Raw genomic sequence first — 72,089 nt, 5'->3', positions numbered from 1 at the left:
ATCAGCAACTAATCAAAACCCCTGAGCCTGCCAATTCGTTCAGATTAACCCAGCATCACATATCCCATTGATCGTTGAGCGCTATCACAAAATTAAGTAGCTCCTATAGGTGGCTAGCTTCGGTCGTCGATCAATCGGCCGGCGATCAATGGCAGTGCTCAGGAACGTCATCACCGGCGTTGGCCGGCGTCTGGTGCTCCTCGTCCTGACGCTGTTGGTGTTGGCGGCGGTGGATGAGGCGCCGCCCATGATCATGGCCTCCGCTGCCAGGGTTTTGCGGCAACAATATCCACCGACTTATGGGCCTCCAAGCTGTTCTCCGCCGTACTGTGCACCGCGTCACGCTCGCCGATGATGTAGTTATATCTGTCTTAAAAAATTACTCTTCCGTGAATGAATCTGATAAATATTTGTCCTAAAAATTTTCTCCTAAAAATTACAATTATAGTGTAATTACACTGTAACTTGCATGTAACTACAGTGTAACTTGTATATAACTTTTACGTAATTTTGAATCGTTAGATCTATTACAAGATTTGTTCTAGTGATGAACAAAAATATCACAGCACACATATATGTGAAATGATTTGTTCTCACGACCTCGATTTTACTAAAATAATATGTTACGGAGAGATTTTTGAAAAGTTACATACAAGTTACATTATAGTTACAGTGTAATTACATGCAAGTTATAGTGTAATTACACTGCGATGGTACTGTAATTACATCTGTCAAATTTTTGGGAGAAAATTTGTCGACAAATATATAGCAAAATTGTATCTGGTTTTGCGGTTTGGAGGTGATTTTGTATCTCGATGATAAGTTGAGGGACCTTCGATGTACTTTTTCTGAGAGATTGATTCCTCTACAAAAGTCTATAGAATATCCTTAGAGCTCATCCCCAGCCTCATTCCTCTACCTAAGTCTATATTGTGTCCCTCTACAACCAGAGACCTCTCTGGAAGTCCAAATCACGTCCTTCCCGAGACACCCTCCTCATCGGTTTATAAATTCAAACTTCGGAAATTGATATCTTTCGAACCGTAGCCCCAATTGACTCCATTCAACTTCTAGAATTCCTCTAAAATCGGGATCTATCAAATTACACAATTAGTTCATGATGATTCGTACTTTATTTGGAGGATATTATATGGTTTTCTATTATTGACCGCGATATTCTGGATATTTATCGCATGTGGGTATTCTAATTATTTAACTGATGCGGATTTCTCGAAGACATTATTAGGAACCTATAGCAAGACAAGTCACTACGCTCCCTTCCTTGAACATATCGAGCCTATATTTATAAATGTGTTGTTTGCAAATAAAATTGCATGCTATTTATAAATTGCGTACCTACACTTGAATATTGCCTACCCTTGATATTGTTATCGTTATACACTTTTGTATATCCATTGTTGCTTAAGTCTATCTCTTTATGCGCAGTCAATTATTGACATTGCTTAGCATTGTTATTGTAGACGTTTGTACCTCCATACTTAGATTATATGGTTATGGATGTGAGATCGCTCGATGTGAGTGATTTATGATTTGCGGGTGGCGACATGAGCGCCACCCGCCACACACAAACCTTTTGTGAGAATCAAAACTTAATAAAACAAAACTATTTCGACTGGGGTGGCATAAGTAGAATATAGGTGGTTCTGGGAACGGTTAGTCGCGGACCCTGGTCAGTTAAGGACCGAGTCAGGAAGCTATGTAGGAAACGAACCGAGTACGACCGCATTTCATGAATAGGAAGACCCGATGGACTAGGAAGTTCTTGTGGGGCGGCACCCCAGTCATGGTAGGTTATGTATGAGTATGATGTTGAGGATTTGTGGGGACATCCAATTTAGGATTGGTGCCCCGAAAATCCGCTTGTGATCGTCTAGGATTTCGATCATGCACAAATTGATATATAGAACAGCTTTCGATTAATTATACAAATTTGTTCATACAAGCTAATTATACAACTGTTAAAGGTTGAAAAGATCCAAATTAATATATCCTTATTTGAAATAAAAGAAAATCCAAAGTGCTAAACTACTAAACTCATAAGCTCTTCCACTACTAAAACTATAATTAATAAACTCCAAAGAATTCCACAGGCAAAAGCTCGAGTATAGACTAGCCTAGATAAATCCGTCGTTGCTGTAGACCTCGCTATCTTCTGGTCTTCTTGTTAGTACAATTCTCTATATGTCAAATTATTCAAGGGTGAGTACTTATGTACTCAGCAAGACATATTATAAATAATTAAATGTAAAGGAATATGAATAAATAAAACAATGATAAGGCAATGGAGTAATAAAAACCATAAATCATATTTATCCTCAACATTTTAATTTTAAAACTACTTATACTTCAGGAGTAGGAATCACCCTGATGATATATCTCCTTAACCGGGAGCACGCTGTATTCGACTATGGTACGACTCTGCAGTGTCTGCCCAGCTTTACCCACACGATGAGAACCGTTTGCAAGGTTGAAAACACCATAGCCATTCGAGAGTCCCATTTACTACTAGTTACTACGGTCTTGGCTCATCATAATGGTAGAACTCTTGCCAGGCCTAGGGCAAGGATACTTTATCGTCACACTTTCATGAGACCCACCGTTGTGAAACACTGTCCCTAACTCCTTACGCATGTTCACCCCAAACCTGCTCATAACTAGTGGGACAATGTACTAGGCTAAGTCCAACTTCTTGGTCATGTGGATGGGCACAACTATGTCATTTTCATGGTATAAGGGGATAATTATGATCCAGTTAAACCACCCAAAACTTTCCAAACTCCCCACACCAACTTCATCATTCATCAACATTCATAATCACAACTCAAATGCCCATTTTAATCGGATTTTTCAGTTTGTAAAGATATTTGAATAATAAATCACATAAAATGATGACCAATGCATTTCTTGATAACCTCATGTAACAATGCTCAAAAGCATTAATAATTATCACAATGTTATTCTGAAGTATAACATTTACCTATGAGATGTAAAGAAAAAAGATATTATGCATCAAATTAAATATGAAGATTATTTTAAGTTTTCTATATGATCAAAATTTTAGTTATGTCTTGCCTTGCACCTCGAGATTTCCCGCGGCTTCAGCGTAGCCATCTGGGTCCACGTCAGCTCCTTGGATGTCGATAGAGCTTGCTGTACGGTCTAACGTACGAGTACAAAAAAGATAGCAAATAAAGCCTATAAGCAAATTGCTACAAAGAAACGATAAAAGCAAGGAATAAATAAAATTGGAGCAAGGCAAGGGGAAAAATAATGGTTTAAAATAAATTTTGATTTGGAAAATAAAAGAGGGGTTTTGGTTTCTAAAGGTTGGAATTGAAGGAAAGGATAAAATGAATAGGTGTGGTTGATTTGGTGGATTTGGTTTTCTAGTCGGTGCTAGAGTAAGGCAGCACAACGGCTAGATATTTGGAGTTGGTTAGCTGATGCTAAGGATGGGCAGCAGAGCGGCTAAATATTGGCTTGTCTAGTCGATGCTACAATCAAGCGGCACAATGACTAGAGAGTTGGGAAGGTTTATGCAGGTTTGTGGGGCGGAAAATGTTACCCTACAGCCGTGAGTGGCAGCAAAGCGGCTTGGATCACACAGATCCCGAAAGCTAGTGTGCGGCGTGCTATGGAGGTTGATGGAGTAGTGAGGCTTCGACTACTATACGCGTCCAAGCGTGGGGTGCGAAAAGCAACACTTCGACCTCGGGTTTAGGTTATGCCGGGTTTCACGACCGTTGGTTCGACGTCGAGGTCCTCGGACCATATAAGCGTCCCCATGGAAGGTATGAAATTTCCCATGGCGGCTTTTTGGTGGCTAAAGGATTGTAAAGGAATTTGAATTCAAAAGGGTTTTGAAATAAATCAAAGAAATTTAAATTTAAAGGTATTTAAGATAAATTAAATAAATTTAGAATTTAAAAAGGTATTTGAATAAAATAAAATGGTTTTGAATAAAAAATTGAAATTAGAAAGTAATTAAATAAATGACTAAAAGGGGATTTAAATAAAATTTTAAAAATAGAAAATTTGGTATCAAAAGAGAGTTTGAAATGAGATGAAATTAGATCAAAAGTTTTCTGGAATTGGATCAACGGTTGGAGAGATATCGATGCTCAAAGATTGGAATTGAATAAAAGAAAATGAAATTACTTTAGAAAAGGTGGGGCCCACTGTCAGTGTCTCCCTTTTCGCTTCTTCTTTTCCCTTCTTCTGCTTCCTTCCTTCATGCGCAACACGGAGAGGGAAGGGAGAAAGGGCCGAGCAGAGAGGGAGCACGCGGCTCCGATGAAGGGCGCCCGACGGAGGCGGTAGCCGGAGGTGGCGCCGGGAATGGAAGCAAAGGCGGCGGCCGACGGTGAAGGGGTAAAGGGAATCGGTAGCCGGTGGGAAGGATGTTGGGAAGAGAGATAGAGAGCTTGGAGCTCGGGTTTGGGTGGGGAAAATGGAGGGGCTCGCCGGCCTTATATAGGCGGTGAAGGCGGTGGAGGGAGGAGAACTCGACGATGGCACGGCTCGGCGTCGATTTGGGGGTGGAGAGGTGGCGTCGGGCAGCCTCACCGGGTTGGTTGGACGGCGGCGGATTGGTGGGCGACTGCGGCTAGCGTCACGGCAGCGATGAAGATGGTGGGCGGCAGCGGCAAATGCGGCGGGCGGTGGCGGCATTGCAGCAGGCGGCTGCGGCTTTGCAGCGGCGTCGGCGAATGTGGGGGCGCCACCGGATGGCCCCGGTTTTGCGGCCGTGGCGCGGTGGTACTGTGGCAGTAGGGAGTGCCTGGGGCGGCACAGGTGGTGCAGTAGAGCGGTGGCGCATCGGGAAGGGGCGAGCGGCAGCGGCGTCCACAAGGTGTTCGACGGCGGCAGGCCCACGGAAAGGGAGGAGGCGGCTCAGTCCTGGGCCGGCTGGGCCGTGAGCTAGATGGGCTGAAATAAAGAAGTTTCGGCTTGATTGAATAGGAACTCTTAGGAATTATTGTGTAGAGGGTTTTGAATGGAATTCAAAGGAAATGAAATCTAAAGGATGAATGGATGCGTGTGGACTTTTGAACTTTGGACAATGGGATATAATTTTGAAGGGAAAATAAAATGAAGAGAACTTGTTTGAGGCTTTTTGAACTTGACAAGAATGATATCTAGGAAATAGAAACTAACGAGGGATTTAAATAGATTTTAAAAGGGAATAAAATCTAAAGAGAAATGTTTGAGGGTCTTTTGAATTTTAAAAATAATTTAAAAATAAGGGTTTTTAGGAGTTTTAAATACTTTTAAAATCAAATATATTTATTTTTTAGAATATAAATTTGAAAAGAATGGGAATAAAGATGCTCAGATTTTAAAAGAATTCAATAAGGATAAAAAAATGCTCCAATTTTATAAAATTTAATAAGAACCAAATGTAAGACATTCTCTAATATTTAAAAATTAAAATAGTCAAATGGGAAGAAAAGAAAATACAAATGATTTAGTTCTAACTTTGGATAAATTTTTGGGATGGTGGCTCTATAGATGGAGGCAAATAAATTGGATTTTAGCCCAATATATGTGATATGGATTCTCGGTGAAATATCTGTGAGCTAAAGGAAGTTGGATTTTGTATGGAAGGGATTGAAAATAGGTTTCTTAGCACAAGCGCAATCACTTTACTATTTGTATTAATATTATTCATGTGCCAAGGATGCGATCAAGCCATGGGAATCACATTGGCGGCTCGATCAAACTAGGAATTTGACCCCAGAATATTTTGGATTGATGGAGAGGAAAATAAAGGTTTTTGAGAATAGATTTAGATAGGGGTTGATCCAAAATAAATTCCAACGAAAAGGAAATTATACTGAGTTAGCCTCAAATATAAAAATGGTTAATGGGATATAACAGAGAGTCGGGTCAATCGGGGAAATATTGGTCCAAGCTAAAGTAGTAGACTTTGGAATTTTGAGTGGATAATTTAGATAAACGAGATTTCAGAGGGGAAATATTTGTTGGAGAATAGAACTGGATTCGGAAGTATATGTTGATGGGAATTTCTACAGGAACGGAATTGGTGGTAGATTGATAAACTCTAAAGGATGGGTATGTTGACTCAAAGGGGGGATTGAAAAGGATATTTTATGGATTCTGGGGATATTTAGGTGGGGATCCAAAGGAAAAGTATCAACATTTCATGTACTCCAGAGATATTCGGGTAGAGTTCAAAGGGAGAAAACTCTGAGGAAATTGGAAATTGTCATTTTATGCACTCTAGGGAGGTTAGAGAATGATATTTCATGTATTCTGTAGATAGTTGAGTGGAGATCAAAAGGAAAGTATTGGTTCTGGGGAAAATAAGAATTGGTATTTCATGTGCTCTAGAGATGGTTGAGCGAGAATTGAAAGGGTATTTGTTGGAGATGTTTGGGAATGGATTCAAAGGAAATATAATTTAGAGACAAAGTTAGAGATTAAAAAAAATAAATAGAAGGGTTTTGTAAAATTTGAAATAAACGAAATAGAGAATAAATTATGGATTTTATGAAATTCAGAAGAGAGCATTTAACTTTACAAATAAAATTTAAATCCAAAGTAAAAGAGATTAAGAGAAAGCAAGATTATTCCAATGGAAGAATCAAGAAGAATGCAACTAAAATTTTTCGCAAAAAATTTTCCCGAATTTTTGAGTCCGTTACAGGATTGCAGTGTTGTTGTTGGAAAGCGCGCATAAAGCCTAAAATATATATGTAGTAAATATTTCCTAATCCCGGGAGCGCTAGGACTCCCCTCACTTTCCGGCAGTAGGTAGGTTGGTGTGCCGGTGTGCAATGGGGGCTCATAGTCCTTGGAGCGGGTACTGAAAAGCAAGAACGACTAAAAAGTCGGGCCGTGGCGCATCTCATGTGTTGGGATTGGGCTCATGTGTTGGGCAAGTCACGGAGTACGGGATTAAAAGCGTACATCCACTGCAGTGAGTAAACCAATATATTTGAATAGCCGTGCTCGTGGTTAATGAGCGTCGGGACTTGTACTACTCTTGACTAGACTCAAGATTTTGATGCTGCTTAGTTTAGAGATGAGAAGACATGAGTAACCTTGCCCGATGTGCGGGAAGGTTAGTATGATAGAGTTGGTGTAAAATGGAATGCAAGGGTAAACCGAACCAAACGAGGCTTGGGAAGGTGGATAAACCCTCGATTAATGATAACTTCAACATTAACGTTAAAACTGCTAAGTCATAGGATTGTGAAATGAATTGTGAAAACTAGCTTTATGCAAATAAACCAAGCCATTCTTGAACCCCTGTGAGCACCAGATGCATTTTGTAGTGGTGGCTTGCTGAGTACATATGTACTCACCCTTGCTTAATTTAAATCTTTGAGAAAGGAGTTGGAGTCGATTATATTTATGCAACGCTGCCAAGTGCATGTCGAAGACGATGGATTAGGGACCCTAGGTTCACTAGTCGTTGCCTGTGGAGTTCGATGGACCGCCGCTGCTTCGCTTCCACTACCCTAGCTACTTCTTTTGGTAACTTGTAATGTATATGACCATGGTTGGTCTATTTTGGGACCCGTGTGGGCTATCCTTGTATTATTAATGTAGAAACACCTGTAAACGATGTCAGCTTGTGATATTCAACTGTGCTATGTGTGTACCACCTACTGATCCAGGTAGTGATATTGTAAGACACATGAGGTTTCCAGTGTATTAAACCGAGGGTCCCCACAATACCGGCCACCAAAATGGCGAGCAGATATCGCTCCTTTAGGGTCTTGAGATATGCTACAACGTCCTTGGGCTTATCCGTGAACACCAGCTCTTGCTCCAACTCCTGCTGATCTGCCCACCGACAAGCCCAAGGACCATGAAGCATATCTCAAGGCCCTAAAGGAGCAATATCTTCTCACCCACTTGGTGGCCGGTATGTTCCTTCTTTGATCTACTTCACTTATTTGATGTTCATCCTTGTTGGATCAAAATGTTTGTTTATTTCGTTTCGTTTGATTGATCGATCGTGCGATGCGATGCCATGTCTATCTTATTAGTCCCGCGCTAATTAATTGTTTGTTAATTGATTAATTAATTAGCTAATGAAGTGATGTTACTCAATTTTGTGATTATTGTTTTTGCTTAATGTTGCTGATTGATGCATCCATCATCAATATACTACTAGTGTCATGTTTCTTAGCACTACTGTGGTAATCAGTCTGAAGCTATATGTTTGTACGTTGTTTGATATTCATAATTTATTATTCTCATGTCTTTAAATAACTGTGTTGTACTATATATATAAACTAGTAATTACTATATACTAACTACGAGCAGTTTGTACTCAGTGATGGTAGTAATTTTTGAATAAAATGATGGTAGTAATTCATTGTGCAAGACACTGGTGGATGACAAGTAGAGTTGTGGAGTACGTCGACAATAATCTATACCGACACTAAATAAGCTCAATCACCACCAGAGCACTCACTTATGGGAGTGGGGTTTGCACATGCAGACATAGCCAGAGCCAGAGCTAGACCTGATGTCGATGACCTTATCTTCCGGAAGAAGCACTAAGTCCAACATGAGATTCAACTAGTTGACCGCGTGAAACTGGAGTAGTAAGAGATAATCTAATAGTCAAGTTTGTCTTATTTGTCGTTTGTTACTTAATCCTTAGTTTGTCTTACTTTTACTTGTTGTTATATATTAATATTTATTCACTGAAGTACAGTGGAGTACTATTCGCCTCTGCTTCCTTAATTGCTACTATCCACCACCCAACAGCAGCTATTGGCATTAGCATTATGTGTTTCAACTTAGACATAGGAGTATGTTCGATCCCATTAGAATCTTAATTCCACTATATAGCAAGTAGTATTCATCATGCATCTAACTGAGTGACCGACCATTCTTAGCTATAACATCTAAATTATGCTGACCATTCTTCCTATCTATTCTCCTCTCAATTATAACCAAATTAATCTCAATTATAACCAAATTAAGGAAGAAAATAAATGTAAATTCTCTCCCCCATAGTTATGTTTATTTGACATAACTAGCATTCCCAAGTCTAAACATCAATTATCTTATTAAACATTATCAGAGGGAGCGGGGAAAACCATATATCCCTATACAAAACACACACATCGACTAATGTCACTTCATTTCAATTCTGGTCTGTATGCAAAACATGCCTAACATTACAAAAAATGCTGCCTGAAAACCGGACCTATCAAACTATATATCTCGGTGTAGGACCTATCAAACTATCTATCTCGGTGTCAATGGAAGCATTAATTTCATGGGTTTTTAGCCAAGGAGCACCCACCCTACCTCTCACCGCTAAACGTACAACTTTTCCCTAACTGAAATGTTGCCGGATGACAAAAACATCAACCAAAAGGAAGGATTCACTGACAGTTTATGGAAATATGAAATGGTAGAAATGTATTTGCTTCTCAAAAAATTGGATCCCTAATACATCCCCCATGGGGGCTATTTATTGGCTTACAGTGCTAGGTTCTCAACCCTAGGGTTTTGATACTAGTGAATTTACATAGATACCCTTGTGATAGGGACATTTACAAGGGTAATGGTAATACTTTAACATGACTACGTGGACCATGGGCCCAATATCCCTTCCTTGTGGTGCACTTGGGCCTCTATGGTTGTTCGGCCTAGTGGCCCTTCGACTCTTGTCTTTGGCTTGCTTCGCTAGTCGACGATCCCCTTTCAGCAATCCCCTTCGTTCCTTGGTGCCTTGTTGCCGGACTATTTTCTCAGGGAGTGTTTAGGTAGGCCCAACCGAAGGCCCTCATGGCGTGCCTCCAACATGAAACTATCCTAGTGCACAACCAAAAAAAAGAGTGATGGTGACCCCCAGATTAGGCACAGGTGGCGACCGTCGACCGAGGTAGCAATTGAAGACCTTGGAGGTGGCATTGGATAAATGGATTATTGCCGGCTTCCCGATGTCGATGACTCCTTTATCATCATGCTCAGATCGAAGGGAGTTCATTAGCAAGACGAGCTCAAGGATGATGGCCACAGCCTGCGACGACAACCTCAATATCGTTTAGCCTGCTCCACCTCCAGTAGCAACCGGAGCCATACCTCATCGGGGGCGGCGACGCAATGGCCGACAAGGGCCTCATCCTACTTTTGCACCCCTGTCCCTCACCCTTCTTCATCGACCACATCCGCAAAAAGTTGCCGATGGTGCCAGGAAAAATGAGTCGCCGCCGCTGCTTGGATGGGTTGCCGCTAGTGTGCCGATCTTGATGGTGAGTATTGCACTCTCGAGGAGCAGCTCTGCTGCCTAGTGTTTGCTCAACCTCCTCACCGGAGTGTCATGGATGATAGTGGTGCTAGTGCCGGTGGGCTCTTTGGCATGCCGAAGGGGAGGAGTGGAGAGGGGTGCGGAGGAGCTTGGAGGGGAGGAGGTCCATGACCCGTCCGGTTGTCCCGGTGGCTCGGCGGCAAGAATCACAGCTTCAACGACATCCTCAGTTGGAGACGAGCTCGAACACAAGTAGAGACGAAGGGAAGAAAGAAGAGAGGGGCAATAAGGTCATTTTCACCTCAAGTTGTTGAGTTGGTGATTAAAGTAGTAAAATAGAACAAAACCAGTTGGTTCGAGTGGCAAATAATCAAAGTCCATCAGGAGGATGGTATTTGAGAATATGACATCTGGGAGGATGGCATAAAGTCCAAAACATTGGCGTAAACAATACGATGGAAGAAAATATATTCGATGTTTGGGACAACAATTGGTCATGCTTTTGAAATTTTGAGATTTAGCAATCGATAGTTAAAATTTTGAAATCTGGTTCAAAACATTAAACATACATGACTTATGCTGTCGAAAGACAAACACTTCTGCTGAAGCACATGCTTCACTTGAGGAGTAGAGCGGGAAACAGTAGTTGTATATTGATTTCTCAAAAATCATATCCCTATTATACACCTTTTGGGGTTTATTTATAGGTTTGTAGTCCTGGGTTACAACCCTAGGGTTTGGTCTACGTGGGCAATTACAGTAGTGCCCCCTGATGGGGATGTTTACAAGGGTTTAAGCCTGCGTGGGCAATTTAATTGGTCCCTCTTTGCGGTGAGTCCAGAGAGGATAACAATTGCTGACAACCAAATTTTTCATTGGACCAAATTTTTAGGCTATGTTTGGAGATAGATAAGAGCTTTCACGCAAATGATCTGAGCATAACATCTTGGGCAACTGGATTTGATAATGAACTGCCGTCCGACCACAATTTCTATACTCTCAAACTAGAGAGTGAACTACAACCCAGCCACATGTATGTGAGTGTTCTGATCGGCAGGTTCCCAGTCCAGGTTAATTTGGCTCTTCTTCATGTTTTGTTACTTATGGCTAAGTTCTAATGCTTCCCTAGTTCCAGTTGGATGTAGAAAAGGCTAGAGAACATCCTAGCTAGCCCCATCGAGCCTACCACAAATTGACAAGTGCTTGCCCTCATGGGTTTTATCATCCCCCACCCCACCCTCCCATGCCCACCCAAGTGATTGTTCAGCAACATCTACCATTCTACCCCTTGTATCCGCATGTATCTAGGTCCATTGTGAATTACACACAAGATGCTCGATATGTATTTTTGTGTTAATACACCTTTTGGTAACTCCGTTGGGAAACAGTTTTGGTTGATATAGCCAAAACTCTAGTTCTCTAATATGGGCTCTCTTATCGAGCTTAATCAACACAATATCATGGCAACAGATTAGACGGGTCGGGGGGGGGGGGGTTGTGGAAAGGTGGTCACTAGGTTTTTGAATCTCAAATTGAAGAATGGCGGCAAAAGATGGCTTCATGCTATTAGAAGATGAGGCGAGGCATCATCAAGCAAGAAGAATTTATGTTGCCCAGTGATAATTTACTATATTTGTGTGGATTATACATCTTTTTTCTATAGGGAATGTTCACCTTATTTTGATTTTATATGTGACTATTCATTCAGATTTGATTGACTCTTAATATTAATATTTAAGAAGTTCAACAAGTAATTTGTAAAATTTACAATGGAAGTAGGTAAGGTGACAGATTCACTACACAACTACTATCTCTTTTAAAGGAATATACTCCCTCCATCCTAATTTGATCATCACCTAAGATTTTTGAGGTTTTTCAAAAATGATTATCATCTAACAAAGTGGCTCTTTGTTTATATATGCTAATAGTAAATGTGCATTGTGGAATGCCTTGCATGCATGTATGCAACCAATCAAGTTTAATTTATATTGGTTCAACACATGCAACCTTTAAAATTTTGTTGGACACGAAGCAACGGAGCACCTTGATTGATGAGGATTAATTTCAGAATGATGGATGTTTTGGTGTTCTTGGTCTTGGTGCCCAAAGCTTAGGTTATGATCAAATTGGGATGGATGGAGTAGAATAAGGAAATTCCCTAGAAAAATACACCTGTTGGGGTGGGGGTTCCCAGCCGGCAGTTAGCTGGGTTAGCTAACCCACTGTGCAATATGGGGACGCCTACCTCACATGGACCCTCCTGTCGCCATTGTCCCCAGGACCGGCCCTGGCCCTATGCAGCCGAGGCGACCGCCGGGGGCCCATGATGGTGGGGGGTGGGGGGGGGGGGGGCGGCAACACCTAATACTAGTAGTCTAGTACCTCATCCGATGTTGAGATCAATGATTTTTATTCAAAATTAAAGGTGTTGCAAGTGAGTTTGCTAGATTCTTCGATGTATCGTGCCTGTGATTCTGAAGTTTGTTATGGATGCAGATTGCTATACAAATGTTTCAGTTGCCTATAGAATTCTCTTATCTGTACCTGTGACTGTAACTTCAGCTGAAAGAAGTTTCTCAAAAATTGAAGTTGTTGAAGTATTTGAGATCAACTATGTCGCAAGAAAGGTTAAATGGCTTGGCTATGTGCTCAATTGAGAAGGATATCTTGGACACTATTGATGTTAATACCATTCTTGATGACATCAAGAAATGCCCAAAGAAGTATCTTTTCATGGGAAGCAATGGATATGATGGAGTTCTATTCTTCATTATGTTAATGAATAATGATATTAGTTCCAAGTTGCAAATATATTGTTATTTTGGTCGACTTTATTTCTTGATAATTACCATACATGTTAAATTTAATATATGGATGTATTTGTTTTCGTTTTGCAAGTAAAATTAGCATCTACATATATCATAAAATTTTATATATAGCTTAGAGGGCCCATCGTGATGAGTTCGTCAAGGGCCCTCAAAATCATAGGACCGGCCCTGATTGTCCCCGACCGACACCATTGTGAATCAGTTACCTGCTTGTGGTATCTCTTTTCTGATCTCTCTCCTCCTTGATCACTGAGGTAGATTGTGAATAAAAAACAAAAAGAAGAGGGCTTACCTGGTAGGGTTAGCAACGAGATGGCGGTCATAACATGTCAGCTAGAACACCACCGTCCCTAGTGGGTCACTAAGCCCCGTCCAGGGCTCCATTGGTTAGAGAAGTAGAGACGATGCTTAGAGGGACAATGGCGGAACTACGGCATGACGTTTTGCTCTTCTGGGGGGCAGCAACGCATGCAAGACAGGGGCCTGGCTGGATCATCCACATGCCAACAAGCCAATACAATTGTTGAATGAGCCCTACCGCGTTCAATGGCTGGTACAATGCCGGGCGCTGTCCTGTCTGGAGGTTGAGGAGGAGGTGCGGAAGGAGGTGGAGGGCAGGATGAGGGGCTAGGGATGAATGAGCGGCGCACGCTGGTGGTGAGATGCATGAGTGGTTGGAGCGGCAGGATTGAAAGATGAGATAGAGATTTTGTTCATTTATATATACTCCATGTATACTGGGTCTATCGGGCCAAATTATATGGGCTATATCTACAACATTGCTACTTTACGAGGCCGCATGGTTTTCTCACAGGTGAAAATCCCCGCCCCGGGTCCAATGGACCTACGGGGCAAGAATCTCAGTCGCCCTTGGCCCGTATGGGTAGGGCCTCGCCCCGTTAAGGAAATTTCCACCCCTACTACCCAGTTACTCATAGGCGCAAAAAAGGTATTTGCACATAGGCTAACGGAACGCAATGCATGTAGATTGTGATATCATTTTTTTTAAAAAAATTGGCTTCTACAATCATATTTTCTACGACTGATTGTCAATAGAAAACCATCGAATAACTCGTTTTCACTTGTAAAACATAGATTTTCTCTTATTAGAAATGCAAAGACTTTAAGTCCACGCCTATTCCGTGCCACCTTTTAACAAATGTTTTCACTTTAAAACAGGTAAATATACCTTTATAGTACTCTGGACCACTCTTAACTATTCTTATTCATCTGCATCAATTTGTCATATATATCAAAGTAATAGTGTAAATATAGTTGTGAGGGTTCATTGATTATTCAAAATTGTTCATATATATGCTTAAGAAGAGAGTTGATACTCGGTTCAAAGTGAAAGCGTTGGTTATAGTGTGGTCCAAAGTGAAACATCATTAGTAATAAAAGGTAGACTAAAGTAAAATTTACTAAAATATATACCATTGGTGATATTTTTGTTTGTCTTCGTGATGTTTTTTTCTAACGCTTTTTTAGTTGTCATATTAATATCAAGCTAACCTTTTTAATGAAAATATCGTAAATCAATGATGTTGGTAAATTTTGTTGTGATGATACCATAGTTAATGTTGATCGAGTGGATTAGTGGTGGGCAATATGGATGCTGCTGAAACTTTCAGGTCGACACACATTTCAAAAATATAATATCAGTGGCCGTGCATAAACCTGATACAACTTATATTTTCAAATGGAAGTATAAACATAAACCTAATACAACTTATATATTTTCAAAAAGATATAAATATTATACATCCGTTTGAACATATAAGTTGTATTAGGTTTATACACGGTCTCTAATATTATTTTTTTATCCAAAATATATTATACTTCAACTATTAATTTTTTATAATATGTTAACATTTTTAAATGGAAACAAAGGCTACTTATATTTTTCAATAGATGGAATAATGTATATTGACCGACTTGAAAGTCCTCCCACAGTAAATACGGAAGATGCATGCACGAATATTGATTGTGATCAAATGTAGTCATGTCTCATCTCTGCCGGTTTTCATGTGTGCTCCCCAAGTGGCTCAGCTTGGGCAGAAAATGTCTTATATATATCGGTTTGGGTGGTGTCATGTATTTATTAATTGTTATGTGTTAGTGTAGTTTTCTTCGATAGAAGCTCAAGGAAATTGACTAAATATTTGTTCCTAAGGATGTTTAGCCACATATAGCAATCTTCATTTATTAACTTGAAAAGCAAGACATTGGTTTACTAATATATCTAGAGAAATTTTATCGTACTTGAGAAAGTATCTGAATATACCTAAATTTTATGCTAAAAAAATTTGGCACCTTGAGATATCTAATACCTAAAGATACCAAGTTTTACTATGACAAATATAGTCCTCATATATCTTCTCAAGAATAGCAAAATTACATGAACCTCCTTGATTTTTTTTGGCAAATTAATATTCTATTTTATCAGTCTATATATTTTTTAAGGTTACCATGCACGCTGCCAAAAAAAAAACTCAATATATACGTAATACTATATGGAACTAAATGGAGAAAGCGTAATTCTAAAAAAAAAAAAAACATGGTGGCTCGTCAAAACTAAGTTGATAATGACAAGTCTTCCGACCAGGGACATATGTTCTTTCCAACTACTTAATTTCTTTTCAACTTGTTATTCAATGACATGACAATGACTAAATACCCAAATATTCCTGTAATGCATAGGAAGGCCTAAATACCCAAAAGAAAAACATCTCGTATATGACACCAAACAATTGGGAATATTGCTCTACACAGTTCATTTGCCTAGCCAAAAACAGAAGAGTTGCTCTCGTGGAAATTGATTTTAAACCCAAAATTGTTCGAAAGCAGTAAGCACTGGGACGCTGGGAGGACTGGTACTGACGGTAAACAAGTACGATGATTTTGCCACGGTTTTCGAGATTTGCTATAACAACAAATAATCTGAAACAGGAGCACTCCCCCGCACGCTCTCTCTTTTCCATTTTTTCCGCATTTTTTTTATTTTAGCGCCCCCTCCCTCAGCGCATTTTTCTTTTTTCGCCTTTTTTCCCATTTTTTAATTCTTTAATACATGTGTTTTTAAATTTTTGAGTTGTTTTCAAATCTTGAGTTGAAAGTTTTCGGATCTTGACTTGAAAGTTTTCCAATATGAATGAAAAGTTTCAAATCTGGAGTCGGAAGTTTTCAAATTTCGAGTTAAAAGCTTTTTAATCTAAGTTGAAAGTTTCAAATTTAAGATGAAAAGTTGAAATATTTCAAAATTTGACTTACAAATTTAAATTTCAAGTTGAAAGTTTTCAAAATTTGATTTCAACGTTAAATCTTGAGTCTAAAGTTTTCAAAATTTATGTTGAAAGTTTAAATTTTGAGTTGAATATTTTTAAAATTTAAGTTTAGAGTTTCAAATTTTCGGTATGTCTTTTAATTTTTCAATAGAAAGTTATAATTTTTTTTGAAAGTTTCAATTTCACTTATAGAATTTTTTCAATATGCTAGAGAAAACAAAAAAAATAATATTAACTTAATTATCGTCATTATCTAAAACTAACACGGGTAGTTATGCTACCACGTGGATCTGCCTCTCGAAAACCGCGTGCCACGTGCGCACAATTTCTCTTCCCGGCGCGTAAGCGCGGAAGCGCGGAACAGGATATCTGGCCTCTCTGCTAAAAGAGAGGACTAAAGTTCACTGAGAAGACTTACAAGCCTACGAGTCTACGCCATCAACGACCGTGACCATCTTGTACAATTAAATGTTTTGAAAATGTTATGAGAGCAAATTGTGGGTCAGTTTAATTAATTACATAGCTCAACCAGCATGTACAGTTAGACCTCTTTTGGATTGAAAGAAATTTCAAAGGATTTGTGGAGGATTGAAATCCTTAAGAAAAATTTTCTTATACTAGCCATAGTTTACGAATTATATTTGGGGAGAGATGCATCACATCGGAAGGCTCGAGAGCCATCGCAAGCTGGCTCCAGCCGTGAAACGAGCTGAGCCAGGCCCATGTTTTAGCTCATTTACCTGACCGAGCTGACCTGAGCTAATCCTAATGTTTTGGCCGAAAATTTGACCATCTTAAAAATTTAAATTTTAAAGAGTTAATTAACCGTGTAAATATTTATTGTAAAAATAAGTTATTTGCTTAGTGCAATCGAGATCAGCGCCGAACTAATATCTCAGCACCACAAATGTTGATGTTGAGATATTGTCCGAGGTGACGAAAAATTACTACGTTATCTGAGCTCAGCGCCACTGTCCTTAGTGGTCAGCTCTACGTGTGCAAGCCTATATTAGCAACCAAACCAACATGTTCATGTGTAGTACTTCGTCTTTTTTTTGTTTACTTCTTACCTACTGCTCCCCTAATCTTTTAAAAAGATGGCATGTATTAGTTATATATTTATTTTATTTTGAAATTAAACAAAATATGAAACTCATGTTTTTAATTATTAATTTCTTGCCTATTTACTCTCATAATCTTTTTTGTAAATTTGTTTTATTTTTATATTGAAGAAAATGAAAGGAAAGAAGGTGACGCATCATTTGTGAGGTCCGTATTTCCCACACGACAATGCAATCGTAGCGGAGCTAAGCGAAACTACCTCGATGTAAGATGTTGCACTAGTGGAGAAACCATCTTTCGTCGGTCAGCCGATTTCCACAATAGTCCCGGATGCAATAAAAACCGGGGCTAAAGATGATTTTTAGTCCCGGTTCAAAAGGGTAACGGGCATATTTGATCTTTAATCCCGGTTGGTAACACCAACCGGGACTAAAGATCATCTTTAGGCCCCCTCGGGATCTTTAGTCCCGGTTGGTATTACCAACCGGACTAAAGATCGTAACTTTAGTCCCGGTTGGTAATACCAACCGGGGCTTAAGATCCTGGTGATCTTTAGCCCCGGTTGGTGCTACCAACCGGGACTAAAGTCCCACCCCTATATATATGTCTTCTTCCTCCTCCAGCTGCTCGAGCAAGCTTCAAAATTTCTTTAAAAAAGAGGGGAGGTCATGCCAAAATTTTTATTGAATTTATTTTGGTGATTACATACAAATCGGAGGTGCCTAAAAGGTTTGCAACTTCATCGTCCAATGTTTTTTTTTTGTCATACTACATTTGCACCTATGTTTTGCACACTTTTTTTTCTCCAAAATTTAGTTGTAAGTTGATGAGAGAGAAAATATGTGTGGGGAAGAAAGAATATATAGAAATTTAGTTCATTTGCTAAACAAGGTTTTATAAAATAGTTGAGAAGGAAAACTCTAGTGAAAGTTAATCTTAAATAATAGAAAACAAACTAAAATGAAAATTAAAAGAAGTAAAACACATTAAAATTAGTTTAAAACTTTACAAATAGTTTTTAAGAATTATTTGGTGTAATATTTTATAATTTTTGTATGAATAAAGATATCTTATAATTATTGTATGACTGTCATTATTGTAAGAATAATTATTTGTGTACGGTTTTTTTTGACTCATGTAGATGGATCAGCAATGGATGTACGCTGACCGGCGGTCCAAAGAGTTTATTGACGGCGTGCACTATTTTTTTGAGAGTGGCCGAAGCTAACAGGCAAAGGGGTTTTATTTGTTGTCCATGCAATAAGTGTAAGAATTAGAAGGAGTATTCTGCATCCAGGACTATTCATTTCCACTTGTTTGAGTCGGGGTTCATGCCAAGCTATAATTGTTGGACATCCCACAGAGAGCAAGGTATTGAAATGGAAGAAGATGAAGTAGAAGACGACAATATTCCGGACTTTGCTCAGTATGTTGGATTTGAAGAAAATCAAACGGGCGAGGAGGAAATAGCTGCTGATGGTAACGACGTTGCGGATGATCTTGGTCAGATGTTGCAGGACGCCAGGGAGGACAGCGAAAGTGAAAAGGAGGCCCATAAATTGGACAAGATGTTGGAGGACCACAGAACTTCGTTGTACCCAGGTTGCGAGCAGGGGCACAAAAAGTTGGATACCACTCTGGAGTTCTTGCAATGGAAGGCAAAAAAATGGGGTGAGTGACAAGGTATTTGGCGATTTATTGAAACTCGTCAAGAACATTCTTCCGGGGGGAAACAATTTGCCCGAGACAACGTACGAGGCTAAGAAGATAGTCTGCCCATTAGGACTGGAAGTTCATAAGATTCACGCATGTCCGAACGATTGTATCCTATATCGCGGTGAGGAGTATGAGAACCTAGAAGCATGCCCTGTTTGCAAAGCACTACGATACAAGATTAGACGAGACGATCCAGGAGAAGTTGACGGGCAGCTAACAAAGAAGAGAATTCCTGCTAAGGTGATGTGGTATTTCCCTATAATACCACGGCTAAGGCGTTTGTTCAGGAACAAGGGGAATGCTAGAATGTTGTGATGGCACGCTGAAGAGCGTCAACAGGACGGGATGCTGAGACACCCCGCCGATGGTTTGCAGTGGCGAAACATCGACAGAAAATTTAAAGAATTTGGAAAGGACGCACGAAACATACGGTTTGGTTTGAGTACGGATGGCATGAATCCTTTTGGAGAGATGAGCAGCGGCCATAGCACTTGGCCCGTTACGATGTGTATCTACAACCTCCCCCCCTGGCTATGCATGAAGAGGAAGTACATAATGATGCCGATTATTATTCAAGGCCCCAAGCAACCTGGTAACGACATCGATGTGTATCTAAGACCACTGGTCGAAGATCTTAAACAGTTGTGGAAGAAGGAAGGTGTCCCCGTGTGGGACGAGGACAAACAGGAGGAGTTTAACCTACAAGCGCTTCTGTTCGTAACCATCAACGATTGGCCTGCACTTAGCAACCTATCCGGACAGTCCAACAAGGGGTACAAGGCTTGCACTCACTGTATGGATGAAACAGAAAGTACGTATCTTAAGCACTGTAGGAAGGTTGTATACATGGGTCATCGTCGATTCCTTGCAGCAAACCACCCGGTACGGAAGAAAGGCAAGCACTTCGAACATAAGGCCGACCTCCGTACGAAGCCTAAACATCGCAGCGGGAAAACAGTGTTTGCTATGGTTAAAGATCTTAAAGTAGTGTTCGGAAAGGGGCCTGGAAGCCAGCCTATAAAGAGCGAAGATGGTCACGCGGCGATGTGGAAAAAGAACTCTATATTTTGGGAGTTACCATATTGGGAATTCTTGGACGTACGCCATGCAATCGACGTGATGCACCTCACTAAGAACCTTTGTGTAAACCTTCTTGGCTTCCTATGTGTATACGGAAAGTCGAAAGATACACTGGAAGCACGTAATGATCTGAAGCATATGGAACAACGCGGCGACCTTCACCCGGAACCAAAGGAGAAAGGAAGCCATTACTTGAGTCCAGCCAGCTACACTCTTAGCAAGGCAGAGAAGGAAAGTATGTTTGAATGCTTGGAGAGCATAAAGGTACCGTCTGGATACTCCACGAATATCAAGCGAATAATAAGCACGAAGGAGAAGAAGTTCACAAACCTAAAGTCTCATGACTGTCACGTGTTGATGACACAACTGCTACCAGTTGTAATAAGGGGTATCCTTCCAGACAATGTCCGGGCAACAATAACAAAGCTATGTGCATTCATGAACGTAATTTCGCAGAAGATCATCGATCTGGATAGATTGGAAGCCCTTCAGAATAAAGTGGTGCAATGTCTCGTCAGTTTTGAGTTGATATTTCCACCTTCATTTTTCAATATAATGACGCATCTGCTTTGTCACCTTGTGAAAGAGATCCGTATTCTCGGGCCTGTGTACCTACACAACATGTTTCCTTTCGAGAGGTACATGGGCGTTCTGAAGAAGTATGTTCGTAACCGTGCTCGTCCAGAGGCAAGCATCGCCAAGGGTTATGGAACAGAGGAGGTCATCGAATTTTGCGTAGAATTTATCGAAGACCTTCGCCCAATCGGGATACCTGAATCACGCCATGAAGGGAGACTACGGGGAAAGGGAACTCTCGGAAGGAAAACAATAATGACGATAGACAACAATTTATTCCGTAAAGCCCATTTCACTGTTCTACAACACTCTTCATTGGTAGCTCCTTACATCGAGGAGCACTTGGCTCTAGTTCGCGCCAGGAACATCGGTAAGTCTGATGCATGGATTACACGGCATCACATTGATACTTTCCCCACGTGGCTACGACAACATCTCATGGGTAACGAGTCGATCAACCAACAACTTGCCTTCCTGGCGAGGGGACCGTCTGGGTCGATCGCGACATTCCAGGGATATGAGATCAATGGGTACACATTCTACACGAGAGCCCAAGACATGAAGAGCACGAACCAAAACAGCGATGTTCGTGTCGATGCCATGGGACACGATGGAACAACTGCCACGTATTACGGTGCCATCGAGGATATATGGGAACTTGACTATGGTCCTCTCAAGGTTCCTCTGTTCTGGTGCCAATGGGTTAGGTTGACTGGTGGAGGCGTAATGATTGATGACAGTGGTATGACAACTGTTGACCTTAACAAGGTTGGATACTCGGACGAACCTTTTGTCCTTGCCAATGATGTAACGCAAGTCTTTTTCGTGAAGGACATGTCTAGCAAAGGAAAGAAGGGCAGAGGGCCTGATGAGCCTAAGCGTCAAGTGGTTCTCCCAGGCAAAAGAAAATCGTCGGAGTTGAGGACAAGACTGACGAGGATTACGATCAGTTGGATGGGCAACCCCCTTTCACGATGATGATTGACCCTAGCATCCTCCTATCAAATGAAGACACCCCTTACTCACGCAGCGATCACGAGGAGGGAACAATAGTGAGGAGAAAGTACGTGCGGTTAACCGTCACCGCCGATGTAATGCCGTAATTATTGTGTACATGATGTAAACTATTTTGGATGTATTGATTATCCATATAAATCAATTGATGTATGGCATAATTTACTATCATTCATATGCTACATTTAATTGAATATCATTCATATGCTAATTATAATTGACTAGAGAATTTTTAAAAGTATTAAATCATTCATGTGGCATTTACAGATGTTAATTAGAGTTTTTCACAATTTAATTTACTATCTTTCATATGCTACTTATATATGACTATTCGAATTTTTAAAAGGTTTAAATCATGCATGTGGCATTTACATATGTTAATTAGAGTTTTTAACATTTAATTTAATATAATTCCTACGCTAAGTATGTATGATGATTACAATTTTTATTAATTTTAAATCATGCTATGTACATACAAATCTTAATTAGAGTTTTTACCAATTTAATAATATCATTCATATGCTAAGTATATATGATTATTGGAATTTTTATTAATTTTAAGTCATAGATTTGCTTATTACGATTTATCCACTTAATTTATTACAGACAAAAATAATTTTTCGAAGTAATTGTCATTAATCTTTGTACTTTAAATAATGTTAATGCATTAACTTCTATTTTAGAAACACATATGTAAGCGAAAATAATATGCAGTGCTATAATCTTTAGTCCCGGTTCTTAACCCTAACCGGGTTTAAAAAGAATTTGGAAATAGCGGGAAAATATCTTTAGTCCCGGTTGATAAGAACAACCGGGAGTAAAGATCTTTTCTTTACTCCCGGTTGTTGAGAACAACCGGGACTAAAGAAAAGATCTTTACTCCCGGTTGTTCTCATCAACCGGGACTAAAGATCGAGGGCTATATATATTCCCGATGCGCGCCCTCGTCTTCTCCACCAACACTTAACGTTTTCGGCCGATCGATCTCTCTCGGCCTCTCTCCTTCGCCGTCACTGCCTAGGGCAAATCCCCGCGCCGACGCCGCCGTATCTCGCCGTCGTCTCGAGCTCGTCGTCCTCGCCGCCGCCTCCGCCTCCTCCGCCGCCTCCGCATCTCTGGGGTGAGAGCCGCCGCTGCCTCTCCCTTCATCGCGATCTCCGATCTCGATCTCTCTCTCCGCTCGCGCCGCCCGCCACGAGACGCCGCGCCACAACGACGCCGCGCCACGCAGCCGCCGGCACGCCACGTCGCCGCCTTCGCTGCCGCGCGCACAACGCCGCCGCCGCCACGCCACGCCGCCGCCTTCGCCGCCGCGCAACACCGCCGCCGCATGCAACGCCACGCCACCGCCGCCGCCGCCACGACGCCGCGCCAAGCGCCGGCCCGATGCCGCCACACCGCCGTTAACGAACACGTAAACAAGAACGAACACGTCAACGTACGTTGCCGCGAGAACGTGAACGAAAACGAGAACGATCGAACGAACGAGAGCGAGAACGAGAACGATCGAATGAATTAACGTGAACGAGAACGACAACGAACGTGAACGAGAACGAACGTGAACGAGAACGAGCGAACGAACGTGAACGTGAAATGCAATATATATATATATATATATATATATATATATATATATATATATATGTTACTTCGCATTTATCCTAATACATATTTTTTGTATCTTGCAGAAAAGACGTGTTGTCGGAGTCGTCCCTCAAGCCGGAGTGGAAGAGCTAGCCCTAGAAGGAATTCGTGCAGGCAAGTGACGTAATAATATAAATGATTGTTATATTTGTAATGCAATTAAGAATATTAGACTTGGAATTAGACTTAGCATATAAGATTGTGTAGTGTTCTAATATTATTTGAGTTTTAATATAAGATTATTTTATTGCAAATTAGACTTAGTATGTAATTATTGACTACGGAATTGGTGCGACTCCTAGCAATTGACTATTGTAGTCTTAATTAGACTTAGCATATACGCACGAAACACTTAGCATACATGACTATTTTAGTCTTAGCATGTAATATTATTTGAGTTTTGATATAAGATTATTTTATTTGTAATTAGACTTAGTATATAATTTACTACGGAATTGGTGCGACTCCTAGCAATTGACAATTTTACTCTTAATTAGACTTAGCATATACGACAGTTACACTTAGCATACATGACTCTTTCAGTCTTAGCATGTAATATTATTTGAGTTTTAATATAAGATTACTTTATTTGTAATTAGAATTAGTATGTAATTATTGACTACGGAATTGGTGCGACTCCTAGCAATTGACTATTGTAGTCTTAATTAGACTTAGCATATACGCACGAAACACTTAGCATATACATGACTATTTTAGTCTTAGCATGTAATATTATTTGAGTTTTAATATAAGATTATTTTATTTGTAATTAGACTTAGTATATAATTATTTACTAGCTAGGGTTGTATAATAGACGTCACCTAGACTTAGCTTATATCACGATTTGTAATTAGACTTAGCACGTAAGGTTGTGTAGGGTTCTAATGTACGACATTTACACTTAGCATACATGACTTAGATTGTTAAAACATAAATGTCTCGTGACTTAGCAGATGTTTCTTGTATCAACAGATGGCTGACCGCGATGAGGAACAGATATTGTACGATACAATCGCGGAGGGAAGCAGCCAGTACTGGAATGAAGAAGAGGGGAACGAGGATCCAAACCAGTACTTGAACGAGGAAGGGAACGTGGAGAGGGATGCGGAGGGGAACCAGCAGGGGCACGTGGAAAGGGATGTGGAGGGGAACCAGGAGGAGGAGGCTAGTGGTAGTCAACCCTCCGTTGGACAGAAGAGGGCACGCGGGCAACGAGGTGCAGCGAAGAAGCTTGAGGGTCGGCACATCATAACGGAAGTGAAAGAAGATGGACGTCCTAGTGCCCCGGCCAAAGCCGCCAAGAACTATGTACGTCACAGCGGTTGGGTTGTGCGGGATAACGTACCTGTCAGTACGGTGTACTAGCGAAGAACAAGGGCACGCGGAGATCATGAGAGCTTTGTCCCAGATTCGGAGAAAGAGATGCTGTGGACCACAATGCTCGAGACATTCACCCTTCCCGCGGGTACAGAGGACAAAGTGAAAAGGTGGACTCTAAAGAAAATGGCAGAACAGTTTCAAAGCTTCAAGGGAGAGCTGTACAAGAAATATATCCTGAAGGGGCAGACACCGAACTTCGACACATTCCCAAAGCTAAGGGATCACTGGGACGAGTTCGTTGCATATAAGACAGGTGAACAAGGGCAGGCGATGATGGAAAGAAACAAAGAAAATGCCGCTAAGAAGAAGTACCATCACCACTTGGGGTCAGGAGGCTATAGCGTCGCGATGCCGAAGTGGGAGGAGATGGAGGCTAGCTTGATTGAGAGGGGTATCGAACCGGCAACCGCCAATTGGCCGGAACGATCGAAGTTCTGGTACTATGCTCACGGTGGAACGCTCAACCCAGCTGATGGCTCACTGGTCTTCGGCGATCAGATACGAGAGGCTGCGCGACGACTAACAGATGCAGTGGAAGCCTCCTCTCAGGGCACGTTCCGACCAGACAGAGATAGGGACGAGCTGACACTCGCCCTGCAGACTCCAGAGCATCCAGGACGAACACGAGGGAAAGGGGTGATTCCTTGGAAGATTGGTTTCAAGGAGGATATCCACACGTACAGGAGTCGGATGAGGAGTAAGAGAGATACCGAGGCGAAGATTGCAGATCTAGAGTTCCGGGTATCGAGCTAGGAACTCAGCATGCAAGAGGAGGTGGCAAGGAAGGTTGATGAACGCATGGCCACACATCGGTCCCATGATCCCCAGCCGACCATTCCTCCTGCAATGGTGAGCCCGTCAGGAAACCGTAGCAGCTGCGCCTCAACGGGGCAGGTAGGATCACAGAGCATGGACGCTATGCAAACACAGGACGAATCGACCTATCCCGTTGATGACATCACTCAGCGGACACCATGTGAGCTGCATATTCCTTACAAGAACTTATCAATAAAGGTAAGCTCGTAGTTTATATATTTTAGATTTAGCCATTCCGCTAGTTGCTGCTTATATATGTTGATTACTAATAAATAATCTCTCACAACATGAAGGTGGCGTCGGGCATGGCCATCCCAACGGACCCTTCAGATACTTACCACTGTAGGCCGATTCCAACAGGATACTCGAAGGTCGAAGTTGAGTTGGTCGAAGGCGCGTACGAGGACCTCGAGCTGGATTACCCTGGAGGAGACGGTGAGACGCATCTATGAGACACAAGCCATGCCATTATTCTATGGCGCAGGCGGTACATCATCCTTCCTAGGTGACAAGCGGCGTCTCGTGCACCATCTCCTCCGGCTCCGCCATCTCCTCCTCAGGATCCTGCACCGTCTCCTCCTCATGATCCGCCAACACCGTCTCCACCTCAGGCTCCAGCACCGACTCCTCCTCAGGATCCTGCACCGACTCCTCCTCGGGCTCCTACACCTACTCCTCCGCAAGCTCCTCTTCCGGCACCTTCAAAGTCAAGGGCCCCCCAGCTCCACCGCCTGCCCACACAAGGGCAACGAAGAAGGCGAAAGTTGACGCCGCCAAGAACAAGGACCCGGGGTACGATTGCATGCAACAGGAGCTTGACGCTTACGTTGCATCAGAAGTCAAGAGACAATTCAAGCCTCGAAGTCCAGAAAAGAAGATTCCTATAGACCCCAGTGTCAGGAACTTCTTCAGGGGTATGTCTGCATCTGTCAAGGAGGCCATCAAGCTATCGGACTATGAGCGAACGCTGAAGAAAGCATCTTCTGGAAAGTCCAAACCAGTCCCTCAGCTTGGAGAGCAACCAAACCAGGAGATCGAGCCGTTGGTGACCGGTAAAGAAATGACAATAGAACAATTTATTACTAACACCGGTCTAACTACGGATCAATTGCTAGGAGTCGCACCAATCGAAAAGGCGAAAGTGAAATACATGTACGAACTCGGTAAACCGCTTGTCAAGCCTGAGCTGCTGCAGTCCCTACCCACACAAATGTACAAGTTCCATCAGCTGTACATGGAGATGAGCGCCACCGGTAGAGAGATGATCGGAGCGAGGATCAAGGACACGGACTTCTTGCAAGGACATGACATTCTCTGGATCAATTTCAAGGGAATCTACGAACTATACCAGCTGGACGCCCTCGACGTCTCTATTATGAGTTGCTGGATTTTGTAAGTATATCGTTCAGTTAGATTTCTTACTATACGTCTCCTTTAATTAATTAGGTCCTCGTATATAAGTAGACTATAGAAAATAATATACTCTCTTTTATCGTTGTAGAATGGAGATTCAAAGGGCCCGACGGCGGAGGGTTTTCGATACTGGATTCATCGACCCTCGGAGAGTAAACGTCGCAATGCTCGACCAATATCCACAAGAAAAGAGGACAATCTCGTCCACCTCCTGAAGGCGCAGCATTACAAGACGTTCATACTGTTGCCGTACAACACAGAGTTAGTTCAATTTTACTGTCTTCCTACATACCAAATTTCATTCCCGTACGAACTTGCTAAGTGTTTCATATGTAATGCATCCCACGCACATTGCAGATTCCACTGGGTGCTTTTACTCTTCGACCTGTCGGCCTACACCGTCAACGTATATGACTCAATGGATAAAAAAGAGTCTACGTTTGACAAGGTTTTCGAACTTATAGACAGGTACCGTCATAAGTTCGTCTGTTAATTAAGAAAATCTTGTTATGTTAATTGCTACTACGAATCATAGCTTTAAACTCCATGTAGGGCTTGGTATCGGTTCCGTCATTTGATCCGCGGCAAATGGAGAGAAAGACTTAGGCGGAAGTTCAAATTTCCTGTGAGTACACATGCTCTACATTTATATTTCTCCGATTCAAATACATACAAGTGTATATTAATTAGATCTCTCGTTGTTTGTCATTTATTTGTAGTGCGCAAAGCAAAAGCAGGGAACTAACTTGTGCGGCTATTACGTGTGCGAATATTGCCACTGCCTTGCAGACCAAATCATCACCACAAGAGAGCTTGATGTACGTACAAATAAATTCAAAATTTCATTACGTAACGATTTCTTGTTTAATTACTAATAAATTCCATACATTCATATAGTTTATTCGCATGAGGGATAACCTTACCACACACAAGGAATTTATCGCGGCGGTTCAAGAACAACTCATGGGATTCATCAACGAAGAAATCCTTGATCCCAAGGGTGAATTCTACTACGACGGAAACACAATTCACCGGTCCTTAGCTTCTGAGCTAGCAGCGAGTACTACTACTACGTCGAAATCGTAGCTAGCTAGGACATATAATGGATTGTAATTAATACATGACTACATATGTTTTTATATGCATGTGTACACATTTTCTATAATGTAAATATATTTTGGACATATATATATATATATATATACACACACACACACATACATATGCATTTGCATAACATATATATATATGTATAAATACATATGAACTGAACCATATATACATATATATATATATATATATTTTATATATATATATATATATATATATGTATGCATATATATGTATTGAATCATATATATGCATGGTTTATATATATATATATATAAACCATGCAGCAACAGGGCCATGAAAAAAAAAGGTCAGCTCGATCTTTAGTCCCGGTTATTTCACCCGGGACTAAAGATAGCGATCTTTAGTCCCAGATTGGTACTCCCGGTTTGGAAACCGGGACTAAAGAGGGTTACAAACCGGGACTACAAAGGGTTTCTCCACCAGTGTTGGTGCATTATTTGTAGGGCTATCAAGTCCTACAAAATATTCTACAAAATATAATTTTGTAATGTTGGTAATGTTGGTGTAAGATGTTGGTGCATTATTTGTAGATAAGGGTATGTTATTCCAATATTCTACAAAATATAAGTGCGACTGCGTGCAGCTGCCTGGGAGGAGCGGAATGTCTGGACTGGTTGCTTGGCTGAGGGAGGGAGGAAAGGAGGTCTAGAGCCCAAAATGAGTAGGACCGCTTTGTATTTTCCTGGGAATTTGGGATTTGGAATTGGAAGAGGATTTGAATTGGGTTGAAATTTGGATTTCGAAAATTGTAAATGAACTGTAGACTCTAATGATTTTTGGATGTCGTATGTGGACTTTTGGATGAAAGATTTGAGATCTTTAATGGCACGGCCAAAATGGATGATAGATTTGAGATCTTTAATGGCACAACCCAAATTCAAATAAGAACCAAATTTTGAAAACAAATTTTTATTTAAAACAAGTTTTAAACGGGACCGCAAATCGCAATGCTACAATTTCACCAGTTAAAGGATAACATGTATAATATATAACTTTTTTCACTCTCATACTATTTCACATTCTCTTTATATTTTTCTTGGATTTCATTTTAAACTTTTCTTGGAGATTGTGTAGATATTATCTTTTATATGTGGGGTATGGCTCGTTCTCTCTTTCCCACTTCTTTACTCCACCTTATCAAATAATCACATGTGTCACTTTTAGAAACAATAGATAAACTCTATGAGTAAGGCTACTAGTAGATCTAATGAGAATAGAAAACATTAATTCAAAGTTAACATGTCATCCGAGAATAGATCTAATGAGATTAATGGACACCAAAAAGATAAGAAGAATTATCCCTAAAAACAACACATAATTTTGCATGCATATGTAGCACACAATAATTCAAATCATCAAATGAGAGAGGAACGGAGTAAGAAATAATGAATATTTTCTTTGTAGACTTTAATCTTCAACCAAACAAAAAAAAAAAGAGCAAAACCACCCCCCCCCCCCTCCTCTAGCTGATCAGGCAAAAACGAGAGACGCTGCTCTTTTCTTGCTCAATCAGCTGGGCGGGTGGGATAGCACCTATATATGTGGTCGGCTGATAGGTGCCGGTTCTAGACATAAAACTGGCACCTATGTCTGACAGTACAGAGGTGTTGGTTTATAAGTTGGGCCCCCCAATGGCTAGTTCAGGAGGTGGAGGGTGAAAGGTGCTGGTTCTATAAATAAAACCGGTACATATCTCTTTCACCACAAAGATGCCGGTTTTAGGGTGGGCCCCGTGCCAACTACTTTGATGAGATGTGGAATAAAAGGTCTTGGATTTTATATAGAAACGACACTTTTCTGCTCTGACAGGGGTAATAGGTACCGCTTCTTTTTAAAACCCAGCACCTAGCTATTTGAAGAGAAAGGTGCCAGTTTTTACGTTTTAAGTAGGCTGGTGTGGGCGTGGGCGGAACGGCACTATAGATGTCTGTTTTACTAGCTACTTCCAGCGCCTATAGTGCCGACTTGTATTAGTGGTTCTGTGTGTACGGTCTGTAAGTTAATTTCTATTTAGATGACGAACATGTAAAGAACCAGCTAATTGAAAATTAAAAGTACCAATCAAAGCTTGACTCCAGACCCCCGCCAAAAAAAAAAAAAGCTTGACTCCAGAAACTGGCCGGACAGGTCAATAGGCAAACTCGAAGGAGGTCGACATGCACCTCAACATCGACGACATGGCCGCAGCTTAACGCTCGTGTCCCGTCGTAGCAACAATCCTGGAAAATCGAGATGGGACCTTATCATAGGCCTGGCCCGGAGCTGGGCGGCCGCTCTAGCCCCCGATTCCTCGGTCTGTGACTACTTAGCGATCTTCTGCCGCTAGACGCGTGAGGGGGCATTCCTAACTGGGGCTGTCTATATATATCATGTGACAAAAAATCCCACCTCTTATCATTCGAATTTTGGAACATTGGATATGCTTTAAGCTCCGTGATTTTGCAATCGTGCGAGTATCGATCTCATCTGTCGACTGCCGTGCTGGTTGGTGACGCATGCGCGCAGCACATCAGCCGCATGCCCACATGGCACTGCTTGGTGATATGCTTACTTATATCGACGATCGACGTGCTGGATGAGCACGTTTGGTGTTGCCGGTGCCGCATCAATTGCTGACCGCCGTGCTGGGCTGAATGCATGAATCGATCTCGCCACTGATATAAACACCAATCATGGTACTGCTGCCTGCTGGGATCCCGGCAAAAGGATTGTACGTCGATATATTAGAAGAAGAGAGTAGAGTTTGATTACACAACACACACGGCAATAAGGCTGTTGCCATGGGTCAAGGAAACACTACTAGAGAAGTTATCTTTTGAGGGTCGGACGATTTCCACAATAATCCCGGTTCCAAAAAAAACCGGGACTAAAATTAATCCCGATTAAAAAAACTTTGATCTTTAGTCCCGGTCGGTGTTTTCAACCGGGACATGTCAGAGGCATGTTAGGGGGCTGAGGATCTTTACTCCCGGTTGGTACTACCAACCGGTACAGTACCAACCGGGAGTAAAGATCATTTAGATCTTTAGTCCCGGTTCGTACTGACCTAGATCTTTAGTCCCGGTTGATACTGATCTATCTTTAGTCTTGGTTGGTAACTCTAACCGGGAGTAAAGATCATTTAGATCTATCTTTAGTCTTGGTTGGTAACTCTAATCAGGAGTAAATATTTTCTCCCATCTCTGATCGGTTAAGTCCCAGACGAGGTATTTAGATAAGATCGAATCATTTCCTCTCCTCCTTCCCTTAGATCCGATCCCCTCTTCCTCCTCTCCCCTCTCCTCCTCCTCTCCCCTCTCCTCCCCCTCCTCTCGTCCCATCAGGCGGCAAGTGGCCGGCGCGGCCACGCGCGGGCAGGCGGCTGGGCCAGCAAGCGGCGGCCGTGGCGAGCAGGCGGCGGCGGCCGGCGACCGGCCATGGCGAGCGGCGGCCGGCGCGCATGCCAGGCGGCCGGGCAGCATCCTTTTTTTTTCCTTTTTTGATAATTTGTGATGTATAGTTTTTTTTTTTAGAATTTGTGATTCATTGTATGGACCTGAGATGTATAATCTATGGTGTATTTGATTTGTGTGTAATTTTTTTAAGGATTTACGATGTATTTGATTTGTTTGTATAAGTAACTTAGGCTTTGTGATGTGAATAATTTGGGATGTTAATTTGATTTAGGGATTTAGGGTTTGATTTGGGATATGCATCCCACTTGATTTGGGAGGAAATACAGGGATTAACCCTGGCAAATAGCAAAGAAACAATGAAAAAAAAGGACCAGCCAGGATGTGGCTCTGCCACACCAACCGGGACTAAAGATGAATCTTTACTCCCGGGTATTTGAACAGGGACTAAAGACTGGCTTCTTTAGTCCTAGATTCTTTCTCCCGGTTCGCTACCCGGGAGTAAAGGGGGTTGCGAACCAGGAGAAAAGAGGGGTCCTCCAGTAGTGAAAAAAGAAACAAAAAACAAATACAAATAAGATACGCTACTAAGAAAGAAAAATCTCCTATCCCAATGGAGGGTGGGGTTGGGGATCCCACTACACTCCAGCCTGCGTCGGAGGCAAGGAGTTGGGGAAGAGTGAAGATAGGGCCATGGTGTGATCCGGAGGGAGGGGCTGGGAGAAGAGGGCGTTGTAAGCCGCAACAGCCTCGGCCAACACAGGACCCTTCTCAGGCATCAACCCAAGCTTGTGCATCAAATTGTGCTGCGCACGAGCTTTGCCGCAATCCTCTTGCTACGCTTCGACGCTACTCTACGGTGGCAACGGCAGGCATAGGAGGCGAGGGCAGCAGGAGCAGTACTGGAGGCAGAGACCTAGAGTAGCTGGCGAGGAAGGCATGTATATACGTAGCGCGGTGTTCTCGGTGAACGAAAGCGGAAGCTGCGCCATCGGCTGGCCGCCAAGATCGAGGGTGACCATCGGAACGTCGATTAGAACCCCATCCCCCGTGACCGAGGGAACAGCCGACGGCAGGGACAAGGTCGACGGTGGTGGTGGTAAGTACGCAAAGCTTTCTGTCAATCTCAATCTGTCATCTAGCTCGAGATTATCTTTTTTTCACATAATTACAAGGGGTCAATTGATAAATTAAGGATACAAATTAATTAAATAGTACAGACTATGTCGATTTGTGAGTTTAATATAATTGTTGGTTATATTTTTCTGAATTAATACAGTACTTCTATAGCCTTAAGCTATGAGTTCAACTTTAAAATGTTTCCTTTCAATAATTTGCCCGTATGGATATAATGTGGTCGAGAAAGTATACATTAAAAAAAGAACGAGTAATTGGGCTAGTTTTGCAATGGAGATAAATTAAAATTTAAGGAGTAAAATAGATACTTCAAGAAATACAGATGATAGTGATACTTATCATCAATGATTTCACACCTACAAATGGCCAATATGTTTGAATTTTTTTTTTATGGATATCACTTCTCAGGACCGACCCTAGACCACCGAAATCTCAGGACCGACCCTTATTCATAGAGGTTGAGATTGGTATATGAATTGACTGGGCCTTCAAAGTTGACCCGTTAGGTGAGATATTTAATCTAGGGTCATCATAATAAGATTAATCTAATCAATGGTCAGATTTTTCTGGTTAACGTGAGAGCTTAAAAAAGTGCTCAATTAGTATAGAGGTATAGATAGATAGATAGATTATATTTATAAATCCAATAGAATTTCATACGCGTTTCAAGTCTTAATTTAAAAAAATCACGAGGTTTCAAAGGTTTGACTAAAACGGATGTTCGGAATAACTAGACAGATCGAGTACATAAGTAGATGTATTTATTCATGTGTACCATAAAGTTGAGAACAAAATAAACCCAGTCAACTTCCAACATATTGTCCTCCATAATGAGAGTTGCTTACCATCTCATGCCTCTGCTAGGCATAGACTGTGTTTCAGGTTACGTGCCATGCTACCCATCCTCGGTTACGTGCCTTTCAGGTCAGGGCTCATCATGTTTTTTATTTGGTGGAGCTTGTTAGGCAAGAAAAGATTAAAGCTAATCTTCTTTCAGGGCTTGTTCGTTTAATCCCTCCCACAAGAGAATAGAGGGGGATTTGAAGGGTGATTTAATGCACTCTATTGTGGTGCGGAACTATTCCAACTCAAAAATCCCCTTCAATCCTTCTTTCTTATAGATTAACAGAACAAGGTATTAGTGTTTTTTTTATTGTCACGAGACTTGGAATCTAAATATACCCTTTGGTTACGTATAATAACATCGGATTTATCACCATTTTTTAAAAAAAAAACTAAAACCTCAGTCAACCGCTGACTACGAAACCGTTTGTCATTCAAAACTTATCGACTGAAATGGGCCGTGTCATATGGACCTATGTTTTCAATCTTTCTTTTCTTTATTTTTGAAAGGAGTTTTCAATCAAATTAATACGACATATGGACGGTTGGCTGGATAAACTGCCACCACTAATTTTTAAAACCAGCTAGCTAGATAGAATTACGATATTATAGAAATTATTTTCAACACAAATATACACATCATTTTCCTACATATTTCAAAGTCTTTATGAAAATTGTGAGGTTCCAAAAGTTTGAGTAGAATGGATAATCAAAACAACGACTTTTCTAAACTGGACAGATGGAGTACATGTATAAAATGCAAGTAGATGTACCTGTATTTTGTGTGCCATAGATCAGTACGTAGAAAACAAACCCAACCCAGCCCATTCTTCAACATGCGATCTGCTTACCATCTGATGCCTCCGGTAGCCATGCTACTCATCCTCGGCCTTGCTGACCATGCAAGCTCCACGGAAGCACCGGCTGCGTGCCTCCCAGACCAGGCATCGGCGCTGCTCCAGCTGAAACGCTCCTTCAACGCCACCATCGGCGACTACCCTGCCGCCTTCCGGTCATGGGTCGCCGGCGCAGACTGCTGCCACTGGGACGGCGTCCGGTGCGGCGGCGCCGGCGGCCGTGTCACCTCCCTCGACCTGAGTCACCGTGATTTGCAAGCCTCCTCAGGTCTTGATGACGCACTCTTCAGCCTAACCTCGTTGGAATACCTTGACCTCTCTTCCAACGACTTCAGCAAGTCCAAGCTCCCAGCCACAGGGTTCGAGAAGCTCACCGGGCTCACCCATCTTGACCTCTCCAACACAAACTTCGCTGGTCTGGTACCTGCCGGCATCGGCCGCCTCACCAGCCTGAACTATCTTGACCTGTCGACGACATTTTTTGTAGAGGAGTTGGACGACGAGTACAGCATCACGTACTACTACTCGGACACAATGGCACAGCTCTCGGAGCCGGAGACCTTGCTCGCAAACCTCACCAACCTGGAGGAGCTTCGCCTGGGCATGGTGATGGTGAACATGTCGAGCAACTACGGCACTGCACGGTGGTGCGACGCCATGGCCAGGTCATCGCCAAAGCTGAGGGTCATTAGCATGCCGTACTGCTCACTCTCCGGTCCCATTTGCCACTCGCTCTCGGCCTTGCGATCACTTTCATTGATAGAGCTGCACTACAATCATTTGTCTGGTCCAGTTCCTGAGTTCTTGGCTGCACTCCCCAACCTTAGTGTTCTTCAGCTTGCAAATAACATGTTTCAAGGGGTGTTTCCTCCCATCATCTTCCAGCATGAGAAACTAACAACCATTAACCTCACCAAAAATCTAGGAATCTCCGGAAATTTGCCTACTAGTTTCTCAGGTGACAGTAGCTTACAGAGTTTATCTGTCAGCAACACCAACTTCTCAGGCACAATTCCAGGTTCTATCAGCAACCTCAGATCTCTCAAGGAGTTGGCTCTTGGAGCTAGTGGTTTCTCTGGAGTGCTGCCCTCCTCCATTGGTCAGCTGAAATCCTTGTCTTTATTAGAGGTTTCTGGGTTAGAGCTAGTAGGATCCATACCATCATGGATCTCAAACCTGACTTCTCTTACTGTTCTCAAGTTCTTCAGTTGTGGCTTGTCCGGACCAATACCAGCTTCCATAGGGAACTTAAAAAAACTGACAAAATTGGCACTGTACAATTGCCACTTTTCAGGAGTGATAGCTCCACAGATCTTAAATTTGACTCATTTGCAATACCTCCTGCTCCATTCAAACAATTTAGTTGGCACAGTGGAGCTATCATCGTACTCCAAAATGCAAAATCTCTCTGCCCTGAATCTCTCAAATAATAGACTAGTTGTGATGGATGGTGAAAATAGTTCTTCAGTAGTGTCCTACCCTAGTATTGTCTTGTTACGACTAGCATCTTGCAGTATATCTAGCTTCCCTAACATCTTGCAGCATCTCCATGAGATTACTTTTCTTGATCTTTCGTATAATCAAATCCAAGGAGCAATACCTCTGTGGGCATGGAAGACCTTGAACCTAGGCTTTGCCTTGTTCAACCTATCACATAATAAGTTTACGAGTATTGGATCTGATCACCCTTTGCTTCCTGTTTACATTGAATTCTTCGATCTCAGTTTCAACAATATTGAAGGGGTAATACCTATACCAAAAGAAGGAAGTGTCACCCTTGATTACTCCAACAACCGGTTCTCATCTCTGCCTCTCAATTTCTCTACTTACCTATCAAATACTGTCCTTTTCAAGGCCTCCAATAATAGCATATCTGGAAACATTCCACCATCGATCTGTGATAGGATTAAGAGTTTACAACTCATTGATCTCTCTAACAACAATTTGACTGGCTTAATACCATCGTGTCTGATGGAGGATGCAGATGCACTGCAGGTGCTAAGTCTAAAGGATAATCATCTTACCGGCGAGTTACCTGATAATATCAAGGAAGGTTGTGCATTAAGCGCATTAGATTTCAGCGGCAATTCGATTCAAGGACAACTACCAAGATCTTTGGTCGCTTGCAGGAATCTGGAGATCCTTGACATTGGAAACAATAAAATTAGTGACTCTTTCCCATGTTGGATGAGTAAACTTCCTCAACTTCAAGTCCTGGTCCTCAAGTCTAACAAGTTCATTGGGCAGATATTGGATCCTTCTTATACTGGAGGTGGAAACAACTGTCAATTTACGAAACTGCAGTTTGCTGATATGTCATCGAACAACCTCAGTGGCACATTGCCAGAAGAGTGGTTCAAGATGCTCAAATCAATGATAATGGACACGTGTGATAATGATATGTTAATGAGAGAACAACATCTGTATTACCGTGGCAAGATGCAGTCATACCAGTTCACTGCTGGAATCTCATACAAAGGTAGTGGCCTGACGATTTCCAAGACCTTAAGAACACTTGTACTCATTGATGTCTCAAATAACGCTTTCCATGGTAGAATCCCTAGAAGCATTGGGGAACTTGTGTTGCTTCGTGCTCTCAACATGTCTCATAATGCTCTTACGGGTCCAATCCCAGTTCAGTTTGCTAACTTGAAACAACTCGAATTGTTAGACCTCTCGTCAAATGAGCTTTCTGGGGAAATCCTTTGAAAATTAGCACCTCGAGAAATGTTTTTGCCACCTTTGAAATCGAGCCATAGATATTTGATCCTCTTTGTCTTGACTGCTTGAGATTTGGTGTCTGCTCTAGAATTACAATTCTAGCAATATGTTGAAGTAATCTTGTGAGAGTACTTCTATAGACAATAGACTAGAAGATTATTTTTGTTATTGACCCTTGATCACCTCAGAAACAATCAGAAAGAGAAGGTCCTGAAACTATATCAAATTAAGCATCTTTGCCTCTGCAATTCTCTAGCTTGGAAAGAAAACAATCGTGTATATTGTTTTTTAAGTAGAGTTTGACTGACTTGTATACAGAGTGTCAGAGTTATGGTAATTTTGGTGCTTTATTTTTGTTTTATGGAAGAAATAGAGGTGTTTGATTGACAGTGAAATATCATTTTCTATCCTGGTGTCGTGGAACCTTCATATAGTGGGTAAATGAATATGCATGTTACTGCAATCCATCTGAATTCTATGTGTAGTGTGTATCCCTCAAAATAGGGGTGAAAATGGTATAGAAATTTCCAAGATCTTTGGCTGCCATTTCCGATTTGCACCGACCATTTCAGTCGTTGTCAGTAATTGTCGGTGTCGGAAATGGAAACGGTAATATTTTTCGGAAATGGTAGCGGAAATGGAATGAAGGTTTTTCCGACCGTTTTGTCGGTAACCGTATTTGTCCTATAGTTTCCATTAAAATTTCGAAAATTCCCCAGCGGCCTAGCCAGTATAATCCATTGGAAGCCCATGAATAAAGGAAGCTCTCTACTAGTAGTATTATACTATCAGTAAAATCAATTTAGACCATTGGTTCGTAAGGACATATAAGTACTTTAATAATAATCATCATGGTAATGCTGGTATTTACTCTCTCTATTCCAAATTGATCTACATATAGTTTTTTTTTGAGGTTATTCCTAAATAATCTACATATTTGTGTTCATCCATTAAGTCTCGTTATTTATGCATTGGAGTAAATGGACATTGATGCATACATCCATGCATACAAGTATTTATAACCCACATGTAATATCTTGATTTGCTATTGGCTAGGAAATATTGGGGATAGTGCATGCATCGAGTTTGTTGCTAGAGTAAATATAATACGAGAGAGCTATTAGCTTTTCTTGGTCTTGGTATACCTATGAAATATGTAGATCAATTTGGAATGGAGGGAGTATGATTTTATCAGTACTACTTCGTAAATGAAAAAGAGTAAAGAAGAGTATCCATTAATCATCAGGTTGTATCGCTCTCCTACTCGACGGTGCATCCTAGCGCACGCAGCAATCTGCTCCGGCCTCCGGCGGCCGCTCTCATAGACGGTTCTTTCCCCAACTTCTTGTCCATCATTTGTCACCCCGTTTCGCCGCCGTGCGCGCGCGGGCAAGAGCTCCGCTAGCGCCCTCTGATCCATTTCTTCGGTGTGTGCCTGATTATGACGGCGGTGGCCACTTCGGAGGCCGCTTTCAGGCGATGTTCATCCCCACGCGTCACCAACCCGGTCCCGAGAGGCGTCAATAAATCTGAAGGAGGTCGAGGACAGCACCAACTCCGCTATCTGCCCCTGTTCAACTGAAGAACGACATGTTCTGGTTTGCCATATCAGTTTTTAATTGCTTAAAACTGAACAGGCATTAGGAAAAGCAGAATAAGTGATGGACCGTGTGCAGAAATAATGTATATATATGGTTTACACCATTTTTACTATGTTCTTTATGTATTGAGCTTCAGTTGGGATGTATTCCTCAAGCCACGTATATTTGTTGCTTTGATAACACTAAACTGGGCGGATGCTCAAGGCAGTGAAGCTGGGAGCAGGAGCCGGCGATGCTTCTCCAAGAGCAGCATAGCAGCTCCGTTCAGCAAGAATTACATATCATGGTTAATGGAAGACAACTGTCCTACATGTAATGCTAGGTTGAGAATATTCAGAGAAGTTCGTGGTCTACATTATATTATATCACTTTGTTCTTTGTTTGTGGTCTCTATTGTTGTGCAAGTTAAATGGCATGCATGTTTGGCACATAAATTCAGAGTTTACCAACTGATCAGTAATCAACATGTGAAAAATCAACAGATCAATTCAGCATAGTACTTCTGGAACTAATCAAAATCTGAACACATTATTGATCCACCTCCTCCCATTCCGGACTGTTTATTTATTGAAAGAAACCAGAGGTTCTACTAGTTCTCAGTATTTATCAGTGAGAGTTTTAAAAGCACAGAAGATATCTATAGTACGCATATAGGAAACACTATAGGTCTGTAGAAATAGACCCTTTTTAACCACAAGGAAACAAAACAAATCTGTTGATTTCACGGTATCATTTACCAATATGTGGGCCCAACTCAAGTCTAACGGAAAACACAAATGTTGCCTTCTGTGCTATTTTGTCATTTCGATTCACACTTGCGCTGTAGCCGAATTTCTTAAGTTAACACATGGTTTCTAAAGAAGAATCACTCTCAAAAAAAACGGAGCGATCTATCAGCGCGTGAATAATTAAGTATTAGCTAATTTCTTTTTAGAAAATGGATCAATATAATTTTTTAAAACAACTTTCGTATATAATTTTTTTTAAAAAAATACCGTTTAGCAGTTTAAAAAGCATACTTGTGAGAAGTTCCTAACTCTAGGTATGGGTGCCGAACTCAGCATTCTAATTCTAGAACACACTCCAGACCAGGGGTTGGCAAAACAACGGCCAATGCCCCCTATGCTAGCTGGCGAGAAGATGAGACGGCCTTGCACCTTATCACCACGTGTAGATACACCAAGAGAATCTGGCACCTTGTGTCTAGCTGGGTGGGCTACCAATAGATGGAACCAGGTCAATGGGAAGGCTCAGTAAGTGCAATAGTGGTGGAAGAACCTAGTAAACACGTTCGCTGTCCCAGAAAAATAACTTCGATCTCTGATCCTGCTAGTTGTTTGGGAGATCTGGAAGGAGAGAAACCGACGGATTTTCGACCACAAAGAGATGGCAATGAGTTTCCTTTTGACGAAGATCAAAGAGGAGGCTAGTCTCTAGGCCCTTGCAGTTTATTCCGCGCTCTGTATAGTGTGTACCTTACGGTGACTTTTTTTTTTATCATTAGGGGTTGTATTTTCTCAAGCTCTATTCAATCAAAAGGCACACTGGTGCTGTTTTCCGTTAAAAAAAAAAGAACACACTCCACTCCCCACGCGAGCTACACGAATGGAGTAGAAAACAACTTTCGTACCGAGCCCGAACCCTCCGAGCGGCGGCGGACCACGGACGCGGGAGAAGGGCGCCGAGAGGGACTCGTCGTCGCCACGAAGGCGCGGCAGGTGAGGGGAGAACGAGTGGGAGGTCTCTCCCGCGTGACAGATGGGAGATTAGCTCCTGCATTTGCTGCTTGCCACAGGAAGCGAATGAGATTTGCGGGCGGCGATCTGATATCACCTGAACTTAGCAATCATCTTCCGCCTAAAGGCTAGAGGTATGTGAGTGGTGTGGTGCGGCCGATCGATTTGTGCTCAGGACGCTGGGTTGTAGCATCCGCCTACCCAATTTTGACAAGCCTTACCGTGCAGGCACCCTGTTCGACGTTTTGCCCAGGAGAGCCTTCAGAGTTTGGTCAAGTTACTGTTTACGTCGGTGCCATGCTGTGATGATGACAATCATCTTTTTCTTGAAGGGTACATTCTGATTCTCGTGAAATTTAATTGGCTTTTTCATGACAGTTTATTGTTATTCTGATCTTGTCTGTTATGGTCATACAGATTTTGGCCAAAAGGGACTGCACAACTCGGTAAAAACTCAAACTGCACATCACAGCGTGGATATTGTTATATGTTTGTCATCACCCGCAGAACCACACCATATAATTGGGATGAGTGGCACTTCACGTTTCTGGTTGGGTTTCTTTCTACCATGTCTTCCATGATATACTGAGAGAAATTTATATAAAATAAAGCAATTCGTCCATATATCAGCTATGAAAATGACTAGTCCAACACATAATTACAAGAACCAAATGCACTAGCTACCTGTCAAATAGGAATTCATGTTACAACAGTCCCAGGATTATTGCTCAAATCAGAACGTTCATAGCTTCAGTTAAGAATATTGGCCTCACTCAATACTGCTAGAGTTGTATACATACACAAAGTACTCTCAATGTCATTTTCTCATGTGGCTTCCCCATACAATCAAGATAGTCATTGCAAAAGAAATGCCAAATCCCAATGCAGTGAAGAGGAGAAGTACAGCATCTATGGATTTCTCTGAAGTGTATGGTATAGCGATTGGCTCTTCAGGGTTGTCACATTGTCTAGATAACGGTGGTCCACACAAACCTGTGTTTCCCAAAAAAGAGCTATTGGAAAATGTGGAAAACTGATATGAGTCTGGTATTCTTCCAACCAACGTGTTGTTCGACAAGTTCAACGTCGAAAGAAAGTTCAGTGATGCTAGTTCCTTGGGGATCTCTCCAGAAAGCTCATTGAAAGAGAGGTCCAATGACTCAAGTTGATCTAACCTGCCAAACTGTGATGTAATTGGCCCTGTAAGGGCATTGTGTGACAGGTTAAGCCCACGAAGCAGAACAAGTTCACCAATGGTATCTGGGATGGCACCATGGAATGCGTTACCGGAGACATCGATTAGCACAAGGCTTCTCAAGATCTTGGAAATTGTCCTGTCATTTCCTTTGTATGTAACTGTAGCGGTAAACTGGTATGTCTGCCCATGGTAATATTGATTTTCCATGACTAACGTGTCATTATCAGACCTGGCCATCATGGACTTGAGCATCTTAAACCATCCTTCCATCAGCATTCCATTTAAGTTATTTGATGCCATATCAGCAATTCTGAGTGCTGGAAATTCACAGCTGATTTGACGTCCTGTGTATGAAGGATCCATTACTTGACCAGTCAACTTATTAGATTTGAGGACAAGGACCTGAAGTTTAGGAAGTTGACTAAGCCAACATGGGAAAGAGTCACTGATCTGATTGCTTCCAATGTCGAGGATCTCCAAGTTTCTGCAGGAAACTAGAGATCGGGGTATCTTCCCTTCAATCGAATTGTCACTTAAGTCCAATGCCTCAAGTGCACAACCTTCCTTGATAATATCAGGTAATTTTCCAACAAATTTATTTGCTTTCAGACTTAATACTTGTAGTTCGCTGAAACTCTCCAATAAACAAGATGGGATTGAGCCACTCAAGTTATTATAAGATAGATCGATGAGTTGCAGTTTCCTAGCAGTGGTGCAGATCAACGGTGGAACATTCCCAGAAAGTTTGTTTTTGGACGCCTTGAAAGTCACAGTTTCACCAAGGTAAGTTGAGTAACGAAGAGGCATGGATGAGAACTGGTTGCTTGAGTAATCTAACGTGCTACTACCTTCTTGTGGTATAGGTATGGGCCCTTCAATGCTGTTGAAACTGAGATCGAAGTATTCCACATAAAGAGGCAGAAAAGGATCAGATCCGAGGCTCGTAAAGTTATTGTGAGATATGTTCAGGACGATAAACTGCAAGCCTTTCCATGTTTTCCATGCCCACTGAGGTATAGCTCCCTGGATTTGGTTATTGGAAAGGTCAAGGCTAGTGATGTCAGGAAGGTCTCTCAAGATATTTGGGAAGGTTGTCATGCTGCAAGATGCTAAACTTAGTAATTGTAGTTTGGGGAACAATACCAGTGATGAACTATTTTTTCCTTCTACCACAAGTAGTTTATTGTTTGAGAGATTCAGGAAAGTTAGGTTTTTCAGTTTTGAGAATGAGGTGAGATCCACCGTGCCAGCAAAATTGTTCGAATGGAGCAGTAGAGTTTGTAGCCGCGTCAAATTTAAGATCTGTGGATGAACCGTCCCTGAAAAGTTGCAGTTGTACAATGCTAATGTGGTCAATTCCCTTAAGTTTCCTATTGAAGAAGGCACTGGTCCAGACAATCCACAGTTAGAGATCCGGAGAACGGTGAGAGAAGTTAGATTTGAGATCCACGACGGAATGGTTCCTACTAGCTGTAATCCAGACAGTTGTAGCATATCCAAGTATTTGAGACTGCCTAACGAAGAGGGCAGTGATCCAGAGAAGCCACTTGCACCAAGGTCTAACTTCTTAACAGATATGAGATTGATGATGGAACCAGGAATCGTACCTGTGAAGTTTGTGTTATTGAGGAACAGATTCTCCAAGCTAGTGTCCTGTGAGAAATTTGGCAGATTACCAGATATGCCAGGATTCTTGGAGAGGTTGATCGTTCTCAACTTCTTGTGCTGGAAGATGATGGGAGGAAACGATCCTTGAAACTTGTTTTTGGATAGCTGAAGAACAGTGAGATTGGAGAAGCCAGCCAAGAACTCTGGCACTGAACCTGACAAGTGATTATAGTGAAGCTCGATCATAGTGAGTGCTTGCAAGGCAGAGAATGATGCACAGATGGGACCTGACAGTGAGCAATAAGGTAAACTTAGAACCTGAAGCTTTGGTGTATATTTGGCTATGTTGTCACACCATCGTTCTCCATTGCCGGACAGATCCACCATTCCCATATGGAGCTCCTCCAGGTTGCTGAGGTTTTCAATCAAGGTCTCCATGTTTGGCGCTGAGAGCTGCCAAACTGAGTCTGAGTTGAACGTCAGCTGCTCGTCGTCGTTGTATTCGACGATATAGAAACTGGTGGAGAGGTCGAGGTAGACCAGGTTCGTAAGGCGCCCGATGCTACCTGGCACCTCGCCCGTTATGTTGGTGTCAGAGAGGTCAAGATGAACCAGTTCAGTGAGCTGCTCGAATCCGGTGATCACCGGGAGCTGGGACATGCTGAAGTCGTTACCGGAGAGGTTAAGGTGCTTGAGTGAGGTTAACCTGAACAATGCAGGGTCGACGCTGCCGGCTTGCAATTGGTGGCCGCCCAGGTCGAGTGAGGTGACACGGCCATCTGCGCCACCGCAGCCGACGCCATCCCAGCGGCAGCAGTCTGTGCCGGCGACCCATGACTGGAAGGCAGTGGAGTAGTCGCCGGCGGTCGCGTTGAAGGAGTGCTTCAGCCGGAGCAGCGCTGAGGCTTGATCCGGATGACACCGAACCGGTGGTACTACGGTGCGTGCCGTATTGGTGGTGGCCTGGACTTGGAGGAGAATGTACATCGCGGTTAGCAGCAATGACGGAAGATGGTGAGCAACTCTCTTGGTGGACGATGACATGTTGATGATTCAAGATTGGCTGTGTTTGTCTGCCTTGAATTGTGTGGATAAATACAGGAGTACTACTATTTCAATATATCAGTTGCACGTTGTTGATATCCAGTAGCTTTTGATTGTCTGTGAGTCAAACAAATGGTTCGGAAAATCAGACAGTTCAAGGAAAGCGTGTGCTCTTATGAATAATAGTACAGTCCTTAACCCGTGCGATTGTGCGAACCCGTGGATTCACATATGGGCTTTTCTTGATCTACTTTGCATCTGAATCTATTTTATACTAAAAGTCTATTAAACTTTCTATAAACACTCCTAAGCTACCACGTGGCATCTCTAGAAACGCTCTTACACCACCATGTTGCGCTCTAATAAATTATAGAAATTCTAAGAAAAAAAAAGTAAAACATCTACCCATCGATTTCATTTAATCTGGTGAACCCATTATTTTCAACCATTAGATTTATCTAAAAATTTCCCATTAAGTACGTGGATAGGTATTCCCAAAAAAAACCAAACGTACGTACTCCCGGTTGCACATCTTTTTTTTTTTCTTTTTCTCTTTCCTATTTAGATTAGATGAAAAGCAGACTGATCCTCCGAACACCCCGTGCACGCACATAGGCATGTACGTACACTTCATCCTCCAATAATCCTCTCTCTCACCTTCCTATTTTCTAGCTAATAATTTAAATTTAGAAAAAATATTATAAAGAAAAAAAAGTAATCCTTAATTAATGTCAATTTAAATCGGTAGATCCATAATATTAAACCGATGAACCCATTAAATCCAAATATAAGAAAACACTCTTCTAAACACTGTCTTTTGCCATTTGCATGACAACCAAATAACAACGAAACAACAAAATTATGCTAAAACCATAATAAATAATAATACACATATAAGTTGAGTATTATGCTTTGAGGTGTAAAATTATACTATACTCGTTCCAAAATATATAGTAACTTTTAAGTCTGAATCTGAACAAGCATTAGTCCCAATTCATAGCTAAAAAATATTATATAAAAGGGACGGAAGGAATATGTTGTATTCTAATTAGACGCATGTCAACGAAAAATCCATGAAAAACATAAATGAATTGAAAATGTAGATTATATAATAGTTAAATTAGACTTATATTTTCGAAAATAAAAATAACTTCAACCTAAAAAATACTCATATATCAAAATAATCACATCTAAATTTGTCATAAATGTATTTTTCACGTATTTTGTGTTTTCTCTATTCATATATTATTGAAAAATTAAAGATCAAATATATTCTTTTGCCACCATATTGATGTTCTTTATCTCCTACTTACCCTTCATTCCATCTAGCTCATTCATTGAGCTTGTCCAGATCACATGAAACGATGCAGTTCAATAGTGCAAGATTAATTAAGTATTAAATATTACAAACTCGAAAGTAAATTTATTTGATTTTTATAAAACTTTTATATAGAAAATATTTTCCAAATACGGACCATTTAGCAATTCGGTAAACATAGTCACGATAACTAAGTGAGTAGCCAATCAGATAAGCATTTTAGAACTTAACCATAAATTTATTACTTATGTACGAAAACACTTAATATATAGTATATAATATATAATTTGTTAATCAAGATTATCCTAATAGATCAACCGAATGTCTCCACTAATTAATCCCTATGTATATAGGTTCTATATACAGATCACTATCCACCAATTGCTAAGCCATATTGCTTACGTGACATCCATGCACAGTGTGTCCTGACATTCAATCAACACGTTTGTCATGAAGCACGGAAGATAAAGGACGATACTAATTAAGCAACAATCAACAAATGATACGTAGTAAATAGAGGATACCACCAAGCCAAATCAAATAAATAGCTGACTACAAGTAAACTGTGAGTATGAGTAATAGCATTCCTATACTCCTACAAACACTCCTAAGATGCTATGTAATGCTCAAATAAAGAAGAGAATAATACAATAAAAAGAAAAAAACATGAAGTCATCAATTTACACTTAAACCGATCAATCCATGATTTTCAACCATTAGATTAGATCTATTATAATCACTTGCTCCTAAAAATCAGCTAATCTATCCCTATGTATGTATGTACACAAGAGATATCAAAAAGAAGAAAAAAAGAAGAATGTGTACGATCCATCCCATCTTGATAGTTTTCTATTTCTTTCTTTGTAGCCCAAACGTTTTTTTTAAATTGTATATATATGTAGCAAACACTCCTGGCGATGTTGTCAAAGAAGCAATGCTGCCATGGCGCTGCTTTACATACCTACGCCATTAATACATATACGCACAACCTACCCCATATGAGAGAAAAATATTTGTCCACAAAAAAAAGTAAGCGCGTACGAGAGACTACTATTCACTAGAAAAAAACATACATACATACAAACGGAAATATCATACGAAACCACATTATATCCTTTTTTATTATGCCGTTCTCATGTAAATAGCGCTAACAATTAGTACAAATAATTTCGATAATATAAATTATTCCTTCATATATTACCCATAAAAATGCATAGGTGAATGAGATATATAATATAAGAAAAAAAATCAAAGCCCATATTATGTTTGCGAAAGATGGTGATATGCAAGTTTGCATATAACTGAAACAAAGTGATTTCTGTTTGAATATGATAGCGATTTCCATTCAGTATATAAAGTCTATGGTCTATTTAACAGTATAAATATTTTTTCTTTTACGATTATATGTTAATCTAGGGTTCTTATATTGAATACAGTCATATATGATTTCTTTTAGTATTCTTTTTATAAACAATAAATAAATTTCTCGCGTATTTGCGCGGGCTTCCTTTCTAGTTTTATTAAAAGTTCTATCTGTGACGTGATTGCGACGAGACTGTAGCTGGATTGTCATAACTAGCTACCTCACTCTCAAGTTTGGTTGCTATTAGTACACCTAAGAGTGCTTCTCTTTTTTTTCTTCTTATAGAATTTTTGTTTTGATTTACTCATTAGATTTACGATACGATTACACCGTTGTGTTTGTAACAATTAAATCTTTCTAACAAGATCTCACATGATTACATTTTGGTAAAAATAATAAATTAATTTTATATTATATCTACAATACTTTTAGATTTCATTAAATTACTTCTTAGACATACAAAAGTAAATTCAATAAAGCTCAAAGGTAATTTACATATATTATAGAAGTAACTTAAAAGAAAAAGGAAGTAACTTGTCACGACAATAAGAGTAAATCTATTGTGGGGTAAAAACATACGTCTATCTAGAAATTATATTTAATAAACATATTATAGAACTAACCAATAAAGTAATCTGTTCACTGAATGTCTAACAAGTAATTTAATCAATTATAAAAGTAATTTATATATATGATAAAAGTAACTTACATATATAATAAAAGTAATTTACAACATAAATATTTTATCCATCATAATATAATCATGTAAGATCTTGTTATAAAGATTTAATTGCAACGAACACCATGGTGCAGTCAGATTATAGATTGGATAAATAGTTTAAGAGAAAATTCTATAAGAAGAAAGAAAGATATGCACTATTAGGTGTACTAGTAGCAACCTAGAGTGCTCTCACGTATGGGTGTCTCTCGTCGAGGCTAAACCGAGAGTGGTCTCACCTTACGCAAAATGATGTTATTTTATTTGTTGTTCCAATAATCAAAATTAGTAACTATAGAATTTTATGTAGAATCTATCTTATTATATCTTCCATTACTTTTAGTTTGTTAACATAAAATTTGTGGGAACAAGATAAAGTAACATGCTCTAACAAAATAGTATTTCTTAACTTTCAGAGTTATAATATTATATCTCCAATAATGAGTTTAACTCAACCGTTTAGATTCAAATCTTATCTTATTTTATCTTATCTTTCATTTATATATATATATTGAAAGCAGCAAGCTATCTTATAACCATCTAGTACAATTTAGTTAAATTTATAGTTAGCAAGGGAAATTAATACTTTGTAAAAAAGTTTAACTTATTATATCAAAACCTTGTTAAAAACTTACCTAAATTAATAGACCATATAGAAAAGTTCTTAAACAGATCAAAAGCGCGACTAGGTGGCTAGTTTATACCTTTTTTTTTGACAAATTTGTCCTTTTCAAAAACTTATTTTGAAACTAGTCCCTATAAAAAACTTTAACCAAAAATAGTCCGTGGACTTAGTATCATGGACCTTGGCGCTGAGCTATAATGTCCTAGCGCCAATAACTTAGGCGTTGAGTTCTAATCCGAGGTGGCATAAATTTGCTTAGTCATTATGTTGCTGAGGTCCCAATGAGATTAAATAGATACGCAAGCATTATGTTGCAACAGAAACTGTGATAGCTTGGTGGTTGATGTCTTCAGCAGTGAGCCCTAGGGTGCTAGGTTTGAATCCTGCTATCCCTCCTTTTTTCCCTAGCTTACTTTCCTACCATTCTTTTCAAATTAAAATGTTCTACTTGTAAATTTATTTTTATTTTCAATTTACATCGCAGATTTGAAAACTTAAAATATATATTATTTAGATTACTATCTATAAAAATCTATATAATATTAGGAGAGTAAGACATAATAAGTTTCTTTTCTCTTTGACTACTCACTCTTATTCTTTACAAAATGACTGTTTTGTTTGTAAATTTATTTTATTTTGAATTTGATTTTGAGTGCTAATATGAAAGAAGTATATGCTCCTTTCAAATTTCTATAATTTGTATTATTTTAAATTTGATTTGAAATTTCGGTTTAAGTTCCCATTTGCCATATAATATACCACTTTAATATTTTTTACAAATTCAAAAAAAAGTTGCAAATAAAGCATATCTTTTGAAGATAATATTACGAGACAAACAGAAAAGGAAAAATATAGATAAAGAGATAGAAAAGAAAACGAGAGAACCGAAAAGAGAAAAACATATAAATAAAGAGAGAAAAGAGAAAGGGGGAAAATATAGATAAAGAGAGAGAAAAGAAAACGAGAGAACCGAAAAGGAAAAAAACATATAAATAAAGTGAGAGACCAGAGAAAGGGAAACTGAAAAGAAAAAAAAAGAAAAGAGAAAGGGGAAAAATATAGATAAAGATAGAGAAAAGAAAACGAGTGAACTGAAAAGAAAAAACATATAAATAAAGAGAGAGAAAAGAAAAAGGAGAAAACTGTAAAGAAAAAAAATATAAAGAGAGAGAAAAGAGAAAGGGGAAAACTGAAAAGAAAAAAAAATTGGGAGAAATGAGAATCGAACCCGGCTGAAGCTTGCTACCACTGTGCTATTGGTGGTTCATTGAAAATGAATACCTCCACATTAATTTAAATCACTAGGGACTTCATCGCCAAATAACTTGGCTCTGAGTTACGATGACCCAGCAAATCCATGCCATCTTGGATTAGAGCTTAGCACTAATATCGTTGGCGCTGACACGTTATAGATCAGCGTCAAGATCCGTGGCGTTGAGTCGACGGCCTATTTTTGGTTGAAGTTTTTTTTATAAGGACTAGTTTCAAAATAAGTTTTCGAGAAGGATTAATTTGTCAAAAAAAAAAGGAAGTTTATATGGAACTTTGGCTAGCTAGCAAGGAGCCAAGGATGCGTATCGACACAAGTATTTTAGTCAAACGATATACTAGCTCGTGGGCAGCACCAGATCCAAGGGATAGGTGGGTATGCATGCAGTGGGTTAGAGAAGATAAGTCCACAGGAAAATACCAACATTACTCGTAGTTTGATCTAGTCAATACTTCTACTTTTCGCTGCCAGTGCGATGTATGTGTACGTAGTGAACGCACTTTCTTTTCGATTTCCTCCGTACCAAACAAAGAGTCCGTTCATTTGGGATGAAGGGGCATATTTCCGTTTGTTTTCGTTAGCATATTCAAACGGCTCAACACTTCAACAGTATATTTTGTGTGAAAAAATTCTATATAAAAATTGCTCGAAAAAATCAAATAAATTCATTTACAATTTTATAGTAATTAAAATTTAATTAATCATGCCCTAATATCTTATCTCATTTTGCATCTGCTGAAAACCTCCATCCAAACATCGGTTTCAAACTAAGCCTAACTCTAGTAAAAGCATTACTCCTTTGGTTTTAGCGGTTACGCCTCACATGTACGGCTCATCTAATATACATTTCCCACTCTTCCAAGCATCCATGTGGGGCTAAAATTATAACATGTAACTATTGATCAGTGTCAGTTTATTAAAAAGCCATAAAAAAAGTACCAGCGTTCGTTTATAAAAAAAATATCTGGGACATCGGTGTTGGTTTATTTAGAAAGGATCTATCTAAAAATATGACAATAGATTTTTAAGTAAAAAATATATCAAATATAATTATAGTATAAATCTAGTGTAAAATAACCGTCATGCCATTCATCTTCCTCCTCCTCTCTCTCACATAGAGACACCTTTCTCCAACTTCTCTTTGATACAACGAGTTGGCGACAATGCACCACCAACAATGATTCAAGGTCATAGAGGAAGGATGAAGATGAATAGGGCAGAGCGACGTAGGGATGACCTCCGGGCTTCCTGAATGGCTACAGAGGAGATAGATGACCTCGAGCGTCTCCATCGCTAGGTCATACATCCTAGGATTCTTCGCCCCACATCAAAGGAGATCTAACCTTGTCACCGTCTTGCAATATGTCGCTAGATCCATCAGCCTGCCAAGTAGATCCGGTGTCGCCTCACCGACCAGAGGAGGCACATGGGCTTCCAAAGAGGGCATGCCAGGAGAAGGTGAGAAGGGGCTTTGAGGGTGGCGCCCGAAGAGCGCATAGTGAGATGAAGGAGATGATGAGAGGGTAGCGAGGTTATTGTCTACTAGGTTTTACTGAGTTGGCAGTCAAAAGTGGTAAAATAAAAACAACTCAGTGGGTCCCGACGACAAATTGCCAAAAGTTATTGATAAAGATGGTAATTCCTCCGTTCTAAAATATACGAACTTAGAACGGATAAGACATGTCTTAGTACTACGAATTTGAACATGGAGTGTTTCCTAGTAATACGAATTTGGACAGGTTCCATGTCCTCGTAGTATTAGCAAACATCTCATTCAATTCTAGATTCTTATATTTTGGGAGGAAGGTAGTATTCGAGAATACACCATCCAAAAGAGCAGGAAATAGTCAATAGAAAACCCTGTCCTGGGCTGGTGTAAGATGTTTTGATTTCTTTTTTTTTTAAGTCCAAACCTTTAGGTTTGATTGAATTTTAAAAATAAAATGTAGCAACATTTCTAACACCACACAAATTAATATATATACTCTAGCGATGCTGGTGGTTCCCACGAGTCAACTACACTCACCATCAACGAACTCTACTTTTTTTTTTCTTTGAGAAGTAAAAAAAAAAAACAGAATGAGGCTAAAGGACTCATGTGTGGGTAACAAATATATGTAGAAATTAAGAGATAATATATGTAGAAGTTGGTGGATAATAAGTTAATAATAGTTTTGTTGAAGTAATGTTTGCAACACACAGACGATTAAGAAAGATGATCAGTGGTGGATTTGGTGATATTAACTTGATGTTATATATATATTTCAATATGATCCAACGAACTCGTTCGATCCATGCTTTTGGAGTGATATTCTCAGCGCATACAAAACGAGAAAACTTATTAGCACATGATTAATTAAGCATTAATATTATCATAAACTTAAAAATGGATTTATTTGATTTTTTAAAATAAGTTCTATAGAAGCTTTTTTAAAATAAAACACAACATTTAATGTTTGAAAAGCGTGTAAAGTTTGAATTTAGAGTGGAAGAAAAGAATATAACCTTAAGGAAGTGTGACTTACGTTTCAAATGGAGAGACAAGTAACTCTTAGCTAGGAATGGGAGCCAATGCAATTTAAAAATTAAAATGGACAAAAAAATTATTCCATAGCAATAAAACACCAGTCCGGCAAACATAAAAATCATGTCAGGTCTTTAGACACATCATGTTATATAATCAAGTGAATTTTTTATTTTCTCATCGTGATCTTTATCTTGCTAAATGTTTCATCGATCACTCTCCGCTTCACATACGCCACCTACTCTTGTATCACATGATTGTATATCGCTCTCTCTCCGGGAAAGCACCAGTAGTGCAGTGGTGGAGTCATATGTCGGTGCATGACTCCACCCATCAGGATTTAAATGCTACCGCTTATAAATATTACGCATATGCACGTGAGCTTTTATCATGATTTTAGTGAGATTAGGGATGTATCACTGATTTCCATCTTTTAGACCATATACTACTGCAGAACTGTTCTTTACTCGGATGAAAAAAAATCATATTTATCCCTGTTCGAGAGACAAAAGAATATCTTTAGCCTTAGTTCAAAAGCCCAATGATACTTTATAATCTTTAGTCCCGGTTGATAACACCAATCGGGATTAAAGATCATTTTTAGCCATGGTTCAAAAGCTGTCATGGCGTGTCAGACCCTCAATAATAATCTTTAGTCCTGATTAGTGTTACCAAGCTGGACTAAATATCAGTGGCGAATCTAGAATGAAATTTAAGCGTGTGCTCTTATATATGTAAATTATTTTGGTGCCAAGTAAATATATATATGCCTGTCATTTCTCTAAACTCAATCAATTATTACATAAATAAAACAAAGAAAAGATGAATCGTATAACCAAATTATGATTCAAAACTGTTGGTGTGGCCCATGGCCATGTCAATAGTTTAACCGTATGACCAAATTCCCAAATTATCAATGACTTTATAGTTTTTGAAACATTAAAAAAATTCAACCAAAATTAACAAATTGGTATTCTCAACGTTTATTAATTGGCAACATTATCTCAGAATCTACTCATCGATCATGTGATAAGATTAACAAGCTAACAAACAATCTTATCAAATAATACTCACAGCTTTTAAAGTTTTCCATACTCATTGGCTCTTAGTATTCAGTATTGCGTTATTGCAGCTTGGAATGGCTCATAGGTTGTGCGGGTAGAGCTGGGGCTTAAGCCCCAACAAGCCCCAACCATGGATACGCCCTGCTAAATATATATGTCTTAGGGTTAGTTTAAAAGAAAATATATCTATTCAAGTCAAATGTGTCTAGTAGATAAGATGGTCCTTGTTGAGGAGTGATTCTCTCGAGCGGAAGATCGTGAGACCCCTTTTTTAGTTCGGCCAGGGGAAAAGGCTCGCCTCCGGAAATCACGTATCCGCCCCCTAGATTATCAGCTAGTATGCACGCAGCAAGATTATACAGGTTCGGGCCGCTTAGGAGCGTAATACCCTACTCCTGTGTGTGTGGGATTTAGATTAAAGTTACAAAGGTCCCTTCGTTCTGGAGATGGCTTTTGCTTCCCTTCTCCTAGAGCTCAGGGTTCCTAAGAGTCGTCCTCTTTCTCGGCGGGCAAGGTCCTCCTTTTATACCTCAAAGGGATACCACATGCGCCGCCTCTACCTACTCTTCTCTCGGGTGGGGGCCCACCCTATCTTGACCGGATCTCGACCCGTGCCTTCGCCTGGAAGCTAAGCCACGATTTGTCCTTGAGTGGGGCCCAGCGCCGTCTCTTGCCTGACACGGGGGACACCCCTGCCAATCTCCCATTAATGGATGAAGAATTGTGGTGGCCGTCCTCTGACGGGGAGGATCTCGAATGACCCTCCCGAAGGGGGTTTCTCCTGTGGTGCGACTTGGAGTTGTCCTGTTTGCCCAGAGCACGGCGGGCAACTCTTCAAGCCACGAATCTCCGTGCTTCTTCAAGACATTGTATGTCTTAGTCTTAAGGCCCTTGAGGATTTCTGTGTTGGCTCGCTCAACTTGGCCGTTACTCTTGGGGTGGGCGGGCGAGGCGAAGCATAGCTTGATACCCATGTCGTCGCAATAGTCGCCAAACAGTTCACTGGTGAACTGGGTGCCATTATCCGTAATGATACGGTTGGGCACCCCGAACCGGGACGTGATGCCCCTAATGAACTTGAGGGCGGAATGCTTGTCGATTTTGACGACCGGGTAAGCCTCGAGCCACTTGGTGAATTTGTCGATGGCGACATACAGGTGCTGATACCCGTCTCGAGCCGCTTTGAACGGCCCAAGGATGTCTAGCCCCCAGACTGCGAAGGGCCAAGAGAGCGGGATGACCTGTAAGGCCTGGGCCGGCTGGTGGGTTTGCTTGGCATGGAACTGGCACGCCTTGCATCGCTGGACCCATTCCTGTGCGTCTTGCAACGCGGTCGGCCAGTAAAAACCTTGCTGGAAGGCTTTACCGACCAAGGTGCGCGAGGCGGAATGCGCCCCACACTCACCCTCATGGGCGTCGGCAATGAGCTCGACGCCCTGTTCCCGAGAGATACACTTCAAGAGCATCCCGTTGGCGGCGCGTCGGTAGAGGGTCCCCTCTACGAGCACGTACCGCTTAGAGATGCGCGCAAGCTTCTCTATGCTTCTGCGCGATCCTTGGGAAGAGTATTATTGTCGAGGTACGCCCGGATGTCAGTCATCTAGGCGACGTGACGAGGGGGGTCGGGGTCGACCCCTTTGGGCCCTTTGGCCCGCGGGTTATCGGGGCTCGGGGCGGAGGTTGTGGCACCGGGGTCCTTCGAGGGGCCCAAATGTGTCGACGGCCGCGCGAGCGTTTCCTTGTAGGTCCCTGGGGGGAGTGGGGCTCGCGCCGACGCAATACGCGACAACTCATCAGCGGTTGCGTTGTCGCGTCGGGGCACATGCCGGAGCTCGAGTCTGTCGAAGTGGCGCTCCATACGCCGCACTTCACATACGTACGCCTCCATTTGCGGGTCGGTGCACTGGTATTCCTTGGAGACCTGATTCACGACCAGCTAGGAATCGCCTAAGACTAGGAGGCGGCGGATGCCCATTCCGGCCGCCGCCCTCAAACCTGCGAGGAGTCCTTCATATTCCGCCATATTGTTCGTGGCTCAGAAATCGAGCCGAACGACGTACTTGAGGACATCCCCGGTTGGTGAAGTTAGTATGACTCCAGCCCCCGCACCATGAAGGTTGAGGGAGCCATCGAAGTGCATAACCCAGTGCCCGGCGTGAATGTCGGCGCTCGGGTCTTTACCGTCTCCGGGGAGGGAGGGGAGATCGTATGGGGGAGGGTCATCCACCGGCGTCCATTCTGCGATGAAGTTAGCCAAGACCTGGCTTTTGATCGCGTGCCGCGGTTCGAAGTGCAGGTCGAATTTAGCAAGCTCGATGGCCCACATCACTACCCGACCGGTGCCCTCTCGGTTATGTAATATCTGGCCAAGAGGGTACGACGTTATGATGGAAACCCGATGCGCTTGGAAGTAATGGCGCAATTTCCTAGAGGCCATCAAGACTGCATAAAGCATCTTCTGTGCCTGTGGGTATTAGGTTCTCGCGTCTCGGAGCGCCTCACTGACAAAGTAGACGGGCCGCTGCACCTTTCGGTGGGGCCGGTCCGTGGTGTCAGGGGCAACTGGTCCGGGGCACTCGCACTCGGGAGCCCCAGGGGGATCTCGGACCATGTCGCGATTGTAGGCCTCGAGGGCGCCTGCCAGAGCCTCTCCTCTTCCCGCGGGGGCCTCGGGGCCCTCCGAGGGGTTGTAGGCCTCGGGGGCGCCTGCCAGAGCCTCTCCTCTTCCCACGGGGGTCGCAGCTTCTTTGCCCTCCCGTCGACTCTGCCGCTTCTCCTCATCGGCTTTCCGAAACCGCTCGGCCAAGTTCTTGACCGAGCGTAGTCGGCAAGACTGTGCCGATAAGTATTGTGCACCGAGCACCACTTGTCCGCCGACCGACCCTCACCAGAAGGGGCGGTAGAGCTCGGCTTGCCGTTGGTGGCCCTTTCCTTGCGCGGGGCCCGCGAGGGCCCATCAACCGCAAGGACATGGCCCTTGTCATCAGAGCGGGCTGACTTCCGCATGCCCCTTCTGTCCCGCCGCTTGGAGTGGAGGGCAGTCCCGGGGGCAGCCGCCGCCGCCGCACCGGTGCTAGGGGAGTTCCAAGCCCACGCCTCCTCCTTCCGAGCCACCTTGTCCGTTAACTCGAAGAGCTCGGCGGTGGTCTTAGGCTCCTTGGAGGCGATTTTCTCTAGCATGCGGTTGTGCCGCACGCCGTTCCGAAACGCATAAACGACCACGTGGGTCGGGATGCACAGAATAGTGTTGTGGACCTGGCAGAAGCGCTGTATGTATGAGCGGAGGGACTCATTGTCCTTCTGCTGCACAGCGTGTAGGTCCGCCTCCTCCCCCGGACGGGGTTATGTGCCCTGGAAGTTTGTGATAAACTGCTGGCATATGTCCTCCCAGGAGTGGATGGAGTCGAGGGGCTGGGTCATAAGCCATCCGCGCGCCTGACCCTTAAGAGCCATGGGGAAATAATTCGCCATGACCCGGTCATCCCCTCCCGCCGCCATGATGATTGTGGTATAGATTTGGAGGAACTCGGAGGGATTGATGCTGCCATCATACTTCTCCGAGAGGTTGGGGCGAAACTTCGGGGGCCACCGGACATTCCGGAGACTCGCCACGAAGGCCCTGCAACCAGTTCCCCCTGGGGTGGATGTGAGGGGCGGGCCGCCGCGCGAGGAGGAACGTGGCACCCTAGACGAGGAGGCGCTTTCTCCCATGTGGACAGCGCGGCGCTCGTCTCGACGACGCTCAATGTTGACTCGAGCGTCCTGCCCCCCGTACAGGTCATCGTGACGCCTCCGGCTTTTCGAGACCCCTGACGACGTTGGGGTCACAGATCGCCTCGAGGCTGTGGCTGTCCGACGGGCCCTTCTCCTTGCTGACGAGGAGAGGGTGGTGGTGGTACGTGACGTACCTGTGGCGGCGGAACGGCCACTCGCGGCCAACTGCCGCTGGGTAGTGGTGACCAAGTTGGCGACGTCGTCCAACCATCGTTGGACGGGGGCCTCCGGATCCGCGTCCACCGGAGGATGGCGCAGGAGGGCTCCCGCCGCCTAAAGCGCGCCCTGAGGCGAGCTGCCGTCGCGGTAGGTCAGGCGGCGGCGCGCTCGGGGAGAGGGCCGAGCCTCCCGATCGGTCGGGAATCTCCCTCCACGGGGGGTCGCGGGGGGGTGGAGTCCGCGAGCCGCGTCGGCGGTGACGCGGGTTGCGACTCCCGCTGGCACCTTCACTCCCGGAAGTGGTGGGGGTGTGCACCTCCATCTCTTCCTCTAAAACCTCGACCATGATCGTCGGGGCCGGAGGAAGGCTTGGGGCGGAAGGAAACGACTTCCTTTCGAAGCGCGCGAAATCCCCCTACCTAGCGCGCCAGCTGTTGAGGAGTGATCCTCTCGAGCGGGAGATCGTGAGACCCCCCTTTTTTAGTTCAGCCAGGGGAAAAGGCTCGCATCTGGAAATCACGTATCCGCCCCCTAGATTATCAGCTAGTATGCACGTAGCAAGATTATACAGGTTCGGGCCGCTTAGGAGCGTAATACCCTACTCCTGTGTGTGTGGGATTTAGATTAAAGTTACAAAGGTCCCTTCGTTCTGGAGATGGCTTTTGCTTCCCTCTCTAGAGCTCAGGGTTCCTGAGAGTCGTCCTCTTTCTCGACGGGCAAGGTCCTCCTTTTATACCTCAAGAGATACCACATGCGCCGCCTCTACCTACTCTTCTCTCCGGTGGGGGCCCACCCTATCTTGACCAGATCTCGACCCATGCCTTCGCCTGGAAGCTAAGCCACGATTTGTCCTTGAGTGGGGCCCAGCGCCGTCTCTTGCCTGACACGGGGGACACCCCTGCCAATCTCCCATTAATGGATGAAGAATTGTAGTGGCTGTCCTCTGATGGGGAGGATCTCGAATGACCCTCCCGATTGGATGGGTCATACCTACCTCCACTCCGCCGGAGGCAGATGCGACGTGGGGGCACAGCTGTCCGTCCAGTCGGATGTGACTGGTGACAGGCCGGTCATTCCTGTCCGCCGCGCGCCAGTCGTGCACGCCGCACGTCTGCCCTTACCACATTGAATGCGGCAGGGGGCTGTTGGGGCGCTGCGTTCATTAAAGGAGGCTCGGCTTGGGCTCCCTCCCCGCTCGCTCTCCCCGCCAGATGGCGGACAGGCGGGGGCCTCGGGGCAAAACGACGCGAGGGCCCGAGGGGCATGACGTGGCACTCCGAGGCCTCGGGGCAAAACGGCGCGAGGGCCCGAGGGGGCACGACATGGCACCCCGAGGCCCCCCGACCGCTCCTACGACCCGTGGGGTACGGGGGTAGGGCCAGGCTGTAGCTCATGCGTCAGGATGGGAAGGTAAATTCCTCTCATTCCACATACCCCTGGGCCCACTTCACCGACAACCCTGTTATTTTAACCTGTCTTGGATTGATATGTTAGAGAATACGTGCGCGGAGGTGTGGGTATGATCGATGTTACGTATGTGTAGTTTGTACGTGTGCTTGTGCGTCTGCCGAACAAAAGTATACCGTTCTCGCGCTCCATGTGACGACGAGTCCACAACGCTGGCGATGACTGATGACCCAAGGAAATGACGTGGTCAAATGAACCAACTATATATTATAGTCAACAGGAGTCTCACCAAATCATAAGCAGCCAAGGTGCCGCCGCCGGTGGCCGCGGCGAGTAAAACACGTGGGAGAGAAAGGGGGAAACATGTTGTGAAACCATATATATATATATATATATATATATATATATATGGAAACCAGCTGGAAAATACTCTTAGAATAAAAATGTTTATGATTTCCACGTTATCACAAGTAAAACTTCTAGTTACAGATTTACTTAGCATAAAAGTTTTACCGGAACTTAATATGCAAGCAATGTGAAACCGTCATCTTCACATTATTTTCATATTATTTAAACATATACATCTACTATTTATATAATGTATGACATGTATTCACAAATCCCTACAGCAAAGCATGAGGATATCAACTATTAATAATATATCTTGATTATGAACCCTGTGTGGGGAGGGTGCCGCTAAATCTAGCGAATACTGCTTATGTAGTTTGAGTCTTTTTAGGCTAGCCTTGTAAAAATGGTACCCATGCCTCCTCAAAACAAGTAGAGTTTATGTAAATACATCTATTTCGACATCTCATGTATCTCAAAAATCAATTCAATCACAGTACCCAAGCACCATTTTATCACAAGACAAAGACCAGTATGCGTATGTACATAAATATAACAGTACCAAGAAAGATCCATACATATAGCTCATAAAAAAAGAAAAAATCTGAATTACCACTACCATGTGAGTCCGATTTATTCCCCTAAATTATAATAGGGCACATTCTCCCCTCTCAACTCTTCGAACCAATCTATTTACCCCCATATCCAACTACAAGCCTATTTTAAACTTACGTGACATTTGACATGGCGATAAAATCTGGTTATAGTCAATGGGACCCGTGTGACAGTCATACTTCGCCACTTATCGTCTTCTACACACCTCCACCATGCCTCCTACCTCCACCACATGACAGCCACTATCTTCACCACTCATCGTCTTCCACACCTCCTGCCTCCACCCGACCTCTCTTCTCCAGATCCATCTACATGGCTGCGCTCCCCTCGCCTCCAACGGGCTACGGGTAGTGTTGATGTCAGATTTAGAGGGCACTGCTCCTCTTCTTCCTTGATGACTGCTATAGGGATGGGGCGCCGAGAGGAGGAATAATGGCTAGATGTTGTGCCGTTCCTATCCCGTCCTCCTCAACCTCTATCGCTGGAGCTCCGTCCACTCATGCCACCAATCTTGGTTGCCTGAGCTCTACCGGCTGTCGACGCCGCCTTGAGCTCAAGCTGCTCATTAGTTGTCATTGCTCGGAGGTACACATCCATCTGCGTTGGACGCCGCCTAATGAGGCAAAAGAAAGAAGAATAGATCAAGAGGGGAGAAGAACATGATGGCCGAGAAGGGCAAATCTGGTTGTCGCCCATACCCTGCCGCTTCTTCCCATCCTCCCCGACCTCCACCACCGGAGCTCCGTCGGCTCTTGCCCCCAAGCTTTTTTCTCCCGAGCTACATGGGCTAACGGCCCCTAACCTTCATCTCTGCTGCAGCGGGGGAGTAGCAAGTAGGTACCTGCCTCTAGCCGACTCTTCTGCCTCTGCTCGCATATTCCACCTTTGCCATCCCGCTGGATCGATGGTCAATAGAGTTGGATAGAGGAGAGGATGTCGGCATGGCAGTGGTTAGGCGAAGGGCATGGCGCAACGGTGGTTGGTGACGGGACAACACTATGGAGGTAATTGGGGGCAGGTTCACCCAGCAGAGGTTGGGACCACATTGCTTAGGAGGGTTATATATTTACTCGGTACGAATAGTTGAGAGGGTAAAATGTCTAGTATTCGAGTTTAGGTTGGTAATTCAGTTCACCACGATAGTTCAGGTGGATAATACAGACTTTTTCCTAAAAAAACATCCAGATATCTTCACTAGTTCCCTCACCATGAGAATGGGACTTATTTCAATTATTTGGTAAACAGAATTACGATTAGTACGTATGGCTTCCATTGGCCAGCTCATTACTTTTGGAGAATGCCATCATGCCGGCCGGCCATCACAGGAGTGATAGCTAGCTAGAGTATCACTTGCTGTTTACTTCAGCTTTTCACACAAACATGTACATGTATATATATACTCCCTCCGTTTCAAAATGTTTGACACCATTGACTTTTTAGCACATGTTTGACCGTTCGTCTTATTAAAAAAATTTGTGAAATATGTAAAATTATATGTGTACGTAAAAGTATATTTAACAATGAATCAAATAATATGAAAAAGATAAATAATCACTTAAATTTTTTTTGAACAAGATGAATGGTCAAACATGTCTAAAAAATCAATGGTATCAAACATTTTGAAACGGATGGAGTATATATTCTATCATTGCAATTACATATGCATTGCGGACAGGAGCCTATAGTTAGGTCACACTTCGCAGGTGATCGCGATCATCTCTCAAGGTCGAGGAACCGGCGGCGGGCATGCTTTTCGCCATGGGATGTTGCACTTGCCGTTCACCGATGGGTCCTCTCCGAATACCATGACGATGGGCGCCGTGAATAGGAACAGAATGAGCAGGAGAAGGATGAGCACCACCAGCTGCCGGCCGCCGGCGCCGGAGCTCCTCAACGGCGCCGCCCTTCCGGCCATAGGTAGCTAATTAAGCTAGAAGGACGAGCCGGTCGATCGAGCCTACGGTTTTTGGCTGTTTCAATTGCGTTTCCTAGTGTGTGCTCGTGTACCGTCTGTATATATAGGGCGAGCGATGCAAGTGGCCGAGGCATTCAGTTTCTATTTCGTCTTCCTATATTACACCAGTAGAACGTCGTCAAAGCCGGAGCTCTTTGGACTTTTTAAACTTAGCGAACTGAAACATTGAGTAGCTAGAAAGGAAGGAAAATCAACCGAGAGACCGTTAGTAGCGGCAAGCGAGAGCGGAACAAGGGTTTTTATCAAAAGAAATCCATAAAAAAGAAAGGAACATAAGAAATGTCATCTATCTATCTTCTATTATATATTAAAAGTCCATCAAACCTCCTATAAATGCTCTCAAACCGTCACGTGGCTTCCTACAAACGCTCCTAGGTTGACACGTGGCATTCTATAATCTCACCATCGATTTTCTTTTAAATCGGTGGACCCGTTAATTTTAAGGACGCGACTACACAGCTAGTGGTAGCTGCTTTGTCTAAACCAGCTACCACTCTATATATGAGAGACACTATCCACCTATAGTTCAAATACAATTTTCTCTTAAACTACTCATCTGATCTACGATCCGATTACACCGTTGTGTTTGTAACAATTAGATCTCACATGATTATATTTTGATTAAAAATTACAAATTACTTTTATAATATATCTAAATTACTTTTAGATATCACTGAGTTACTTCTTAGACATATAAAAGTAAATTTAATAAAGCCTAAAAGTAATTTACATATATTATAGAAGTAACTTAGAACAAAACGAAGGTAACTTTAATTAATGCCTTTTTTCATTGAACAAATTATCATATATATATATATATATATATATATATATATATAAAAGTTACTTTTAGATTTGATTAAAATACTTCCTGTATATTCATAATGCTCTGAGCTGATTACTTTTATTATTGTTTTTAGTTAATTCTATAATTTGTGTTGATTAATTTAATTTCTAGATAGAATCATGTTTTTATCTCTACAACGGACTTACTTCAAATGACATGTCAAAGTTACCTTCCTTTTGTTCTAAGTTACTTCTATAATATATGTAAATTACTTTTAGACTGTACTAAATCTACTTTTATATGTTTAAGAAGTAGCTTAGTGAAATCTAAAAGTAATTTAGACATATCATAAAAGTAATTTGTGATTTTTCATCAAAATATAATTATGTGAGATCTTGTTGTAAAGATTTAATTGTTACGAACACAACAGTGTAATCGGATTGCAAATCGGATGAGTAATTTAAGAGAAAATTTTATTTGGAGCATAGATGATAAGAATATTTTTCCTACTTACTTAATGGACTAGTACTGTAAAAGACATGCACGTTGACATAATAGGTTGGTACAAATCCATACCAACCTAGCCTTAAACTCTGGCTTAGATTTCTCTCACACTGCAACTGGACCGTCGCTGCTTAATACTAAAAACCGAGAGCACTCTCGGTTTAGATTTTACGTAATTTTAATCATTAGATCTCCATCTTAAAAAACACCGTGTTTGCCGTGTTTGCTCCAACGAAAAATTGGTATCCCCACTTTAAAAAAAATTGCCGTGTTTGCTCCAACGAAAAAAAATCAGGCAGGGTTTTTACGTTCTATTCTTTTTTTCCGGTGGCGTAAATACGTTACTACGTATTATTTGTTTTTCTCCCTTTCTTGGCAAACACAAACAATACTACTAAGCATATCGTACGTACACGTACGGGAGTTTAGGAGGAATTGTTAATCGATATAAAATCACATGTTACCGATTTAAGTGAAAATCTATTATTAGATTTTTTTTCTCATAATTTTTAATATTTCTTTTAGTTTAGAGATATGACACGTAGTGACCTAAGATCGTTTACACGAGTGCCGTATGACGGCTTAAGAGCATTTATAGGAAGTTTAATAGACTTATTATATACACTAAAAGCCTATTAAGCTTCTTATAAATCTGATATCCCCACCACAAACACCGTACATATATGAGGTAAAAAAAACGTAGAACCTACTCCTTCCACCCTCCAAATCTCCACTCCTCTCCTATTTTCTAGTTAACTTATCCTATTTTATAGCTAACACTAAATATATAAAAAATAAGAGTGAATTTCAGAAAACCCCAGGTTTTGAGGTACTTGTAACACAAAACCCCAAGTTCTACTATTTGTTTCCAGAAACCCCATGTTTTGGAGCAAAATGTTTCAAGAAACCCCATATTTACTCAAATACTCATATTTTTTTAGTATATGTTTACATCAGTAGGTTTCAAAAACACATCCCATCCTATGTAATTTATCTTTTTCTCACTCTTGAGTTGCACAATTGATAAAAACGCAACAGAACCTCATCAATAATAACACATTAACCTATTATTTACAAGTATAAACAAACATACTACCAATGACCTATATTCATTAAAATGAGGCTAACATTTATATATATAAAAAATATCTCGTATTATTATTTTTGGCAATTATTATGCATAAATATATTAGCCAAAAACGATTATATAAGCTTAAACATGCAGTTTCTTGAAACATTTTGTCCCAAAACCTGGGTTTTTCGGAACAAATCGTAATACCTGGGGTTTTGTGTTATAGGTGCCACAAAACCCGGGGGTTTCTGAAATTCACTCAAAAAATAATTCAGACATCTAAATGATCATAGCTCTCAAGTTACAGTTTTATTCTCAGTTTTTGTCAATTGATGTGATATTCATAATTAAATATAAAATTCAAAAGCCATATTTCTCATATTTTATTATCTAAAAATGAGATCATGCAACCATTGTAACTACAAATGTCTGGGCCTAATGGTACGCCCATAAATACTTATAAGTCGATAGCCACGTAACACTCTAATAAATTTTAAAATATTCTATAAGTGTGACAAATGAAAATAAAATATGTAACCATTGGTTTCCACTTAAATCGATAGATCCAATATCTTACATGGTTAGATCTATCTTTAAAATAAAATCCCAAAACTCCCTCCGTCCCTCCCGTTCTTCTCTCCACATTATTCCTTCTTTGTACTTTTTATTTCCAAAACAACTAAATCCAAAATTATCTTTACGGGGAAAATAAGTCCCACAAATGGACTCTGGCTAATAAGTCTAGCCAGCTTTCCCTCTATCATGTGCTTTTCTTCTCTTTTTCTCCTTAAGCTAGCACTTATAGAAACAACATGAATTAGAGTTTAAAATAATCATGAATTTTTAAATTGTATATTCAATTTATGATACTTCTAAACTATTGTAATTTTTAGTTAAATAAATAATTTAATATGAGTATCGTGACCACATCTATTCACCTTGAACCCTCCTATAAATAAAATAAAATATTAAAATTTATCATTAAAAATTAAAATATCACATCTTATGTTTTTAATAAACAGTCAACCCATTATTTATAGCATGCTAGACATCTAATTATCTTCTATGTCAAATTATTTGAATTAGTTTATAAAAAAACATAGTAACATTTTAACACAAAACAATTATATTATAAAAACCTATTCAATTTCAAATTCAATATAAATAATTTGTTGTTGTAAATATTGATATATTTTTCCTCAACAGTGGAAGTAGTTAATTTCTATTAACATGCATATAGGGGCTATTTACTTATACTTGATCTTAGATGCGCTTTTAAGAATAAATGATCTTTTAAGAAATAAATAAACATTTCTAAGATGATCATAACATCTAAATTGTACATATGATATCTGATGCCACTAATAGATTAGAGAAAAAGCTTTTGATTATACCATTTTTTAACGTCATAACATGTAGCCGTCTAGGATCTATTTGTCATAGACAACAAATTGAAAACATTTAAGAGATGCCAAGTTGTATGGCCATAACCCACTTATATTTCCATTCCAAATTGCAGAGATCAAACACATTTAAGGGAAGCTTGATGGAATGGAGCTCTTAAGAAAAAAAATAAAAAAGTGAAAAAAAAATTGAAGACTGAATCTTTTTCTAATATTTTTTTTAAAATTTGAAACCCATTCTAAATAGCAATGTTTAAATATTTTAGGAGTACTGGTATATTGAAAATAACTAAAATTTTAAATAAAATATAGTAGATAATTTGACTTTTCCGGCATTATGTTTGTTGTCGAAATGACAACTGCATACGTCGATGGACGTGGTTACTCAACAGTGGTTGGAAAGCAGTAAAAATGTATTAAACTGAGAATTTTTCTTCCAAAATCCCCCCTTTACATGGCCCTAGGGGTCTATTTATAACCCTATTACAGGCCCCACTATTTGGGTTTAGGATTTACAGGGGAATTTACATGGTTGCCCTTATGAAAGGGACATTTACATGGGTATAAAGTGTAATTGAGGTGCATGGGCCTCTAATAGGCCAAATTGGCGATCGCTGGCCCAATGGCCAACGGGCCGAAGCGGCTGGGATGGCCCCTTGGGCCTTCCCGGAGCTGGCCTCGATATGGCGAAGTCATCCTCCTTCGGCGTATACCCTTCGCCCTTCGACCTTCGCCCAGGATGCACGGTCTTCGCCATGAGGCTTCATCATTTGCCGTCTTCGCCGCATAGTCTTCGCCATGGAGCTTCACCCTGATAAGCTTGACGCCTTGAGCCTGAACCCTAGCTAGTTGCATGGTTTCGGCAGGTCTGGTCGAAGGGTCTCGTGACATACCGCCAACAAGCCCCTCACGGGCAAGGGTGAGATAGGAGCTTCGGCCGAGACCGTGCAAACCATGTGGTATGGTATGAGGCGCCCCCTTTCGATCGATGCTCCTACCGAAACTAACATTGGAATCCTGCAAAGAACATGCAGTAATGTTTTGCAGCTTTCGCCTTCTGCGAACGGCGGAGCTGTTCTTGTTTTTTCACTAGGCCGAAATGAACAGTGATGGGATTTTCTTCGTGGGCTCGTCACTGTGCGGCTTGGTCAAGGGGAATTTACCGTTTCGCCTACCCTTATGATACGTGGTGGGTCGTGATTGGGTGGGAATGCGAACCGTCGCCTGGGTGGGCTATATATTCCCCACTTCCCCTTTTTCACCGCCGCACCCCCGTCATTTTCACCGCGAGCTTTCCCTCCTCCGTCCTTTTCTTCCACAGCACCCTTTGAGTTGCTAGATCTTTCGCCTGTTCTCCCTCTTCGCCACAGCGCACGCTTTTCGCCATGGCTCCTCGCAAGCCAAACCCAGCCTCAGCGACGGGCCTCGATCCCGGTCGGATCGACGATGACGCCACCGCCTTTTTAGGGGCTTCGCTCGTGGATGACGACGAGCTGGCGAAGTTGCTCAGCTCTGGTGTGGTGGTGGAGGGGCAGGCCTTCACCCCGGGGAAGGCCGTGGTGCCGAAGCCCGGTGATAACTGGACGGTGGTATTCGCCATCTTCTTTGAGGCGGGGCTTCGATTTCCATGCAACGTGTGGTTGCCGGAGATCCTTCGCCTCTTCCAGGTGGAGCTCCCCCAGCTGAGTCCATCGGCGCTCGTCCGGATCGCCACCTTCGACTGGGCATGCTAGACCACCAGGTTTGAACCGAGTGCCGAGTTCTTCGGTGCCGTATTCTTCGCCACCGTGAACTCGAAGATGGTGTTCACCCTGACTAGGACGAAGAAGACGGCGTTCGGGAGTGTGAACTTCAATGTTCGCCCCGAACGCTCTGATCTCTGGCTGGTGAACGCCGCCATGTCGAAGTGGGATCACCATTGGATGGCGAAGTGGTACTACCACTCCATCACCTTCGAGGCTGGGTCCGAAACGGCGAAAGCCCTACGGTGTCGGCGCAGGGCGATTGCACCGAACAGGAAGCCCAAGGTCGCTGTTGACGGCGCCATGGAAGCCCGGTTCTCCCTGCTGCGCAAGATCTGTTCCTGCCATAGTTGCTGCGACTTGGTGGAGGAGTTCTGCATGCTTCACATTTTCCCCTCTCCTAGTCGTGGCAAGTTGTGGTCGATCAAGACGAGGAGGTCGATGGCTTGCCGAAGCTGGTTCCGCCTGTGGGGGTGAATGGTGAGTCCATGCTTTTCTTATGTGCATCTGTGCTTCGCCCTTTTTCCCCGGTTTGACGATTGATATGGTTACACCTTTTGTTTTCGTAGTGTTGACTCTTGATCAGGCCGACGCCGAAGCCCAAAAGATGATCGGCGATATGTTGGTCACCTAGTTCAGCCAGCTGCTCACACGGCAGGCGGCCGGTCGGGCAAATCGGGTTTATGACGGCGAATTGCCTCCTCGGACGAACCCCCTCAGGGCCGATGACGCCGCGGGTCCTTCACGAAAGCGGATGCGCGGGGAAGTGAAGTCGGCCCCTCGGAAGCGAGGGGCCCCTGCCTCCACTGACTCCGACGCCGATGACAGACACCGTCGAAGACAATGACGACGGAGTGGAGGGGGAGGATGTGGGGGAGACGGAAGTTGCGGCCGAAAAGGCCGCGGAAGAGGCTGCCGACAATCGCGCCAGGACGCCCGGCTACACTCCAACTCCAAGCCCCGAGCACGTCGAGACCGGGGTGGAGTCGAACTGCTCTCCCCTTCGCCGAAAGGATGTGGAGAGGGCGAAGGCACTGGTCGCGATCGCGTCGGCCAAGGTGGCAAAGCGGGGTCCGGTCAAGAAGACCTCCAAAAGGATAGGGCTCGTCGAGGTCGGTCGCGCTTTTAGCGATGACGAGTCCTCCGACGAAACCCCTACTTCGCCTGCTGGCTGGAGCTTGGGGCTTTCGACTGCTCCTGGCACCGCGGTCGATGCGGGTGGAGCGGGAGGGAGTGTTGTTGGGACCTCGGCTTCGGCCGATCAGGTTGTCAAGACCGCGGCTAGGGTCTTGAGCATCCCAGTTCACCAGCCGGTCGTTTCGCCGCTCGGCCTTGGGAAGGGGAGGAAGACGGCGGTCAAAACGTCCGTTTCGGATTACTCCCTTGCGGCGCCCCATTTCGCCCCTACCGATTTCGAGACTCGGGCGGAGCTTATCCCTTTTGTCGAGGGGGTGAGCAACCTCGTCTCCCCAGCTGGTAGCTCGAGCCTGTTCATGGAGCTAAACGAGTTCGACGAGGGATGCTCTGCCATTAAGAGCTTGGTGGTTCGGGTACGTAGCTTAACTATGTTGTGTTGTTTTTTTTTAATCGTCGTTTTTCGACAACTTGTCTTAACATTCGTCCTATCTCACTTATCTTCGAACCAGATCCTCACAGCCCATTGTTTGACCGAGCGAACCATGCGGGCTCGTCTTGACGGTTTGAAGAACCGTCTTCGAGCCAAGGACGACAAAATGGGCCGCAAGAGCCTGGAAATGGAAGGCCTCGCCCATGCCCTTAAAGAGACGAAGGCCGAGAACAAGCGGCTCTAGGCTGAACTAGAAAAAGGGAGTGAGGCGAAGGCGGAGATCGAGCGCCTCAAGTCCGAGCTAAAAAAAGAGCAAACTCATTCCGCCGCTCTGACCGACTACTACAACCTCACTGAGCCGAAGATGGAGGCTCTTCGCCAAGAGGTTAGCCAAGCGGAGGCGAACACCGAGAGGGAGGCGCAACGGTTCGCGCGGGAGATGGCGAAGGCCACCGAGTCCGCAAAGACCGCGCGCCAGATGCTCCGCCTTGCCCTTTTCGATAAGGGGGCGAGGGTGCGTGGAGTCCCTAGCAAAGATGCTTCCGCCTTTGACTTCTCGGAGTGGACTCAGCAGGCCGGCGGTGCGGTCTCGGACTGCGCCACTGCATACGGTGATTGCTGTGCACGCGTGTCGGCGGCCTTCACCATGGGCCTCCTGCAGCAGTTTGGCTGCGAGCACGTCGCTGAGTTCCCTAACTTTGCGAAGGGGGACTAGGAGGTTAGTGCACAGGTCATTTCGCCCGCGCTTCGTGCCTAGCGGAAACAGTTCTGGCAGAGGAACGGCCGATTCACTGCCAAGGTGCGTCTCCTTGAGCAACTAGCGGAGGCAGAGGCAGTGGACCAGGGCGAAGGGGAAGATGCTACGGCCGGAGAGGGTGGAGGCGATGCCGAAGATCACCCGGGTTCGCCTTCTTCCTTAGGACGAGATGGCCAGGCAATAGCTCTGTCGGTTGAACCTTTTTGTTGTAAGTTACCGAAGTGCTTGTGGCGTATTTGCGCATGTGTTCCAGTGCTTCGACTCTCACCCCCTCTAGGAGTTCGAGCGACACCTCGCGCCCATCTTCGCCTCCAGAGAACATCACCTTGGTGAATTAGCCCCTAGCTTAGTTGGGGTCATTGCTTCATTGCCATAGAGAAGCATGAACAGGCTAAACTTGGTTGGCCTTGTGGGGGTCGTTCGAAGGGTCCAGAGAACAGATAGCATTTCGCCTGGCCATTTACCCTTCGCTGTCCCCTCAAGCCTTTTGTTTAGCGCCTCAAGGATCTTACCATTTATTCGTTCGGCCGCCCCATTTGACTGTGGGTGCGCGACTGAAGCGAATCTGATTTCCTGGTTTAACCCTTCGCACATCTCTCTGAACTTGTCAGAATCGAATTGCTTGCCGTTGTCGGTGATGAACTCTTTTGGCACTCCAAAACGGCAAACAATATTTTTCCATACAAACTTCTATACTGTTGCCGAAGTGATCGCGCCGAGTGGTTCGGCCTCGATCCAACGGGAGAAGTATTCAACAGCTACAATTGCAAACTTGTATCCATTTCATGCCATAGGAAAAGGGCCAATAATGTCTAGCCCCCACCTGGCGAAAGGCCAGACTGACGCGATAGGTTGCAGCTCGTATTGGGGTGCAGTTTGGCTTCGGCTATGCCGCTGACAGCTTCCGCACCTCTTGGTTTGCTCAACACAAACTTTTAGCACGGTTGGCCAATACACCCCCAGGCGAAACACTTTAGAGGCAACCGTCCTTGTGGCCTGGTGTGCACCACACAGCCCTTGGTGTATTTCTTTCGCCATTTCTTCTCCTTCAGCAAAGGAGATGCAGCGAAGCAAGGGTTGGAGCACCCCAAAGCGATACAGCTGCCCTGAGACCAGCTTGTATTTTGTGGCTCTGAGCTGTAAGCGCTTCGCTTCTGCTTCATCTTCTGGGAGCTAGCCATTCTTGAGGTACTTGACGAATGGGGTTCGCCAATCTTCTGGGTCTTCGCCCAGCTCTGCCTGGTCGATTGCCATGATGTCCAGGCTTTCTATGGGCACACTTGGTTCGTACAAGACTTCAAAAAAGATGCCTGATGAATGCGGGCCTCCATAGACAGCAGATTTTGCCAGGGTATCTGCTTCCTCATTCTGGCCTCTAGGTTAGTGTTCGACCGTTATGCCGGTGAAGCACTTTTCCATAGACCGAACTGCCTCCAGATATCTCTTTATTCCTTCTTCTTTTGCCTTGAAGGACTTGTCAACATGACTTGCCACCAGCTTGGAGTCCGTTCGGATGAGCAAGCGCCGAACCCCAAATGCTTTTGCCTTTCTTAGGCCTAATAGTACAGCTTCGTATTCTGCCATGTTGTTGGTCGTGTCGAACTACAGCCTTGCGGCATACCAAATCGGCACACCCCCTGGTGAAGTGAGTACTGCCGCGGCGCCTGCCCCCTTGTGCGATCACGAGCCATCGGAGTACATTTACCCAAGGCTGTTCGACGGGCTCGGGTTCAGGGGCAAATGCCAGTGTCCATTCGACCACGAAGTCAGCTAGGACTTGGGACTTTATGGCGGTGCGGGCGACAAAATGTAGGTCGAAGGGGGATAATTCCGCCGCCCAATTGTTGAGTCGGCCAGTGATTTCTTTGCCCCGTAGCACTTCGCCCAAAGGATACTGCGATGGCACAGTGACTTTGTGGGCCTGAAAGTAGTGTTTAGCTTTCGCGAAGCCATCACTAGGGCGTAGACAATCTTCTCCATTTCGATGTATCTTGTCTTCGCCCCTTGTAACGATTCGGAGACGAAATACACTGGTTTCTGGCCTGGCTCCGTCTCTTGAACGAGAGCTGCACTGACCGCCATCGGTGAAGCAGCTAGATAAAGCAGCAGTTCGCTTCTCGGTGCTGGACTAACCAGGGCAGGTGGGCTTTGCAGATACTGCTTTAGCTCGTCGAATGCTACTTGGCATTCGGGTGTCCAGCTAAATTTTCCCGTGCCCCGAAGGGTCTTGAAGAAGGGCAAACCTCTTTCGGCTGCCTTCGAGAGAAATCGATTAAGCGCCGCAATTCAGCCTGCGAGCTTTTGTACTTCGCGTACGCTCGACGGAGGCTTCATTTGCTGAATGGCATCGATTTTCTCGGGGTTCGCCTCGATACCCCTTTCAGAAACAAGAAAGCCCAACAGCTTGCCCGCGCGAACACCGAAAACACACTTCTCAGGGTTTAGTTTCATACCAGCCGCACGCAAGTTGTCGAAGGTCTCCTACAAGTCAGACGCATGGTCGAAAGCTTTGCGGCTTTTTATGATGATATCGTCGACATAGGCCTCCATATTTCGCCCAACTGTTTGTAAACGACCTTATACACCAACCTGGCGAATGTTGCTCCAGCGTTCCTCAGGCCGAAAGGCATTCTGAGGTGGCAGAACGTGCCGAACGCGTGATGAAGGCTGTCTTGGGGATGTCGGCCAGATTCATGTGGATCCGGTGATAGCCGGAGTACACATCCAAAAAGCTCATGAGTTCGCA

The 72,089-nt window shown here is 42.7% G+C and overlaps 2 protein-coding genes and 1 long non-coding RNA gene across 3 annotated transcripts; 1 reads left to right on the top strand and 2 right to left on the bottom strand.

The window, feature by feature from the left end:
- The first annotated feature begins 34,422 nt into the window (after nucleotides 1–34,422).
- On the top strand, nucleotides 34,423–37,152 carry LOC127757402 (receptor-like protein 7). Its single transcript, XM_052282901.1, has 2 exons — nucleotides 34,423–35,750; nucleotides 35,940–37,152. Exons 1-2 carry the CDS (start codon nucleotides 34,423–34,425, stop codon nucleotides 37,150–37,152), a joined length of 2,541 nt encoding a protein of 846 aa, XP_052138861.1.
- Nucleotides 37,153–41,318: 4,166 nt separating this feature from the next.
- Nucleotides 41,319–44,375, bottom strand: LOC127757400 (receptor-like protein 11). The gene has a single exon (XM_052282900.1). The coding sequence runs from the start codon at nucleotides 44,349–44,351 to the stop codon at nucleotides 41,319–41,321; it is 3,033 nt and encodes a 1,010-aa protein (XP_052138860.1). The 5' UTR covers nucleotides 44,352–44,375.
- A 15,079-nt stretch (nucleotides 44,376–59,454) lies between these two features.
- LOC127756887 (uncharacterized) lies at nucleotides 59,455–60,549 on the bottom strand. Its single transcript, XR_008013326.1, has 2 exons — nucleotides 60,235–60,549; nucleotides 59,455–60,149 (listed from the first exon to the last, which is right to left on the bottom strand). It is a non-coding gene; the product is annotated as an uncharacterized LOC127756887 (long non-coding RNA).
- Nucleotides 60,550–72,089: the final 11,540 nt, after the last annotated feature.

Source organism: Oryza glaberrima, chromosome 12 (genome assembly GCF_000147395.1).
Source record: "Oryza glaberrima chromosome 12, OglaRS2, whole genome shotgun sequence".
Lineage (NCBI taxonomy): Eukaryota > Viridiplantae > Streptophyta > Magnoliopsida > Poales > Poaceae > Oryza > Oryza glaberrima.
The sequence above is the reverse complement of the archived record's forward strand: the minus strand, read 5'-3'. Positions and strand labels throughout refer to the sequence as shown.

Bases quoted from the DNA above. Each gene is read 5' to 3' on its own strand.
- LOC127757402 (XM_052282901.1), top strand. From the start codon at position 34,423: ATGCGATCTGCTTACCATCTGATGCCTCCGGTAGCCATGCTACTCATC. The intron at 35,751-35,939 runs ACAGATCTTAAA...TATTGTCTTGTT, and splicing joins TTTTCAGGAGTGATAGCTCC to ACGACTAGCATCTTGCAGTA.
- LOC127757400 (XM_052282900.1), bottom strand. From the start codon at position 44,351: ATGTCATCGTCCACCAAGAGAGTTGCTCACCATCTTCCGTCATTGCTG.